This window comes from Malania oleifera, chromosome 3 (assembly GCF_029873635.1).
Source record: "Malania oleifera isolate guangnan ecotype guangnan chromosome 3, ASM2987363v1, whole genome shotgun sequence".
Classification (NCBI taxonomy): domain Eukaryota; kingdom Viridiplantae; phylum Streptophyta; class Magnoliopsida; order Santalales; family Ximeniaceae; genus Malania; species Malania oleifera.
Window position 1 is genome coordinate 79703985 of NC_080419.1, and position 72089 is coordinate 79776073.

Genomic DNA, 72089 nt, shown 5'->3' on the forward strand with positions numbered 1-72089 from the left:
ATACCAACGAACACAGCAACTGAACTGATATTCTAATACAAACTCCAGAGAGAGAGAGAGACAGTGGTTGCAGGAAATGCAGGTGGGTAGAGAAGAGAAGGTAGCCCATAGGCACGCGAGAATCCTGTTTTCACCCACTCGATCGATCCAATTTTTTCCTCTTCAGGTAAAAATTTTCGAATCTACAGCAACTCCACTGTTCTAGGGTTTTGCTTGCTGCGAGCATGGGAAAAAATGGTCCGAGTCAATACGAAGAGAGCGTTAGTTGGAGCGGGAGCTCGGATCCTGTTCTAAAAACACTGTTTCAGAACAAGATTCAAATTGATTTCAGTTCAGAAGGTGGGACGAGATGGAAATGGAGATTGGAATGGCCGAATGGGTGATTTGTTTTTGTATTTTTGGTTCCGGGGAAAAAAGACTCATTTCAATTTTTTTAAAATAAATAAATTATATTTTTAAATGGACGACACGTCAATGAAAGGAGCAGGTTTGGGTTTACTCTTAGTGTTAATAAACAAGTTAACCTGAACCTAATCCATTTAATCCTAACTCATTTATCACATGTGTATGTGGGAGATTTGGATCCAAGGGTTAGCGGGAGCTTCAAGATGAATTTTGTTTGAATGGTGTTATTCAGTGTATTTAAGTTACTTCAAAACTACTAGGTGTTGACATTGGACTCGGTGGCATATATTTGTCAATTAGTTTGGTGATCATCTTGAAAATAAGTGAAGTAAAGAAAATGGAGTCATTGGTTCTTTAAATCACTCTTCTTATTTTAAAAATAGAGTCATCGCTTTATTTTATTTTTTAAAAAAACATAATAAAGAAAAATCTTATCAAAAGAGTTTTAAGTCTAGAAGTACCATAGTGAATAGAGAAGGTAACCTCTTCGTTTTTTTTTTAATAAAAACTAAAAGGCTAGCACTTTAAAACACTCATTTTAAGAACAATTATTGCTCTAGAAAAAAAGATTTAATTTTTTAAAATCAAATTTTAAAGATTTTGGCAAAAAATGAGATAAGACAGCAATCAGTCGACCACTTTCAAAACCTGGTCTGACCGTGCCTTACTCTTGAGTAAGGCTAGTAAATTACCCTCTATTCAATCCAAGAATCATTATCAGTACAATTCGAGAAGGGAGATTATGTATCACCCTCTACTCCAGTTTGAGTACTTGCGGATAAGTATTCTAAACCAATCAAGGTCATTACATTCTTCGACACTAAAGTAGCGTGAAGCCAAATATTCTTCCAAAATACAAATGGAAGTCATATAACCAAGGTTTCAAAGTGGCAAATGGGAAGTATTTTCAAGTCAAATTAAAAAGTGTGCCAATCTACATTAAGTTTCGTCCATAATGCTTAATCAAAGTCATATTCTTCGAGTCAAATCTTCCTAACAAAGATTTTTTTTCATTGGATTTGACACCATCTGGCACTTAAACAAGGTCTAGACAAAAAAAAAAAGTTCAGTTCATATATTTTGCAATGAACAAAGACCCCTAATTTCTTCCTCATTACTCAGTCCTTAGAAGAAATTAAGGCTCGATTAATCTAGGTAAGCTCTGCAAACAACCATAGTGAATTTTTAATGAAATGTTCAAAGCTAGTGTGAAAGAATAAAAAATTATTTGTCAGCCTTCCATTCAAAAAGAATGAAGATATAAACCCCACAAAGGCAAGCCATAAGGAAATGAATTTGGAGCACTATTCACTGGCCCAAAATGAGCTTATCCAACTACAAGAAGTAAGGCAATTAAGTAAGGAAAATAAATGGATTGTAACTTTTAAATAAAGAATGGAAAATAAAATGACATAACCTTTTATTGTTAAGCAAATTTGGAAATGAAGAAAATGGAAATGGAATTTAATGGCCTTGAAGAGGATGAGCTGCAGCGGAGGAGCTAGCTTTCATATGCTGGAATAATAATGCCCGTGTGCTAAAATAACTCATTAAATCCCAATTACTCTATTCCTTTCCTATCCATTTAATATAGCTATATAATGAAGCAATTGTACGTGAATGAAAATATCGTGAAGTGAGTGAGCGAGGAGTGTGAGAGTGTTGAAGGTGGGAGAGAGAAAAGTGTGAGAATAGTTGAGTTGAGTGTGTGTCTTCTCCTCTTGTTTTCTCTCAGGTTATAATAAATTTGGTGTGCTTCTTGGACGTAAGTCAGATTAGACAGAATCACGTAAATCTAGTGTTCTTATTTTTACGTATTTATTTTGCTTGTATGTGATTGTTGTTCCTAGATCCCTAACATTTATGACCTTATAACTTCTTACAAATTAAAGACACTCAATATTAAATACCAAAAAGGTGTCTCATTTATAAAAGGAGATTATTAGGCAGGCAATAAAAGGCTTCTTCCATTATGACTTTGGCGTTAAATATTGGGACCTCCTTAGGCTATTTTATTTTTCTTTAATCACAAACAACTTGTTGGGAGAGATACCAACGAACAACCACAGCGGAATAATTATTGTCATTATATGGAAGCAAATATAGTGTATCTCTACTTTTATACGTGCTGAAAATAATAAGAAAAATAATCAATCACACCAAGCCACAAGAACACAAGCAATTTTTTACGTAGAAAACTTCCTCACTGTGAGGAAGAAAAACCACGGGACCTAATTCAGTTGAAACCTCCACTATCAACCAAATAATGGGTATACCAAGTTTTCTCTAATCGCAATTAGAGGCTACAAATATATCTCATCAAGATATTATCAATCTTGGTAATACAAAAAGAATTGAAGAAAATATACCAAAATCGTAGTTACTGTTCAAGGGAAAAAATCCCAACTCCCGAACGCAAAATCCGATCTCCACCGTTCAGATTGTAGCTCCTTGAGTAGTGAACCTCTCCTCCAAATTTTAGCTTGATCGGACCACAGATAAAGCAGAATCGGAGCCCTGATGAAATCTAAGCAGCATGAGAAAAATCCCATTTTTCTCTCTTTCTTTTTAGAAGTGATGGCTCCTCCTTTCTCCCCTCTCTTTTTTATAACTTCTTTTAGGTTTTCACACTAAAAGGCTGGACTTTAGGCTTTTAATGAAGCCCACTTGGGCTTTCCTCCACATGGAAGGAAATAACCCAATAAATCTTCCCCTTTCCAACTATGTGGAGGGAATCGCTATCCTAACGATCAAACAACAAACTTCAAGCTTCTCCTTTGGTAGTGTCTTTGTCAACATATCAGAACCATTATCATCAGTGTGAATCTTCTCAAGTTCCAATAACTTATCGTTCAACGCATATCTGATCCAATGGTATCATAAATCAATATGCTTCGATCTTGCATGGAAACTGGAATTCTTAACAAAATAAATAGCACTCTGGCTATCACAAAACAACACATACCTCTACTGTAGCAATGGAGGTGACTAAAGAGTTGATATAGGCAAAAAAGTTCTCTCACGAACTTCTTTGCCTATATCAACTCTTTAGTCACTTTCATTGCTACAACAAACTCTGTCTCTGTTGTAGAAAGAGCAATGCACTTCTAAAGTCTCAATTGCCAAGCTATAGCCCCACCTGCAAAAGTTATCAAATAGCCCGAAGTAGACTTATGAGTATCCACATCCTCATCCATATATGCATCTGTGTAGCCAAGTAACAATGGTTGTACGTTTCCCAAACCAAGTTTCAAACTAGAAGTGCCTCTAAGATACCTCATGATCCACTTCACTGCATTCCAGTGCTCTCTTCCCCAGATTTGACAAGAATCGGCTAACTACACCAACTGCATAGGCTATATCTAGTCTTGTACAAACCATTGCATACATCAAACTTCCTAGTGCTGAGGTGTAAGGAACTCTTTCCATGTCTTCCTTTTCCTTATTTGTAGAAGGAAATTTCATTGTACTTAGTCTGAAGTGGGTAGCAAGAGGAGAGCTAACCACTTTAACTTTGTCCATATTGAACCTCTGAAACACTTTCTCAATGTACTCCTCCTATAAAAAATATAACTTCTTGGCACTCCTATCACGACTGATTCTTATGCCAAGAATTTTCTTTACTGGCCTCAAATCCTTCATAGCAAATGACTTACTCAATTGCTTCTTTAACTAGTCAATCCTTGAAGCATTCCTGCCAATAATCAGCATGTCATCCATATAAAGCAGTAAGAAAATAAAATCATCATTAAAGAATTTATGAACAAATACACAATAATATGAAGTTGTCTTCTTGTAGCCTTGCTCCCCCATAACAAACTCAAACGTCTTATTCCACTATCTCGGTGCTTGTTTCAAACCATATAGGCTTTTCTTCAGCTTGCACACATAATCCTCTTTCCCTTTCACTTTGAAACCCTCTGGCTGCTTCATATAAATCTCTTCCTCTAAATCGCTATGAAGGAAGGCGATTTTCACATCCATCTGCTCAACTTCCAAGTCAAGATTAGCTGCTAAGCCGAGTACTACACGGATCGAAGATATCTTTATAATTGGAGAGAAGATCTCATCAAATTCAATACCTTTTCTCTGACCAGACCCTTTTACAACCAGTCTAGCTTTGTAACATAGCTGTGAAAAGAACTCATTTGGCTTCTTCTTGTAAATCCACTTGTTCTCCAAAGCTCTTTTTCCTTTAGGTAGCTTCACTAACTCAAAAGTGTGGTTATCATGCAATGACTGCATCTTATCTTGCATGGCCTCCACCTACTCTATCTTGTGTTCATCTTCCATGGCTTCTACAAAATACTGGGGCTCTCCCCCATTAGTCAATAACACATATTGTTCTACTGAGTATCGAGTGGAAGGATGTTGGTCTCTAGTTGACCTCCTGGATGGAATCTCTGGTTGAATTTCTAGCACTGTCAACAGCTCATTAATCTCAACATCCCCTGGAGCCTATAAGGGAACATCCACATCATCTCTACCCTGGTGGTCATCCTAAACATCATTCTCAACCTGAGATGAAAAATTCTTCAAAGGAATTGGATCCACATCAGTCAAACTGTCATCCTGCTGAAACATAGATTTCTTTGTCTTCTCAATATCTTGAATCGTCTGATCTTCTACAAACACGACATCTCTGCTTCTCACAATTTTCTTCTCAATTAGATCATAAAGCTTGTATCCAAACTCATCTTGACCGTAGCCAAGGAATATACACTGTCACGTTTTCTCATCAAGTTTGGACCTTTCATCTTTTGGAATATACACAAATGCTTTGCACCCAAAAACATGCAGATGATTATAGGAAACATCCTTACCTATCCAAACTCGGTCCGGCACATCAAACTGTAGAGGAACACAGGGTGTAAGATTTAACACATGAACAACAGTGCTCAAAGCCTCCCCCCAAAATGATTTTGGCAACCAGACTTGTGAAAGCAAACATCTCACTCTCCCAACTAATGTTCTGTTTGTCCTTTCTGCTATGTCATTCAATTGAGGAGTCTTTTGATGTCGAATGCCCTGCTATCTACAATACTCATCAAATTGACTAGAATACTCTCCACCATTATCAGTCCGAATGCACCTCTGTTTCTTCCCAGTCTGTCTCTTAACTAAGGCTTGAAATTGCTTAAATTAAGCCAACACTTGGTCTTTTGACTTCAAAGTATATACCCACAACTTCCTTGAATGATTATCTATAAAGGTCACAAGGTATCTGGAGCCACCAAGTGTTCTTGTCTTCATAAGACCACACACATCCGAATGTACCAAATCTAGTATCTCTGACTTTCTCGAATTAGGGGAATTCTTGAAGGAAACTCTTCTCTTCTTTCCTGACAAACAATGAGTACACCTTTTCAGAAGTGTACTTTTTAGTCCACATAGTAGACTTTTCTTCCCCAATAGAGCTAATCTTTTCTCACTCAAGTAAGTCAGTCTCTTGTGTCATAACTCTGTTGTGCCATTATCCTCCATCGCATTAACTATGTTATTGGAGATCTTTGCTTATAGAACATACAATGCAAAGTGCTTCATGCCTCGAGCCACAACCATAGCACCCCTGGTGAGCTTCCACTGGCCATCACTGAAAGTGCTGCAATACACTTGGTCATCAAGTTTACCTACAGAAATCAAATTCAAACAAATGTCAAGAATATGCTTCGCATCTCTAAGAACTAAACTCGTGTCATTATTTGTCTTCAAGTTCACATCCCCAATTCAAATGACTTTAACCAAGCCATCATTGCCCATCTTTATAGTTCCAAAGTCACTAGATCTATAGGATGTAAAAGATCCTTACAAGATGTAGCTTGAATGGAGGCACCACTGTCAATCACACAACCGGTCTCATGGTATGCAACATTTATCATCTCATCATCATAAACAATGAGGAATTCTGCAGGACTGATGGTAGCAATTTTATCATTACCATCTTTGTCATCTCCATTCTTCATTCCCTTATCTTGCTCATTTTTGTTTTCTTTCTTCAATTGCCTGCAATATTTCTTGATGTGTCCTTTTTTCCCATAATGATGACACTCAACATTTGCAAACTTGTTTGACTTGCTTCTGCTTTTATCTCTGTTCTTCGAACCTCTACTCTTACTTCTCCCCCTTTTTTCTATAACCAAGATCTCTGACTGTGAAGAGGATCCCTATCTTTTTCTTCTCCATCTCTTCATTTAGCAAACAACTCTTGGCCATATCCATCGTAATTACACCTTCTGGAGCGAAGTTAGACAATGAAGTTCTGAGCGTCTCCTACGAGTCTAGTAATGAACCAAGAAGCCATAACCCTTGTATCTCATCATCAAACTTAATATCCATTCTAGCCAACTGATTAATAATTCATTGGAATATATTCAGGTGAACAGATAAAGGAGTCCCATCCTAGTACCTCAAAGCCATCATTTGTTTAATTAGAAACAACTTATTATTTCCAGTCTTTCTAGCATATAGTTGTTCAAGCTTACTCCATAGAGAACGTGCATTTGTCTCTCCACTAATATGGTTCAAAACATTATCATCTACCCACTGCCTGATATACCCACACACATGTTGATGTAACAAAGTTCATTCCACATTAGACATTTTTTCTAGTTTTTCAGTACTAAATACCGGTAGGTAATAATTTTTCACATAAAGAAGATCCACCATTTTTCCTTTCCATATGTGATAATTTGAACCATTGAGATTAAGCATTCTACTTTTATTTGCTTCCATAACTCAAACTGCCAACTTGACAATCTATCAACCGGGCTCTAATACCACTTTATTGGGTGAGATATCAACAAACAATCACAGCAGAATAATTCTTTTCCCTATATGCAAGCAAATATAGTATATCTCTACTTTTATACGTGCTGAAAATAATAAGAAAAATAATCAATCACATCAAGCCACAAGAACACAAGCAATTTTTTACGTGAAAAATTTCTCCAGTATGAGGAAGAAAAATCATGGGACCTAGTCCAGTTGAAACTTCTACTATCAACCAAATAATGGGTACACCAAGTCTTCTCTAATCGCAATTAGAGATTACAAATATATCTCATCAAGATATCATCAATATTGATAAATACAAAGAGAACTGAAGAAAATATACCAAAATCGTAGTTACTGTTCATGAGCAAAAATTCCAACTTTCGAGCTCAAAATCTGATCTCCACCGTTCAAATTGTAGTTCCTTGAGTCGTGAACCTCTTCTCCAAATTTCAACTCGATCGGACCACAATCGAAGCGGGATCAGAGTCTTGATGAAATATAGGCAACATGAGAAAAATCAGGTTTTTCTCTCTTTCTTTTTAGAAGTGATGGCTCCTCCCTTCTCCCTTCTCCCTTCTCCCTTCTCTTTTTTATAACTTCCTTTAGGTTTTCACAAAAAAAGACTGGACTTTGGGTTTTTAATAAAGCCCACTTGGGCTTTCCTCCACATGGAAGGAAATAACTCAACACAATTACCACAAATGGAATTTGATTTTTAACCATGACCACTCAAAATTTAAATATGCACATACATGTGGATTTGGATTTGTCTTGGATTTTAAAAGTATGTACAATAGAAAATTATATTAAATTTTATTCAAATTCACTCAAATTCAAACCCAAAACTTGAAATTCATGATTTTAAACAAAGTGGAAATCTAAACAATCTCCCCCTCACTTGTGAATTCCAACTACCCCTCTTGAACAGAAACCGTCTCCCTTATGAGAGTAACTTCAATTCCCCAACAATTACTCAAGTGGGTCTTACCACTGACATCTTACGTGCTTCGGATTGTATTCCACGTGCCTTTGAACCAATCCTACCTTCCACGTTTTGACCCTATTCGAATCCATCACCGATCTAGATGATCCTTATTAGCCTCGGTCACACACTTAGTCTTCCAATTGTTAGCACGTTAGGAGAATTAGCTTCACGTATCAAATTTTTACGATGTCGCTCACCTAGAGTTACGAACCTGACTCTAATACTACTTGTTAAAATCGGAAGAGTTCATAAGTGTACTTGATACATATAGGTGAACACCAATTTAATTCAAAAGTTTAAGCTTATTGAGTCTTAGATCCAACCATATATATATATAAACGCCCATCATCATCCATTCAAATTTTTCAATGCGGAAAAACTCACAAGTTGACAATTCCATTCCCTTAATGATATGAGAAGAGAATAAAGGGAGAGGCCTTCTTCATTTTGGACATTGAAGCAGCCTGTTGCTTCCTGGTTGGTTCCTTGGGCTGTTCTCACTTGGGGGTTTGCACGGAACTTCTTTCCGCCTTCCTCGCTGGGCCTTTCCCTGGATGTAAAAGCAAATCGACTTTGCAGCCATAATACTATTATAAAAATTAACGTCAACTCGTGTCTATCTGTTAGCTATTCTGCCCTAAGATTTAAAATATCATATTGATGTTAGGCGCATCATGATAATGATCTGTGCATTGTAAGTTGACTTGATCTGAGTTTAACAATAGAAAATAACTTACCTAATTATTGGGATTTCCGATCACTGATAATTGTTGTCGTCATATATACTGAAATTATCCATTATCTTATTTTGAACATTAATTGCCGCACATGATCCGTTCCGATCGGCCTTAAACTATGTGAGATGAAATGTGTCAATAAAATATGTAATGAAGTATTATTTTTGGATTGAGGACCACTTCCTCTCGGTTTCTACATTTTCCTTAAATGAGATTTTTTCACATTGATAATATTAAAGTATGACATAATTCATTTGTATAATTAATTATATTTATATTTTAAAATTTAGAGTTTAGAATTTAACATTTAAGATTTAAGATCTGTATCTATGATCATATAAGTGAACTGTCTAGATGAGTTGTATTTTGAGAGAAAGAGGGAGAGAGATGAAAAAATAAAATAAAAAATAAAATAATAAGGTTGTGAAAAAGAAAAGAATATTATGGAATTACAATGATAATGTACTAAAAATAAGATTTTTTTTTTTATTAAAAAAATGAAGAAGAAAAAATTAACTATCTATGATGTGTGTAAAATCTGCTCAATAAGGTAACTGATTTATTTATTATTATTATTTTATTTTTTTAATCATATTTCTGATTTAAATATGAAAAAAATGGCCTTTCAAATCTTTTTAAACTTGCTTTTTTTATAAGTAAAATATGATACGGATCATGCTGATTTTAACTAAAAGATTTTTCTCAATTTTTTAAGCTTAATAAATAAATATACATATATATATATATATTTATATTTTTTAAAAAAAAATTTCTTTTATTTTATTATTTTCAAAATACTCATATCCATAAATATTACAAAAAATTATGTATAACTACTCATAAATATTCAAGAAAATACTTCATAGACCTAAAACTATCTTAAATTAATATATTTTTTCAATATATTTATTTATTTTTGTTGAAAATTTATTTATTTTATTATAATTGTCATTCGGCCGCAAGCTAGTATAAAATAAAAAGAAAAACATTTTATTTTCTCTTGTTTTCTTCGCAACCAAACAGAAGGCAAAACAACACAGCAGCGCTGCTTCCTTCCCACTTCCCGAGCCAATCCAAGCATGACACTGACACTCGGAAGCTCACCGGAGCAGGGGATGATGTCGTCAAAGTTGTTCTTAGCAGCAAGCGTCCCACACGTGTCTCACATCTCCCACGTGCGGGCCCTCGTGCGCTACCCGCCGCGCGTGCGCGGCGTACCCGCCAAAAATCTCTGCCGATAAATACCCATCTTCAATCGCTAACATCAGCGGAGTGACGGACATGAGAGATTTGAAAATGGAAGCTGCGGCAGCTGAGAAGCTTCGCTCTGAGTTTCTGAACGTCCTCAGGAGCCGGCGATCTGGCGAAGGTCAATTCCAATTCTAAACCATACTGTAACGATCTCAATCTAAGATTTTGAAAAAAAAAATTAAAAAAATTAAAAAGTTAAGATTGACCTCTTTCTTGCTTTTTCTCATGTATATTTTCTTTCTTTCTTTTTTTTTTTTTTTTTGTGTGTGCTTTTTTAGTTCCGCTTTCTGTGGAGTTTACGAAACCTGTAGAGAATCCATTGTATCAGGATGATTACGGGTCAAGCTTCAGCGAGGTTGGAATCTCTATTGACTTTTTCCTATACGGTCATTTTCTATATATTTGATTTTGTCTATCTATTGGCAGTTAAAAATCATACTGATCCTTCTTATGATTTTTTGAATAAGTGTGTTTTGGATATATAATCTCGATTGCTACGTATTGATCATACCTTTCGTGTTTACTCTCTGACTTCCTACCAGGCAATGCAGTCTTGCCCAAAAGCAAACATTGAAAATTTTAAGGATCTGCTTCAAGAAGAAAATCTTTACTTGATTACTGAGGTAATTCAATGATTGAGTTTCATATTATATCTACTGATCATAGTTATTAGAATCTCACCATTTGCAATACAATACATACTATTCATATCAATTCCACACCAAATCTATTTGAATCTCACAATCATTGCCGAATCTATTGATTCACCTCGTCAATCAAAAGAATTTATCCAAATTCAAAACCCCAAAAGCATCATTTTTTTTTTTTTATTGCTTTTATTTTTACACAATCACCTTCCATTTCTTGTCTATGTAAGTTTTGGCTAAAAAAAGGAGAAAATAGAATTTTAGGTCTTGTGTTGTCTTCACAAAACCACTCTTCACTCTTGGAGGAGTATATTTTCCTAGCATTGAGTATAAGGGGCAAAACACTCATAGCCTAAAGCAATGCTCATGTTTCATTGCATTGTTTAGATGCAAAAGTCAGTTTTTAGTAGTTTGTTCAATTATTATCACTTTTTGAGTTAACTGCTTTTTTATTCTTAATCCGAAAAGAATATGCATGAATTTTGTTTAATTGTTGATAAACACAAAAAGTTAAGTTTTTCATTATTTTTTCTTGATTGCTTCCCTTAAATGGCATAAAGTCTTTTTTTTAATTCATATTTGTTGACTTATTCCCTTACTTTTCATTTGTTTAAAGAAAGCATACACATGAAATATGATGTTTTTATTATCAACATTTAAATGTATTACTATTTTTCTTGTTTCTTGTATATCAATATATGCATGTCATTTAGAATTGAGTTTGGAAATTCATACCGATTCTATGATTCAATTTTATTATTATTCTCAACTACTAAAATTGGAATTTCAATTCACGATTCAAATTTCAATTTGACAACTATGCTCCTGATCGATGAACAAGTTTTTAGTTACTGAATTGTGGTATGGAACTTCATTTGATCATCAAAAATAACAAAAGTAACCCCAGATTAACTCCCCCCACCCCCCTTTTTATAATAGAGACCTAGCCTTCTTGGTTGTAAGAAAAAGAAGTTAGTGCATTGCAAATATCCTGAAATTGGGCTCTTCTCTGATTTTGCAAAAGTTTAGTGCCTTCTACAGCTCAGGTTTTGGGCAGATTTGTTGCTCTATTTCCATGTTCTTCCAACTCATTAAAATCGAGGGAAAAGGGGAAAAAAGAAAAAAAAAAAATGGTGGAGGTTCTATTTTTAGCCTTGCTAAAGTCATCTCAGTTTCATTTATTTGAATATCTGAAGATGACATGAACAATCATAGCTCTGAAATTATTTTTAGTATTACTAGTTAAGCTTTGAATGTAGCTTCTTAGAAATGTCAGTCATTGACACTGGCTCATTTGCTAAGTTTGTGCATAGAAAGCATTTATATGTCATTGTTCATTAACAGGCAGGACAACAAGGACGCTTGCCTGTGCTGATTTTGAGCATGAAGGAATGTAGTCACCAAAGAAGACCTGCTATTGTTTTTCTGCATAGCACACATAAGTGCAAAGAGTGGTTAAGGCCATTGCTGGAGGTGAATATTCTGGTGAATTTGTTTAGTGCATCAGTCTCTGTCGATTTGACTTTGTATGGACGAGAAAAAATCTTACTTTTTTTGTTTCAGGCATATGCTTCACGGGGATATATAGCTATCGCAATTGATTCTCGTTACCATGGTGAACGTGCAACCAATAAAACCACCTATCAGGAAGTGTGTACTTCTTCTTTATTTGTTAAAAAATAAACTGTCACTAAATTTGTTCAGGAAAGAAAAAAGAAAATAAATAGAACATAGAACATTAGACTACATTAAGATTTGTTTTTTCCCTTTTTGTACAGTTGCCTATTGGTAAAATATGAAGCCATGTGTTTAGTGCATTGGCATTTGGATTGCCACTATATTCTGTCAAATGTTCTGTTTCTTTTTATACTTTGGCTAATATGTAGAAATAAAATCTTCCAGCAAGTGATATTCCCTGAAGGAGAGTGATTTTCATACCACTATGAGAATACTCAAGCGCTTAAGATCCTACATGGAATATAGAATGTTATCTAATTCAAGTTTGAATATGGTGCTCTATTCCCCTGAGCAGTGGTATGCTATTGATTTTCTGAATCTGGTTGCACAATTTAAATGCAGGCCCTTGTATCAGCATGGAAGAAAGGTGATACAATGCCATTCATATTTGACACGGTAATATGTCTCTTTCATTTTGTTAGGTTCACATAATTATTAAATTGTTACCTGCTATGAGGAGTTCTTATTGTCTCAAGCTGTACATGACACAATCATTGTGGTAATATGACACTTCAAGCTTTGGTTCTGCAGGTCTGGGACTTGATAAAATTGGCAGATCATCTTGTGCAGAGGGAGGATATAGACCCTGCCAGGATAGGAATTACTGGCGAATCACTGGGAGGTTGAACTTGGGAAATTTGAAAACAATCTGTACCGAATCTTAGACTTTCTGTGATGTGCAGAATTCACATGGTCATTCTTCTATGCAGGCATGCATGCATGGTTTGCCGCTGCTGCTGACACCCGCTACTCTGTGGTTGCCCCTATAATTGGTGTTCAGGTGTGCCAAATTTAATTTTCAAGACTCATGCCATGTTGAATGAGTAAATTATTTTTTAATAACTGTCTTGGAGACTGCAGTAGAAAAAACTGAATATTTCTAATTTATGGTTCTAGGGTTTTCGTTGGGCCATAGACAAAGATAAGTGGCAGGATCGAGTTAACACTATAAAGCCTGTATTTGAAGGTAAAATAAAGGAAAGATAGAAATTAATGAACGTCAAAATAGAATGTTTTAAGTTTCCTTCTTGCTCTGCAACTGTTGGATAGAGGGGGAACCCAGTAAGTGTGCCTTTCATATGCTCATTATTATGTTCGCTGTATTTGCTCCAACTGTTTTTTATTGGGGCTTCCTTGGACGATAAAGCATGTGGGTTAGCAGCTTTCCAGTGCTGTCTTAAAATGCTGTAGTGTAACTGAATTTTTAAACTGGAATTATGCAGATGACCAAATTTTCAAGAAGCATCAGTGATTGCACTATAGTGATTGTAGTTTAGATGTCAATAGAAAGAAATGCCATTTGCTGTTTAAATAGTGAGTAGGTTGTATGATGATGATTACAGTGGCATAACCCCATGTACTGTTTCTTAAAGCATCTTTTAGCGCTGAATACATAGCAATTGAGCTTTTTGAAATTCAAGTCTGAAATATTAATTTTTCATTGCAGAAGCACGGATTGATTTAGGGAAGAGTGCAATTGACAAGGAAGTTGTAGAGAAGGTTGGTGTTTTTCTTTTTTTTTTATTTTTTTATTTTTTTCATGTGTGTGTTTATGGTGGAAGCGGGCATTTGTAGATAATTTTCCATGTTCTTTTACATCGTTGCTGCTGCTATAACAGGATTTTTGCTTTTCACTTGTGCTTTTATTGGCCTTATGGGCATCATCACTTTATTACTTGGATATTTTTTAGCCATGGCATTTACAATTTAGCATCCTAATGTGACCTAGTTTTTCTTGTATGGCAACTAAATCTTCATCCTCAGAACATCACCTGGCTATTACAATTTTGTCCTCCGAAAACTGATTCCAATCTTATGCTTTCGTCTCCTTTGAAGAATTTGCATATGTTGTTGGATTAGATCTTACAACTTTACTTCTTTAAACAGGTATGGGATAGGATTGCTCCTGGTCTAGCCTCCTGCTTTGACTCACCTTACACAATTCCAGCAATTGCACCACGCCCTCTGCTAGTTGTGAATGGTATTATTTCAATATGTGCACTTGAAATATTATATATATTCTAGTTGCCTTTTTTGTTACAAAAGTTTGTGACCTATTTTAATTCATGAAATTTTCTTTCAGAGTTTGCATATTTTAAGTTATTTTGTGCATCAGTATTAAAATTTCCTTGACAAAAAATTGATGATTAATGGTGAATTAATCTTGAGGTCAAAGTAAGAATGTCAGGACACTAAACTAATACGGCTGATAAAATTTCCTAGGTAATTACCTTGGGCTTTTCAAGGCCCTGATTCCATACTGTTCATCTTTATTGCCTATGCAATATGCAGTTGTATAAATAACACAACTACTTGCACATTGGGCATGCTCCTTGTATCAAAAGTGAGTTCTCAATGCTTTCTATTTGTATGCTAATAACAGGTTCCATCGTAGTGAGGTGTCAATCTTTTGTCTTCGATCATGTCAATATAAACGAGGGGGGTAAACTGAAATCTTCTTGAATCAGCCTCAGCACACCCTTAAACCTAAAGTGATCTTAGCCACTTTTTGGATGGAACTCTCCTAGGGAATCGACTACGAAGCTTTGTGACATGGTCTATTTATCATCTTAATAATTAAAGTGGACTGGAGGTGAATCTTTTGACGGTTTCTGATGTTCATTTTGGACCTGTGCCTGGAACATGCAGGTGCAACGGATCCACGCTGCCCCCTGGACGGTCTGGAAACTCCAAAATCAAATGCATGCAAAGCTTACGAAGAGGCCCATTGCCCTGACAACTTCAAAGTATGGATCTGTATCTCATCTAATGGAATAGGATCACGTTTTGCATCTTTATATGGCTATACCTACACACGGATTATGAAATTTTTAACACGTGCACACAAACATGCATGCACAAACACACCCGGACATACAATCAGATGGTGTAAATGCAACAAGCATTTCTGATTCAGCGATTTTCTGTCTGGGAAATTTTCTTGCATTGTTTTGCTTCCGGTTGGGTTTTCAGGACACCATAGATAGGCACCATGCTTGGCATTTATTTTTTTATTCAACTGTAACGCGTGGTTCCTGCTTTTAACTTGCAGCTGATAGCACAACCTGGAATTGGGCACCGAATGACTCCATTAATGGTAAAAGAAGCTAGCGAATGGTTTGACAGGTTCTTCAAGTGACATGGGTTCCCCACATTATGGGAGTTGAACAGCTTTATTTGTTGTAATGTGTGTTTCATGTGAACAATTGTTTGGTGACAGAGTTGTCAAATTTATATTGACTGTTGTTTGTGGCAAATGGCACCCTGCATTTGTGATGCCCTCTGCAACTGTTTCTTAGCATTTACATGATGCCATGGACATCCATTCAGAGATGGTCCCTTGCTCTACAAGAGCTGCAAGTCTGAATCTTGAATTTTGCTCTTTCTTCTCTACTTTGCAGTTTGAAATTGGCAATCAACCATCATAAGATGAGCAATCCAAGATTCTTATCAATAAAAAAATTAAAAGAAAATAATATTATATCAGCTGTTAAAGCCAAGAAAAAGACCACCTAGAAATTATAATTGGAAAGAATGTTGTGTAACCCATTTGTACGAGACATCATATGATTAAATATTGGGGAAAGAAAACATTACATTACACACTCAAAACCAGCTTATCATGAGCCGGGGGATTGGAAAGTTTCAGATCATGAACTTGGTTGATTTCATTGGGTCAAATTACAGACAGCCCCACGCAGCTCTCAAGTGTTCTTATGCTAATAACAGCGCTATCAAGTATCTCACCCTTTCTTTGGCATGGCGGCAAGTCTTGTGTACATCCTCGCCATGGACTGGTACCCTCTGATATCACCAGAGCGTAAAAGATTGCCTGTGCACGAGCAAAAAAGAATCCATCACGAATGTTTACAAATGAGTGACACAGCGCCTCAAGGAATAAACTTGAAAAAATAATAAAAGAATAAACTTTTAAGAGAATTCCATTTTTCATGTTTACTTATTACGGAAAGTATGAAAATAAATAAATAAATAGCAATATATGTTGCAAACTAATGAATAAAATTTTGATTTTTCATGTCACTCACATTTCATTTATTTTAATTTTTAATCATATATGTATAAATTTTTATTTTTATAGTTAATATTGAGAGAAAATATAATAAAAAATAAGTTCCTTTTCTTTTTTCTTTTTTTTTTTTTAAACAAAATCCTTAACCCAAAGTAATCTTAGGTTTGTTTGGATCAAAGATTTTAATTGGCAAAAGTATTATTCATTGTATTTTCTCTCCAAATCAAATAGTATTTAAAGTAATATATATATTCTAATATAATTAAAAATTAAGAGAAATAAAATGTTAAGCATGTGCACAATTAAAATTTATTCATTGATTAGCTGTATATTTTATTTTTTCCTAACTTTCCTCGATAATCAAACATAAAAAAAAATTAAAAAAATTGATTTCTTTTTATTTTCTTTTCTTTTTTTAATCATATTTTTCAAGTTCGTATAAAAAGTTTTAGAAAAAGAAAATCAACACAAGTATCAGCATGTCAAATATCAGTCTCATATCTCGTCTGTATTAGGAAAATCTTAAATTAATAAGAATAGTTTAAGCTTCAATTATGTCAAGGGCCCTCTACAATACAAACCTGTGACCAAAATACCATTAAACCCTAGATGGCTGACATTGAAGTTGTATGCGCGCATATGCACCACTTGGTAACTATGTTATATTCCCTAGAAGAGGTCGCACAGTGCATGCACCAGAACTGGTCATGTGGACACGTAGCAGGATCTCCATACCTATCCCATTCCTAAATGGTCTAGATTGTTTTGGCTTGGTAGGTCAAAATTGAGTCTTGACCTCATAGCCTTCTGTTAGCATTTGCTGCATGTTGTTTGTGACGCATGTTCCCTCTTTCATCCCAACCATGAATAAGCGTCCCAAGGAGACAACAAATTCATCTCTCATTGGCAGGGTCTTGATACCAATCTCATCCTGAATGTTCTCGATTGTCTTGGCTTAAGGTTCATTTAGAGTCTTGACCTCATTAACCTTTTCCAAAACTGCTAGCTTCCACTGCATGTTGTTTGTGACACATCCCTTCTCTATCACCCTGATCAACCATGCATGGTGTCACGGGCTAAGCTTGTTCAGGGCATTATGCTTGCCTATGACCACTTATCTCTTGTGTTTAGGATGGGTTTCCATCATGTAAATACTAGTGTAGGGTTATTTTCTAGTATTTCTTTCATTGTAAGCCAAATAAGGCAGTATGACTCCTCGGTCACTTTGATGTTTCCTAGTGCTAGAGTGAGAATGGCCTAGAAAGCTCTTTAGGGGAGGGTGAGTGTTCATCAATCATTGTAAAACTCACTAGCATTTGTCAACGTGCTTAGCCTACTTGCCTCCCTCGCTAAATATAACATGTCAACGGAGGATTTGTTAATGAATTACGTTTGCTTCAATATTTACTGCTTGGTTGCCACGGCTTTCATGAATTGATTATAATTTCCGCTGCTATCTGATTGAATGTTAATGAAAGTGCTTCGTGGATGAATGTTGGTAAACAAAAGGCTGGCTAGTTAAGCAAGAGTGCTTTAGCTAGCGCCGCACGGCCCTTCACAACGGTGTGAAAAAGGCGGACCGTGACATTTGGTATCAGAGCCAAGTCGGTGACACTTGGTGAGAGCCCAAGGTTGAGTTGCTACGTGAATTCGATTGCCTTCGTTATTGGATTTGGGAAGCTTTGGTAGTTGACCATGGCACCAAACACTGCTGAGAGACTTGGTGCACTGGAAGCACAGGTTGAAGAGACAACCAACAATATGGCCAACGAGATGGCCCAACTGAGGGGACTTGTTGATGAGGTGATGGGATCACAGCAACATCAAGCAAGTTTGACAAGTGAAATGTCAGAGGACTTTCACCACACTGTGGAAACTTTGCAGGCCCGGATGGCTGATCTGGATGCAAAGGTGAATCTGATGGTTCTTGCTATGGGGAACTCCAACACTCCGGGAGTCAGCAAGACCAAGGTGCCAGAACCCAGGACGTATGGGGGTGCCCGTGATGCTAAGGAGTTAGAGAACTTCTTGTTTGATATGGAACAGTATTTTCGCGCTGTGAGGATGGCCTCAGAACAGGCAAAGGTGGATACTGCGACCATGTACTTGGTTGGTGATGCCAAACTGTGGTGGCGTACCAAGTACAGAGAAATTGAAAATGGAAACTGTGTGATTGATAGTTGGGCAGACTTGAGGAGAGAGCTCAAGGCCCAATTCTTTCCTGAAAATGTTGAGTATAATGCAAGGAGAAAACTGAGAGATCTCAAGCATACGGGTTCAATCAGTGAATATGTGAAACAATTTTCTGCTTTAATGTTGGATATTCGGGATATGTCGGAGAAGGACAAGTTGTTCTATTTTCTAGAGGGGATGAAACCGTGGGCAAGAACTGAACTTCATAGACAAAGGGTTCAAGACTTGTCAACTGCACAAGCGGCTGCAGAACGCTTGACAGACTACGCCGGTGATGAGACCACTTCGTCCAAACGGTTTGACAGAGAGGGAAACGGTGGAAAGTCTTTCAAGAATGGCAAACCCAAGAGTGGGGGAGCCGACCCTAATTCATCAACCTTACAGGAAGCTTCGTCGTCTCGAGGGTTCAACACACCCAATGGAAAGGGGAAGAGTAAAATTGAGTGTTTCTTGTGTCGAGGTCCTCATAGAGTTTTTGCGTGCCCTCACAAAGCATCACTTAATGCCTTACAGGCTTCCATTGTAGAACAGGCAGTGGAAGACGATGGGGAAGAGGATGAAGCCCCGAGGGTGGGTTCAGTGCGGTTAGTGAACGCATTGGAAAAACAGGCGAAAACACCGAAAGTTACACGAGCAAAAGGGTTAATGTTTGTGGACTTGAGGATAAATGGGAAGAGTACTCGCGCTATGGTGGATACGGGAGCTACTCATAATTTTGTTTCGCAGTTGGAAGCAGGAAGACTCAACTTATCCTTAGAGAAGGATACAGGACGCGTGAAAGCAGTTAACTCTGTAGCCCAGCCTACTCTGGGAGTAGCCAAGCAAGTGGTGATAAAGCTTGGACAGTGGGAAGGTCATGCGAATTTCACAGTGGTGCCATTGGATGACTATCCAGTCATTCTGGGAACGGAGTTCCTAATGGGGACGAGGGCAGTGCTGATGCCTTCGGCTGGTTCCCTGTGTCTGATGGGGGATCACTCGTGCCTGGTGCAAGTCGTTGCAACGAAAGGAGATGAAGGGAAGTCCCTTTCAGCCATACAACTCAATGAAGGATTGGGTCAGGGTGAGCAGACACGTCTAGCCACGGTGGTGGTAGACAAAGAAGTAGGCCAAGAGCTGGAGCCTACGACCATCCAAGCGGTGTTGGATGAGGATAAGGAGGTGTTGCCGGATAAGCTGCCTCACAATTTGCCTTCACGACGGACTGTGGAGCAAGAGATCAAGTTGTTATCAGGAGTGAAACCACCTGCTAAAAGGCCATGTTGGATTGCGCCTAAAGAGATAGTAGAGTTGGGGAAGCAACTTGATGAAGTGGAAGCGGGATGTGTTCGCCCTTCCAACACACCGTTGGGAGCATCGGTGTCGTTTCAGAGGAAACATGAAGAGCATCTACGGAAGGTGTTCGACAGGCTGAAGGGAAACAGTCTGAATTTGAAGAAGGAGAATTTCTCTTTCGCTCGGTGGAGCAACAAATTCCTTGGTCAAGTCGTTGAACAAGGTCGTATCCGGAGGGGTATGGAGAAGGTAAGGATGGTTCAAGAACGGAAGATCCCCACGACAGTGAAGGAGTTGCGTTTCTTTCTTGGCCTTACTGGATGCTGCAGGAAGTTCGTTAAGGGGTATTCGCGGAGAATGACTCCATTGACAGGACTACTGGGGAGGTATTATTGGCCGCCCACGCGGGATGATGTGGTTGATTATACCAAAACTTGTCTCACTTGCCAACAAGACAAGGGGGAGCGGAAGAAGTATGGTACTTTCATGGCCGCACCAAAGTACTGTTCGGCAGAGGGGACGACACAATTGTTCCTCGTGACTATTGTGAAACTTTGGGGTTTTCCCCAAGTTATTATTTGTGACCAAGATTTAATGTTCACTGACAACTTCTTAACAGAGTTTTTCAGGATATTCAGGTCACATCTTGACATCTCTTCGAGTTATCATCAACAGATAGACGGACAGATGAAGAGATTCAGAGAGCTGCTAGATGAGTACTTGTGCCATTGTGTCAATGACAACCAGAAGAATGGCGTGCAACTACTTGATGTGGCTCCATTCTGTGGCAACGCCCAAAGGCGCTCAACAACCAACAAGAGCCCTTTTGAGCTTGTTACAGGCCAGCTGCCGCTGTTACCTCACACAGTGGGCGAGCCGTACAGACGAAAGAGTCCCAGGGCGTACATCTTCACCAGCGAAGGGAGAAAGAATGCAGAGTTTGCCCAAGCCTATCGGGAGAAAGCTTCTAAGAAGATGCAGGAGTGGGCAGATCAGGAGAGAAAACCGCAATTTCATGTCAATTGCCTCAAGCCATTCAACGCCAACCCCAACGACCTGAGCAAAAGTCAGTCAAATAGTGCAGAGTTGAAGACAGTGCAACCTGACAGACATGATGTTGAAGAGATCCTTGCAGACAGAAAGTTCCAGTCCTCAAGGAAGAAGCGGCAGAAGTTCCTAGTGAAGTGGAAATGCCTTGATGATACGGAAATCAGCTGGATTTCTGCGGAAGATTTAAAGTCATTCGTGGACAAATTTGAAGTGTACCTATCGCCAAAAGTCTACGAGGACGTCGACCGCATAAGTGGGGGAGAATGTCACGGGCTAAGCTTGTTCAGGGCATTATGCTTGCCTATGACCGCTTATCTCGTGTGTTTAGGATGGGTTTCCATCATGTAAATACTAGTGTAGGGTTATTTTCTAGTATTTCTTTCATTGTAAGCCAAATAAGGCAGTATGACTCCTCGGTCACTTTGATGTTTCCTAGTGCTAGAGTGAGAATGGCCTAGAAAGCTCTTTAGGGGAGGGTGAGTGTTCATCAATCATTGTAAAACTCACTAGCATTTGTCAACGTGCTTAGCCTACTTGCCTCCCTCGCTAAGTACAACATGTCAACGGAGGATTTGTTAATGAATTACGTTTGCTTCAATATTTACTGCTTGGTTGCCACGGCTTTCATGAATTGATTATAATTTCCGCTGCTATCTGATTGAATGTTAATGAAAGTGCTTCGTGGATGAATGTTGGTAAACAAAAGGCTGGCTAGTTAAGCAAGAGTGCTTTAGCTAGCGCCGCACGGCCCTTCACAACGGTGTGAAAAAGGCGGACCGTGACACATGGCACCCCCCCAAGGAACCAACAATTCATCTTCTTTTCACTGGTTAAGACCAGACGCAGCATTCTCTCATTGGAGGATGACAATCCATGTGTTAGCCGCCCTCTATAATTAACTCCAACCATGCTTCTGCAGTCTCTCTGGAACCCTCCCGCCCCCCCCCAAAAAAAAATCATCAAACAATCAATCAATCAATAAATAAAACTTTGGACTCCCTCTAGTTATAGGGTTTATAGGGTACCCTTAGGCCATTAAATCCTGCCTGCCACTCCTCATGCTTAAGCTTCCTAGGAATTGGCAGAATTTGCTTGTTGCCTTGTTCACCTCTATTTGTCCTCTTTAGAACTTCCATTGCTAGGTACAAATGTACAATGCAAGCTCAGCTCCCCTTTCAAGAACCACCTCAATAGTTTTCTCTTGGTTTTTCTCTTTAAGTGGTGCATGGCAGGGGATTTGAAAGCAGTCAACTCATGGAGTCTATTTTCCCAGCCTTTATTGCTCCCCTCATCCCCGCCCAACCATATCAGGAGTACCAACATTCAGATGCCTGCACTTAAGAATTTTTTTTTTTTACAAAAAAATACAAAGGAAATGTGCAGTGCTTTTCTAGGCCTTCTCTTAACCTTAAAGCACATTACTTCTCCCTGAAAGATTGTAGCGCATCACAGTAGTATCAACAAATGAATGGCAATGCTGCAACTCACGTTCAGAGTTCAGACCACATCCTATTACTAACAAGTGCAGAATAAATGAAAGTTTAGAACTGTTTTTTTCCGATTTGTCAGTCACAGAATGTTTTTCCATTTGAAAAAATATAAATCGGAAAACAATAAATCAAAAACAAAACATGTACTTCTAACCTGAATCGCAGTTTAGTGGGCTATCAGGTTCAGGATGTGCCATTAAAGCAATTATAGCCCTACAAACAGACTGGAGCGTCCAAGCTGGGCTCCATGCATTCTTCAAGATATCGAGGCAAATCTCTCCTGTCTGCAAATAAATAAATATTTCATTCAACAAAAAAATCTCAACATCGTTTTCAGTAGGACCCATGAAAATGCCCATCAGAAGGTAAGCTAATTCAATTAACCAACCAGCAGGCCAGCTTAAAGTCCAAATAGGCCTTGGTGCTCTATACTGTATAAGATTCAATTTTAAGGATATAGTTTGCTAATAGAAAATATCACCAAGAGTAAAAAAAAAAGGTCATCCAAAAATGTAATATTACAAGAAACAGGCACAGTTGCAATGACAGTTACTATGTCTCACTTGTTTCTTCACATTTGTCAGGGCTACTTTTGGCTATTAGGGGTGGGTTTGATTCGGTGGCTAAGGTGTACAGAACAGGACTGGACTGAACCAAACTATCTATGATAGTTGTCAATGTCCCATGTCTGAATTGCTATCTATAAAAATTGGAATAACTGCATTTGGATACTATATGATGTACAGTAAAACACACATTTGAGTAGCTAATCATTCGAAAGACCAAAATACCCTTCTTAAGTGTGTTAGGTATACTTACTAGATGAGACCTGCATGTGATGGGCACAAATGTGTCCAACTCACCTCTGGTCAGGCATACAACTGATTGGAGTGTTCAACAAATAGAGAACGAAACCTATACAGATACTAGGATAAGTTTCTAGGATTCCATAGAAGCACCCAAATGACTAATCAATTACGACACCACAAGAGCATCCCAGCCTATTTTGGGGCTTAATTACAAACTATGTGGAGCAGATACAACTATACAACACAAAGACAAGCATCTGCACTCAACAAGGACGGCGCAAGAAATCAGTGTCATGGCTACTCATACTGTTCATCAAAATCATGAAATCATGGTCAGTTCCAAAATTTGTCCATCAAAATCTTGAAATCATGGCCAGTTCCCAAATCACAGTGGTCCTCATCACAGATCTAAAATCATTGCTGGAAGATGACCAGAGCAAGGTGGGCAGAGCAGCTGAGTGAAGCAGGTGTACGGTGGAGCAGCAAATGGCAGAAGAAGAGAACTGGGGCATGTGAGGAAGAGAAGAAAAAGAAAAGGGTAGTCACCAGTCAATTCTTCGGGTTACCAAGATAACCTAGCTGCTCCTGGATGGTCCACTCCTATACAGAATAAATGGGCCAAGGCCCTCCTTGGCCAGTGCTAACACATACCTGTGTTGCACCAAACATGTGCTGAGCCCCCAGCCCAACAAGACTAGCCACCAACACAACATCTCAAGGTCATAGACCAATCAGAAATATTTAAGAGACCATACAAAAATGATTTACCTTAAAATGCACATTTGGATGAAATATTTTTGTTAAGAACCGGACTTGAGGAGGTTGCAGAGGATACTGCTCGGGAACTGCAAAAGCAAGCTGGAAAACTCCACCCTCAAAAGGAGTTTCTGATGGTCCCTGAACAGAGTATACAAGAAACCAAATCAAGCACTATCCAAAACATACAAATTATCTCCACTAAAGCTTAGTTACCTTAATAAGAGCAGTCCATTTAAATATGTTGGAATCATCACAAACCAGTTGGATATCTGGGTCAACTGCTTTTTCTCGCTGCACCTCTTTGTATTCCTTGAAAAGCCGTGCCCTCGATGCCTGCATTCAAAACGCCATGCATGTTAGATGTTAGTAGAAACGGTTCAGTTGAATAAAAAATGCATTTAACAGTAATCTCAATATCAAGTGGACATCAAATAATTCAATTATACAAATCCGCATGCATTATGCAAAGTGCACCTTTTCTTGGATGCTAAGTAGTTACATATGTTGGTACAATTTACAACACCCATGACTTAGGCACCAAAGTCCAAATACAACTAAAAGGCCCCTAGATGAACTTAAGAAACAGAGAGCAAATGCCCTTAGCTTCCTACATTAAGCCTCAGAGTTCTCCACAAATTTCTTTTCAGAATTTGAATATATTTACATTTCTTGGGTTAGCAGGTGTGATTTGTCTTCTTTGTACTACCCACAGGCACATGCACTGCACATGCTCCACAGCTTTTGGTGGTAGATGCTTTGGACGTGGGTAATTGAATTAAAATGGGAGTATGCAACCAGCATTTTAGTGTAATATGTGTTTAGTCATGGGAACATTATAGGAAATCAAAAGACCAGGCCAGGAGGTGGTTGTTTTTTACAGAGAGTATAAAATAAGGAGTTAAGGGTTATTTTAGGGTAATATTGACTGTATTTGTCTTTGAGAAATCTGGTTGTAATTGTGTTTTGGAAATCAAAAGACAAGACCAAACTGGGGGAATCCCCTTCCACAATAGTATAGATGAGGAGATACATTTACATTCAACATTATGGTAGAACATACCTTTTATATATTTATTTGTAGGGAAAGAAAATAAATTACGGGAATTTCATTGAGGATAAGGAATCATCCAAGGAAGACAAACAAAAGGGGAAAAAGTTACAGAATAAAAAACAGCAGAAATCAAACAGTGCCATCCAATCCTCCTGGAAATCTCAGCAGCACACTCAACTGAAAAAACCTAAGGAAAATGAGCATTAAGCAAGAAAACTAATTTTATCCAAATGCAAGTGCAGAGACGGAGAATGACAATCAAAGGTTCAAGTGCCACAGTCCCACATCAGATGCGCATTAGGGAAATCCTGAACTTATAAGGATGGTTTGGGCTCCAACTATGCGAGTTGCCTTTTATAGGACAAACCCGTGAAACCAGTTAGGTCAATGAAGACAATACCTCACAAAAGTTGGGCCTGAGACTGTGACATTTGGTACCAAAACCACCCTGGAGGTTACTATCATGTGGGACAAGGGCATCAAAGATTGGAAGGGAGATAATGTCAATATCCCACATCAGATGTGTATTATGGAATGTTGGGCTTTAAAAAATGGTTTGGGCCCCAACTATGTGAAAGCGCCTTTTATAGGACAAACCCATGAAGCTTGTGCCGAAACAAGCAACCTCACCAGAGTTGGGCCCAAGACCGTGACATTAGCATTCCTATCATGGGAAAAAGAGAAAGGTAATGCAACACTAGTTATAGCACTCTTACTTAACTAGTCAACCAAAGGTATACCACAGTTTCACCATATGAACAAATTCTCAACCATTAAATACAAATTTAAACGGATGCAATTAATAAGCATGAAAGGAGATAACAGACACATAGAAAACTATAAAGCAACACAATTCATTTTTAACACCTCTATAGGCAATGTGTCTATACCACAGCACACCGTCAAAGACCAAATTCAAGTACTACAACATTGAAACGACCAAGCCATGCTCTAGGAGACTGTTTTAAACCATATAAAGCCTTCTTGAGCTGACAAACAAAGCCTAAGCCTGACTCCCCTCGAGCAACAAACCCAAGTGGTTGCTCCATATAAACTTCCTCCTCAAGGTCACCATGCAAGAAGGCATTTTTTACATCCAACTAATACAAAGGCCAGTGACAAGTAGTAGCCAAGGAGATAAACAAACGTACAGATGAAAGTTTGGCACCAAGGAAAAAGTATCAGAATTATCCAAACCATACACCTAAGTGTATCCCTTAGCAACAAGACGAGCCTTAGGACAAGCCACAAAACCATCAAAGTTGACTTTCACGGTGTAAACCCAACGACAACCAACCATAGACTTGTCAGGAGGATGAGGTACCAAGTTCGAAGTACCATTGTCATGTAAAGCATTCATCTCTTCAACCATAGCATCCTTCCACCCTGAATGGGCTAAGGCTTTTAAAACAGATTTAGGAAGGGTAGTAGATGATAGAGCAGTGACAAAACAATAATAGGAGGGTGATAAGGAGTCATAAGAAACATAGGTGGAAATAGGGTGTTGGGAAGAGAAGCTTGTTGTGACGCTTGATATTGCTGGAACTTGAAATACTCTTCCTCAGACATAGAGACAGTACGTTGCCCCCAACTCAACCCTAAAGGTGAGGAGGCGGTGGTGGCTGCTTTGGCTGCCCCCAAACGCATGAAATCAGTGGTGGTTGCATTGGCAACACATGAAGGCCTGCCATGAAGATCCCAACACTGCACCATACTATGATTATTCCGTACACAATAAGTGCACTTGTGAGGAGTACCTCTGCCTTGTCTGTCTCTACCACTACGACTACTCAAACCACCGCGATAATGTTGCGGTTGTTTGGTAGAGAACTAGAATCACTTTGTGTAGCAAAGGCTATCCTCTCAAAACCAGGTGCAAGAGCACGAGAATTCATGCTAAGGCAATAAAAATCAGAAAATGATGGCAGTTCAACACTACTGAGTATCTAGGACTGAATTGCTTCAAACTCAGATCTCAAGCCTGCTAGAACACAACGAACTGTCATCTACTCCCTCTGCTTATGCATCTCACGAACGTCCACAGTTATAGGTTGCACAACGTTAAGCTCCTCATGAATACACTTCATCTCTCCAAAATAATCCACAATGTTCCTATCTCCTTGTTGTAACTGAAAGTGCTCATGGGATAAATCATACATGTGTAATGTTTACTGGAGTAAAGAAGTTTGACATAATCCCAAATCTCCTTGCACGTATCAAGATTCATACACATCTGTGCAATATGTGGCTCCATCAAATTCCATAAAAGGGAAACAATCAAGGCATCTTCCTGAACCCACACATCTTTTCTCTTCTCATCAGAAGAATCAAATTGGAGCAAGTGGTCAGATTTCCCAAATCCTGCTAAATAAATCCAAACAGCTTAAGACCATTGAACATAATTCTTTCCATCCAACTTTTGGGTCGTTATTTACGGCAACAATGTAGGAAACAAATTTATGGGATTCATAGATTCCATTAGCAATCACACCAAATACAAGAAAAACAATCAAAACTCATCGGGACAATCACAAACTATGTGAAACACCAACGCAACAGTGGACGAGGTGAACAACTCACTGATGGATAGAGCGCTGCCACAGCCCTCAAAAAATCAGCAACCACAGCAAAAATAAGAAGAACAATCAATAATGGAAACAATCACAAACCATGTGAAGCACCAATGCAACCAGGGACAAGGTGAACAACTCACCGGCGGATATAGCACTGCCACAGCCTCAAAACTGAACATACGAACGCTGAACAGAAATGGGGTACCGCGAGTGTGGTTGAAAAAGGTTGAATTTTTAGCAAAAAACAGCTTGATAATATAGTCTAAAGAAGGAATTAGAGCATAGCAGAAGCAAAAATAAAAATAAAAGTGTCCAAAGCTTCACTCACGCACCGGTGCATGGGGTCGGCCCAGCTGACGTTTGGCCGGCACATGGGAGCACATGGATTTTCCGGCAGCAGCTGAAGGAAATAGGGTTTAGATAGGGTCATGCTTTGATACCATGTTAAGATTTGATTAAAAATGAATGACCTAACTTGAAGATAGGTCTCTCCCTCTAGTTAGAATACAAATTTAAATACATCTTAATGACAACAATAACCTTACTAACTCTCACTTATTAACATACGAACACACTCAATAATAATAATAATACTGAAAGACATATATAACCTCTAACAGCCTCTAATGAAAATAATCCAAACAACTTGTTCCACAAACTCCAAGCTACGGCACAACAAAGAAAGAAATGGAAATCACTACTAAAATACATCACACAAACACATGGAGTTAAAAGCGATTCTTTATAAACGAAGAAATTTATTAGGAAAAAATAAGGAATGAAATACAAGGAAGACAACAAGGCATCCAACAAAAGAGAGGGAAAAGAAAAAAAAAAAAGTATCTACAAACCCGCACAAGTTAAGCAAAGCAATCCAAATTACAAACTCAAGAATTGTCAAAAAAATAAAGATCTTGACCTTCAAGGGAACTTTAGCCCTCCAAATACGATTAACAAAAGGAAAAGAAAAGGAAGAGGGAATCAAATATAAGAAAAATAATTTACAAGAAAAACCTAGTTCGAACTGTAGAATCTCTTTAAAAACTGAAAAGAATCCAATCAACCCAAACAAAAAAAAAAAAGCTTAACTACCTCTTGATCATAGAGATTCTTGCAAAAATGTTCCAGAAAACCCTACCCCACCTCAACAACCATGAAAGAAGTAATAGGGGAGTCATGTGAAGTGATAAAGCCAAGTTCAAATGACATAAAAAGAAGAACCCTCCACACATTCGCAAAAGACAAACTCGAGAGCCATCATCCACCTTATATTAAATATAAAGAGAAAACGGAAACAATATCTTGAAAATGGATTTCCTAGGGCTCCCATGATTTAGTCTATTGCCAATATTATCATCCCAACCATTCTCCTACAAAAAAATTTATTTTAATCACTTATGGCATAGTGAATTGATTTCAAAGGGAGAACACCCATACCACTTTGACACAAAAATGATATTTTTAGAAATCAAATTACCAAGACCAAGAACCCCCCCTCCTTTTTTAACCTTAGACCTACTAACAGGCTAACAGCCTCCCAACTTGTTGACTTTTTGAGTACGTCTCCTGTTTTGATTATGACAAACCACAGTATCTCATCTGTGTGCTAAGTGTATGAACAGATTTATTTTTCTTAGCACGGATGACAAATGAGAAATGGAAGCTGAGAAGCACTTAAACGAGCACATCATTCGGCGCAATCCATGATATTGCGAAGGAGCATAACATGAAGTTCTTTTATTTTTCTTTCAAGCTATATTGTAATTGTAATAAATTTTTTTATGGTCTATAATAACTGCATCTCATGCATGATAGGGTTTAATGCTCAAAGACCACAGATTAACCTTATAGATCACCTTCGGTCGACCGACGTTGGATTTTTGGGGTTAACTCTCAACAAACCATAGAAAGACTATATGAATCCCTCAAGCAATTAGGTTAATAACTCACATTAATAGGGATTTAACTTGGGTCTTTATTTGGGCCAAATTTAGTTTGTAGACAAATTCAGTCGACCGAACCTTCGCAGTGTAAAATGCTTTAGTCGACTGAACTAGGTGGAAGTCAACATTTTGAATTCACTCAATCGACTGAATATTTTTGAACGTATCTTCCTCAGTCGACCAAACTCACATGTGCCCCCCAACAACTTAGTCGACCAAACTTCTAGTTCATTCGTAATTGATTCGACCGAACCATATAAATAGCAAACCGAATTTCAAATATAGTCGACCGAACCTCAAAGGGTTCGTAAATTGCCCTGAGTCACTCGGCCGAATCTTCAATTCAAAATCTTCACGGTCGACCGAACTTGACAATTGGGTCGACCAAACTTAAAATATAGTCGACTAAAAACTCTCGGGTTGAACATTTTTAACTGCGATAATTAGGGTTAATTTTTAATTAAACTTTCTCAAAATTCCCAATAGGTCCCCAATAGTCAAAATTTGAGGGATATCTATATATACCCCCTCATTTGTCTTGATTAGCAATTAGATTAGCAAAAGTAGGAAAAATTCTCCCAAATCCTTTATACCTCTTTTGCTATATACTCAATATTCCAAGCATATTTTTCATACTCTCTTACATACTTATTAGCAAATATCATTTTGAAATAGAGAGTTTGTTTTTCTAGTTCTCCTCACTTGCAAATCAATTGCAAGGTGTAAAAAGATTTGATTGTTTTATAGTGTGCATATTTCAAATCATTTCCTTGGCATTACTCTCTCATATTCATACATATTTGAAAAACCTTTGAGAGTTTTGCTTGACTGTTTATTTCCATAATATGTCGTATATAAATATTTGATTAGGTATAACTTATTTCTAGCTTCCTAGTCTTTGCATTCAAATTGCAAGACTTGAGAGCTTGCATATTTTATTTGATAAATCTTTTGCAAGCTTAAACCCTAAGTATCTGTTGTGATTATATTTGATAAAATATTTGTGTGTTACTTGATTAGGGTTTTTTAGGCAACCTTGAATATTCACTTCTTGAATATATCATCTTGAATTAAATTTTCAAGATCTCACTTGAACATAAATTCTATTATCTATGAGTGCATTAGTTATTATTTGTGCGTATCGGTACATACTTGCTTATTGGAGAAGCATTTAAATTGTACGCAAATTTTATATTCATTGTTGTAATTCCAGACGTGGCCTGAGGGGGTGTTGATCTAGCCCGTAAGGATCGGTTGTAATTCAAGCGTGGCCTGAGGTGGCTCTTCTCCGCCCCGTTAAGGAGAGATTGTAAAGGTTGAGGTCAGTCCTAATAATTTGACTGGACATTGTATCCAGTGCTGCTCCACCCATTAAGTGAGCATAAGTGGAATCCTCGGGCTTGCAAGCTGAGGCGGGGACGTAGGCAGTATTGGCCGAGTCCCGATAACATATCGTGTGTCTACTGTTAATTTCCACCACTTTATATTTCTACACATGTATGTTATATTCGATATATTGTGAATGTTGCGCATGATTTAATTTCCGCATATTACTTTTATCTGCGCAATTGGTATATGCTTAGAAAGACCCTAGGTTGTGGATTACTAATATTTGGTTTGACCAAGGAGAAAGTTTAAATTTCCAATTCACCCCCCCCCCCCCTTTCCTCTTAGGAATACACCAATTCCAACACAACTAACCATGTGATTCCTCTTCTCAGCCACTTTTAACCAAATAAAGTTCCTCATCACCCTCTCTAACTTTGCCACTCCAACCAAAATTCCAAACAAAAAGAACGAAGGGCCAAAACGAAAGACAAGCCCAAATCAAAATAATATGCCCACCCAAGTATTATTTTAAAAGAAAAAAGAGCACCTTTCTTTTTAGAGTTAATACATGATAAATGAGTTAATACATTCAGTAAAAAGTATTTTTCCCAATTTTTTTCTTATGATATGATTTCTCGTAGACCCACAACCATAGTCTATGTCTATGCTCATAAGATGATACACACTAACTACCAGTCCGCCTTGCACCACATCATAACTGCATTGGGAACATAGACAGTTGTAACCATAAACATGTAAAATGGCAAGAATAACATGCAATCCCCAAGCTTTATCAGTATAAGATTTCTATTTTGAAGGATTTGGAGACTTTTGCAATAATCAAGTCCCAAAAGGCAATAGCACAAGAATAAGGAACAGTTAAATAAGTCCTGAGCCACTCAAAACAACAAACCAAGCTCAAAAGGCACAATTCAAATTAATGGCACCCCTCTTACCCTTAAAAATTAATTATTGGACAAAACACTATGTTCACCCATCCACTCTGAATATCCGCCACAAGCACAAATTAAAAAGCTTACCAACATATCTCAATCTCAAACCTCCCTATGCCCCTGCACCTACCCCTTCCCCCCAACCAACATCACTTTCAATTTCTCGTAATTCCCCATATTTACTATTTAAACTCACCTTTTTCTTCTCCCACCATAAAAAATCTATGATTTTCCTTAAAGCAACCATACAACCTCCAACCACCCAATGTCCAAAATCGGGTTTAATTTTCAAAATCTCGCTCATTACACAAAAAATAAAAAGCACAATAAATATATTATAAAAAAAAATTGACAGAAAGAAATTGCAACAAGAAGCCATAATCAATTTTTCGCGTGATAGCAAAAGAAAGTTTTATTCATAGGGAAAGAATTTACAAAAGGGAGACTAAGACATCTCCCAAGAAAGATATTAAACAAACCATAAATAAACGACTAAGAACAACAAAGAGTGAAAAGGTGAACAAGCCAACAATCTCTTTGTAATTCCTAAAAACTAGCCCCTTTGACAAATCCAAAACTGACACACCACAAAAAGGCCAAATACTAATCTTATCTCACACCAGCACCCAATTTAATTTTTTTCCCAGAAAAATATGAGCATTACGCTCCAACCATATTCCCATAAATTTGCAAAAATATCACACTTTCATAATGTTGCCCTATCCTTCTTCCAAAAAGCCTTCGAAAAGAAATGGCTAACAAGTCTTCCACCGAAGGACACACCCAGCTCTCTCCCATAATACCAAAAAGCTTATTCCAAATCCTCTAAGCAAATTCACAGTGCAAAAGAAGATGAGAAGCTGCCTCAGAGTTCTTATAACAAAGCACACATACATATGGAGAGAGAGCCTTCAAAGGTCTCTTGATCTACAACAAGTTGTTAGGATTTTATTATATTAAGCACAATTAACAAAGTGAAAGCCTTAATTTTTGGGCGAGCATTGGCATTCCATAATAGTATAAAGCAGAAATGAAGAAGTGGAATGGAATGAGAATTCAAAAAAGGACTTGCAAGAATCTCCCAATTAATCCAAAGACCAAGAACAAACATCCCTCCCCAAAAAAAAGGTTACTTCCATTCAATTAGGATAACAAATATGAAAACTCCACTATCCCCCTATCATTAAGAGGCCACCTAAAATGGAGATTCTAGGAAACCAAATGACTACTCAAATCACCAACAAAGAAAGATATGACTCGATTTTGCTAAGAACTCAAACGAAGGGGAAGCGGGACAGAAGAGGAAAAAGACGCATTTCCCAACCATGGGTCTTTCCAAAAACAGATTCATGAACCCTTGCCCACCTCAAGTTTAGTATGAGGGGTGAATAAAGGATAAATCTGAGAATGGACATCCACTCACGGACTCCCCAAAGAACATCTTAAATTAGCATCGGTAACCCATCCATTCTCATCCAACCCAAACTTAATTCTCATTACTTTGTGCCAAAGGGAAGAATCTTCTAAGGGGAAGAGTCATAACCATTTAACTAAAAGAGCGTTGATTTTAAACACCTACTAACCAAAACCCAGCCAGCTCCTCCTTTTTAGACCTACAAACCTCTTCCCAACTCACTAAATAGTCCCTATGACCCCCCACCTAAGACCACAAAAAGTCTCTTATAATTCTCTCAAGCTTGCTTGCAATCCCCACTAGAATCTTAAAAAAAAAAGACAAGAAATATAATGAAATGCTTGAAAGACAAGCCTAAATCAGAGTTATTTTCCCCTCAGAGAAATGAGCCCCCTTACAACCACCATCTAATCTCCTTGTCACCCTTTCCACTACCAGTAAGTCAAAGGCCAATCCAAAATACCACGCCCCACTTCAATAGCCCACTCCCTAACACATTTGGCGAGACATTCAAAGCTGCTAAATCACTCTTCCCCATATTAATTTCAAGCCCAGACACCCTCTCGTAAATTTGGAGAATAGCCTAGATTCTCTTGAAAAAAGGGTTATGATCATCTAGGAAGAAAATGGTATCATCAACAAACTAAAAATGAGAAACCACCATCCCCTCTCTCCCCACTTCTAGTCCTCTTAACAACCCCCTCTAAAGCCCTATCCACCAACCTACTAAAAATATCAACGACAAGGATGAACAAAAAAAGTGATAAAGGGTCTCCTTGTCTAATGCCCCTCGAAGCACTAAACCAGGATTGAAGTTCATCATTCACAATCACTGAGAATCACACATTAGACAAATAACCCCTAACCCATTGATGCCAACACTCACCAAAACCCTTTCTGGCTTTCTCACAAAGACTTCAACCAAGAACCTCCAACTCACTCTACTATAAACTTTCTCAAAATCTAATTTGGATACAAACCCCCTCTTCTTAAGATAGTATCAACAAGCACCACACTCAACATATTAGCTAAAACTTTAGTGATAATCTTAATACACAGTAGAGGCAAGACTAATAGGTCTAAAATCCTCTACCCTAATATTTCTAGATTTTTTAGGGCTCTGAAAAGGAATTAATACTCTTACTCAAAATTCCATTTCCAAAAAACTCAATAGAAACTTTCAATAAATCACCATTTATAACCTCTCAACAATCTTGGAAGAAAGCAATGTTAAAACGTTATCCCTATCCACCCCAAATACCACCCCCTCACTTCCTCCTCATCAAAAGGTCTCTCTAACCAACTCATTTGTTCAACAATTATAGAATTCCAATCTAACTCCTCCAACATCGGTCTACAATGGTCCTCCTCTAAATATAAATTATGAAAGAACTTAGTAATAATGAACGCGATATAACATTGGTTATTAGTGACTCTTCCACCCCCCACATCTAACTCCCTAATCAAAATTTTACTCTTTTTCCCACTAACTGGCTTGTGAAAGAAAGAAGAGTTGCAAACCACCATTTTTGACCCATTGGTATTTGGTCTTTTGAATCCAACTCCTCGTGTCCTGAAAAATCACCTCCTCTTCTAGCTCATTCTTCAGGGTAACTCTTCTCATCTCCTCACTTTCAGAGATTAATCTCCTCCTCCTTCCTATCCAATGAAGCCAACTTGCCCATAAGGCTAGATTTTCCAATTCTAACATCACCAAAAACCTCCTTACTCTATACTTTCAGCTTCTTCTTCAAATGTTTTAATTTCCTCATGAATCTAAAACCTCCCCAACCCCTTTCCATTTCCTCTCCCCCAGAATCCCTAACCAAAGCTTTGAAAGTCGCATGGTCCAACTACATATTCTCAAACCTAAAACGAATAGAACCCCATGACAACCTATTAGATTTCAACAAAATAGGAAAATGGTCAGATGTAGTCCTAGGGAGAGTACTTTCAATAAGAAACAAGAATCTATCCAGTCTACTAACCATTGCTCTAGCCCCCTCCCTCAACAAACCAAGTAAAGAAGCATTCCCCAAGGGGAGATCTCTCTAACCGCAATCCCTAATTAACAAGTCAAAATTCTTAATACTAGCAGTAACTCTAACCCCCTCCCCTTCTCTTTAGAAAATATCACCACATTAAAATTGCCACCCACAATCCACCCAGGGGAGCAGAAATCAAAAACAAAGTGAAAGATCTTCCCAAAAAGAACTCCTAATATACTCTTGAAAAATAAGTGGATATAGAAAGTCATATTGTCGAAATCTATCTAGAATTGGTCTAGAAGGCTCGTACATAGAGGAAACCCACGACAAACCCCTCCCTCTTACTTCAAATAATGTATAAAGGGAAGAAAACTCGATAGTGTCCACTCTGGATACAAATAACGAGTCCCACACTTCAAATAATGCATAAAGGGAAAAAAACCCGATAGAGTGTCCACTCTAGATACAAACAAAGAGTCCCACATGACAAGGATACCACCACAGGCACCATATGAGGGTGAGAATTCCCAATCCCTGCAACCACCACTCCAAATACTTCTAACAATCCTCCCATCTACCAATTCCACTTTAGTTTGTTGAATATGGATGATATCAATGGAGTAAATGTCCAAGACTTAATCAAGTTCCTTTTTCTAACACCACCTCCAACCCTCTAACATTCCTATCTTCATTATTTGGCATGCTTACCCATAGTAGTCAAAAGCACGCCTGAGGCACACCTAGGCGCACGGCGCAAAGGGGCAACAAGGCTAGCACCTCACCAAGGTTGAGGCGAGGCAACCTTCAAGAGCCATAGCAAGGCTAGTGAAGCGTAGTGAGGCTCAAGGCGAAATGAGTCACACCTTGAGATATCTGACCTTTTAACTTTAATTTCTTTTTTTACCTCTTAACAAAAGAAAATGCAAGGCTTCAACAAACGGACAAAACATCTAGCCAAAGCCAGAGCCTTCGAAACAACCCTAGCCCTAACCAGAGGGAGGCTTAAGGCGAAGTGAGCCGCACCTTGAGATGTCTGACCTTTTAAATTTAATTTTTTTTTTTTTTTTTTTTTTTTACGTCTTAACAAAATAAAACGCAAGGCTTCAACAAATGGACAAAATATCGAGCCAAAGCTAGAGCTTTCAAACCAACCCTAGCCCTAGCCAGAGGCTTCAACTCGAATCAGCAGGTCCAAGCTTCGTCTTTGAGCTTTGAACCAGCACACAACTCGAACCAGCATGTCCAAACTTCGTCTTTAATCCTTTGAACCAGCAAAAAACACCTTCGCCTTCAAGTCTTTAAGTTTTTTTAGCCTTCACCAGCAAAAGAGCCTTCAGCCTTCAAGTCTTTAAGTATGCACATTTGGATGATCAAAAATATAGAAATAATTTGACTTGCAATTTTGGTCGCAAAGTCACAAAGGGAGGAATATTTCGAGCAAAACAACATATTGTTGGAGGATTTCGAAATGTAAAAGAATGCTCTAAGTGCCCTGCTCAAGTTCAAAAGGAGATTAGGGAGTATATGTTGAAGAAAGATGCAGAAAAGGAGGAAAATGAGTTATTGTCTGACTTCGATGACATAGATTGTTATGGTGAAGCTGAAGAGGATTAAGTTCAGGAAATTAACCCTTGTGGCAAGAGAGTGCTTAGTAGTGGAAGTCGAAACCTAAGTTCATGTTGATGCTCATACTAATCCACCCTCAAGAAACCAAAACAAAAGGGGCCTATAGACTTGTTTTTTGTTCCTGATCCAACGAAAGATGTTCAAGCTAGGAAAGAAGGGAATATGAAGCAAACATCAATAAATGAAGCATGCAAGGAAGAATTAAGACAAAAGGCAATGGCAGATTTTGCTAGGTGGATGCATGATGTTGGAATACCATTTAATGTTGCACTTTTAGATAGTTTTGTAGTGGCACTTGAATCAATTGGGCAATATGGTCCTAGAATAAAGACACTTAGCTATCATGAAGTGAGAGTTCCTTTCCTAAAGAAGGAAGTTAGTTGAACGAAAGAGTTGATGAAGGTCCATAAGGAGGAATGGGCAAAATATGGATGCTTGATTATGTCCAAATGTTGGAGGAATTTGATTGCTAATAAGGACATATAAACTTCTTAGTGAACTCTCCAAGGGGATCAGTGTTCATCAAGTCTATTGATGCTTCTAATGTTGTCAAGAATGCAAATAGAACGTATAAACTACTTAATGAGATGGAGGGAATTGAAGAATCAAATGTGATTCAAGTGGTAACTCTCAAACTATGTTGCAGCAAGTAAGAACTTATTTCCAGAACTATATTCTATAATGTATATATTGTTTATTTTAATATTTTAATTGCTTCACTCCTTGATTTTTGAATAGGGAGATTGTTGGAAGCAAAGAGGCCACATTTATATTGGACACCGTGTGCTGCCCGTGGCCTCAATTTAATATTGGAGGACATTGGGAAGATGCCTACAATCAAAAAACTTTGAAAAGGGCAATATTTTTGAATGGTTATATTTATAACCAAATTGGTGTGGTGAACTTGATGAGGCAATTCACTGGAGGAAAGGAGTTACTAAGGCCTGCAATTATGATATTTGCAACTACCTTCATCACTCTTTATTCGATACACCTTCAAAAGAACAACTTGAGGAAGATGTTTACTTCTAAAGATTGGAATACTACTAAATGGGCAAAGGAGGCAACTAGCAAAAGAGCAACTAGTATTGTTTTGATGCCTATTATCTATGCTCTTAGATTGACAAACCCACCTGTCCATGTGCTTCGTTCAGTAGAGGGGGAAAAGAAATCTGCAATGGGATATATTTAGGAAGCAACTGGTAGGGCTAAGGAAGCCATAGCTAAGGCTTTCGGTGAGAGAGATGATAAATTCAAGGAGGCATTTGAAATTATTGATACAAGGTGGAGATACCAACTCCATCAACCTTTGCATGCAGTTGCACACTACTTGAACCCAAAATTTTACCATTCAAACCCCTGCATTTCGCAAGATGAAGAAATCATGCCAGGTTTGTACAAATGCATTACAAGGTTGGTGCCAACCCCTGAGCTGCAAGATAAAGTTTTACATGAGTTGGAAAATTACACTAGTGCTAGTGACCTCTTTCAAATTGATTTGGCAATGAGACTAGGGGTGAGCATAATTCGGGGAAAACTGAATTAATCGAATTAACCGACCGAAATTGGCCGGTTCGGTTTGGTTAAAAAATCTGATTCGGTCAGTATGCTTTCCAATATTTCGGTGAATCGGGTTTCAGTTCGGTGAATAGAAAATATTAATTCAGTTAACCAATTAATCGATTTAATAATTAATTAAATTTTAAATATAAATTAGTAAATGAAAATCCAGTTATTCCCTCTCAGTCTCACTGCTTTCAGAAGTCAAAAGGCCCTCACTGCCTCTCTCTCGCTCACCCGAGCTCAGTCCTCCGCACCACCATCTTCACGCGATGCCATTGCCTGCCCCCATCACCATCGCCATCACCGACCATCGTCACCAGCACAGTCACTGCTCTCAGAAGTCAGAAGGTCCTCACTGCCTCTCTCTCACTCACCCGAGCTCACCTCTGCACCACCATCTTCACGCGATGCCATTGCCTGCATCCATCACCATCACCATTGTCGTCGCCGGCCATCATCACCAGCACACGAGCTCCCTCTCATTCTCATTTTTCTTCTCTCGCGCACAGACCAATTCATCGAGAACCACCCCCGACTCCTCCTCATCGGCGTCAAGCTCGCCCGAACCCAATCGTCTCCCTAACCACCTCTCCTCCGCATCAGTCTACATACACCTTCCCAACTTCCCCCCTTCCCTCATTTCAGTTTGGATACACCTTCCCAACTTCCCCCCTTCCCTCATTTCAGTTTGGATACACCTTCCAAGCTTCCCCCCTTCCCTCATTTCAGTTTGGATACACCTTCCCAACTTCCCCCCTTCCCTCGTTTCAGTTTGGATACACCTTCCCAGCTTCCCCCCTTCCCTACTTCAGTCTGGATACACCTTCCCGGCTTCCCCCCTTCCCTCGTTTCATGGTTAAATTCGATTAACCGAATTACCCAAAAAAGAAATTCGGTCGGGTTCGGTTTGGTGAGGCCCAACGGTACGGTCGGTTGGGTTAACAATATTCTTTAATCGAAATTTTCAGTTAACTCGATTAATTAACCGAATTTGGCCAAACCGATCGTTTGCTCACCCTTAAATGAGACAAAGGAAGATAAAAGCACCGGGTAAAGTGGCATTTTTACTACCTCTTCTATCTAAAATTATTTTCGCAGCTTAGCTAGTAGGTATTCATTTGAAATTTATTTGACAATAGTGCAATGGTGGATATCATTTGGATAATCGAATCCAAACTTGCAAAATTTTGCTGTGAAAATCCTTAGCCTCACTTGAAGTGCTATCAGCTACAAAAGAAATTGGAGCATATTCCAGCATGTAAGTCATTAGGATATTGTGGAATAAAGAACATGAACTACCAATCTACTACCTTTTAGAATCATTATTTGCTATATTACTTTAAACTTCTTGCAACTTCATGGCAAAAGGAGAAATAGGTTGGCCTAGCAAAATTTGACCAATTTGATATTTGTGAAATATAATCAAACTTTGAGGCGTTGATACAACAAGCTTGACACCATTGATCCCATCCTTCTAAAGGACATTGATGATAGTAATGAGTGATTGATTGGTAGGATGGATATGGCGATTCCGATGAGGACGATGAACTTGTGTTTGAAGATGATCTTTTGACTTTGGGTCCTAATGCCAAAGATGCTGGAGTAATAACCCCTGCATCGCACTAGATCAAGAATAAGTGCGAATATGTCATCATCTTCTAGAGGAAGAGCTTCATCTAGCACTACTAGGGGCTAAACTACAATGTTGGAACTTGCAAATGAGGATGAGATCCAAGTGGGTAGTGCAAAGGAGACAAAAGAGGAAGCAGATGTTGGAGAACAAAATTCAAATGATGAAGAGGAAGATGATGATATCTTGGCAGACTTAGTTGATGATAAGTGATGATTGAGGAGAATTTTTAGATTTTAGACTTTGAAAACTTTTATTGTACTATTTTCTTTGGATATTGAACTATGTTGACACTTTTGGGCCTTGGGCTTGGCAATTTCATTTCCTTTGTACTTTGAAGCTTGAACTCTTGCATGTTTAATTGCTTATGTTGAACAATGTTTGTTTCACTTGAAACTTGGTACTCGATAATCATAATTTCTATGCATTTATGTTTTGGTATTGAATATTTTGGCATTTTAAATTCTAATATTACTATTAATGTGTTCATATATCAATTACCCATCAAATAGGCATTGTACACAATTTTAGGTGAGGCGCATACCTTCACCTTGTGCCTCGCGCCTCGGCTCCAAGTACCCCTTGCGCCTTGCACCTTTGACTATTATGTGCTTAGCCCCATCTAATTATCTTCATTATTTAACACACTTACACCCCCCCCCCCCCTCTAACTATCTTCATTATTTAACACAGTTACCCCCCCTTCCCAACCCCTTTTCTGCCCTCGTAATTTATCAACAATACCAAATTTTAAGCTATTCCTAAACTTTCTTCTTCCTCCTCTTGTATAGCTTATGGCTCAAACCCACCCTCACCACATCCCAGCAAGATCTAATAATTCCAAGCCCAAGTCCCCAAGGAGATTTTGTAGCTCTAGCTTGTTTCTCTCACCACCCTCAAAGCTAAACCCATAGCCCTCCCTCCTATTAGAGTCCTCCCCATGGCAAAGAATTTCCAAGGAAAGAATGGGTTGAGTGGGAAGAGGAAGGATACCTATGGGTCGAGTGGGAAGAGGAAGGATACCTTTACTAATTCTATATGGACAAGGATCCTCCTCCATAAGAAAATCAACCTTCCCAAAATTATACCCCCCAACACCACAAGAAGGAACAGCCAAATTAACCACTAGAGAAAGTTACACCAAGGCCAAGGTTAGAAGACAAAGGCTCCTCATCATTAAAACTTTCGAATGGTCAAAAATATTATTAGTAAAATTTATACCTAGTTGAGCATTCTCAAGATCCGGCTAACGACAAGCTCTCTCCAATAACTGTGGGAGTATTGATGAACTTTCACTTTTAGCATGCCTCTTCCCCTCAAGCTCTCCCCTATAACCTTCAATAGTTGGATCAAACCCTCCTCTTCAGCAGATTCGAGGTTAGCTCTCAGCTGATCAACCAACAAATCCTTCTTTGATTCACCTATACTGCGCATTTCTTCTTCCGAATCATAAAGAAAGTCATCTTCTTTTCCCCCTCTGGTTTCATCATCTTTTCTCTCAAAACTAAGGACAATGGAAAAAATTGATTGCAGGTTTCAATTAGCTCCCTCCTATTTGTGGGGATCCCCATTACATTGCATTTAACCTCTAGTCCTTCTCCATCCAAGAAATCATCTGAACTTTGCCCAACTGAGTTATCCAAACTTGCTTGTATTGTTCTACATCCTCCCACCTCTTCTGCAGGGCAGTGTTGCTGCATACCTTGTGCTGAACTTTTACCACCATCCCTTTTTGGTCTTGTGCTCTTTCTTTTGATAACCCATTTTGACTTGGGCTTTTTCAGCCCTTATGTTTTGGGCCTTTGAGTTTCTGGCCAGCATTATCCAAGCCTTTCAGCCACACAAAAGACCTCCTAAAAGATTTGAAATAGTTCCCTACATCCCTGCCAGCTAGTTGCATGGGTTTAGGATTCCTATTAGAGAAGAATCCTCCCCAATCCCTGTGGTTATGTAATATTTCCTTTCCTATATCCACCCTCCATGTCGGAGCTCCCCTTGTTACGTCAGTGAAGGAGATGTTTGACGAGTCTCTAAAAGCCGCTACTCCTCTCACTCTTCTCCTTTGGTCTAATGTTTGAGGAATCGCAATCGGTGCATCTCCAATTGCCATAAATGGATTTGGTGGGTATGTATGTGGTCGACAAAAGCTCCAATTAGAACAACGAGAAAGGCCCCTCCACCCAATTTTTTGAATGCCCTTAAAAATGCGAACATCTTGAAATTTTCCTCTTTTCTCCTTCTTCAAGAAAATGTACCTTCTTAAATCATTTGCAATAATCTTTAGGCTACCACTATTCCCTATTTTTTTTAAGCTTAGACCTCCTCAACCCCCAGCAATCCCATCACTGGCCTCTAAAAGTACCCCCATCAGCCTCAGAGCCCACACGAGCCCCTCCTTCTCCGTCACTGCAAAAGAAACAAACTTCCCTACAAATTTTATGATGCAAAAGGTCGAGGAATCCAACTGGTTCATAGTAACCACCTTTTTTCCAAATTTGATAGTCGATGGCCTCTAATCCCTACTTCAAAAACGAGAGATGCAACTAGAGTATTGAATTGGGTTGCTTCAATGAACCAAGAATGATTAAGATGATGTATGGAGTCACTAGTGGTAGACCAAAAGATTTGTAAATACAATGTAGGGTGTCACATGTGCTAGTTGAGCAAAATCTAATGTCTAATAAGAAGTCACAAAGGGACACACAAGTTTCTAATGATGTTTGAGAGTTTTTTGGTGGACAAAAAACCTTTTCTGGTAATTGGAGAGACAATAGGGTTCAATTTCTGTGGTTTTATTGGTACTTGGAGAGACAATAGGGTTTCTAGGTTAAGGTATGGAGGGCAAGAGGTTTCAGGGAATAGGGATTTAGAAAAAGGGGAGAGACGAAGCTCTCCATGCTCACAATCTCAGAGAAGGGAGATGCTGGAAGGAGAGCATCGCATAGAAAGATCCTCCTATACTTAAAAGACTCATTAGCCATAATCAAATATTCACCATAAATCCATTAAAAACAAATGGTAATTGCATATATTGATAGATACAAAACCAACGAGAACTATAACATAACTAAGAGTAGCTAACCTGCATTTTAGCACTCTTCGGTGATTTTATATATAAACTTCAAAGCTCAAAAACCTGGACAACTGCAAAAATTTAAACAAAAAAATTGTGAATAAATTTAAATACACAGAATCTCTTATCAATTGACCACAAACATCAACTTTTTTCACTTCTCCCATCATTACAATCACTTGACAGCCTAACCACCATAGAAATCCTAACACTACTGAAATAAAGAGGAACAAAATGAAGCTCCTCGATTTATTTGGTCATCTGGCCCAAGTTATCTAAAAGTTTAGGTCCTTCATTGCAGAGGGGAAAAAAATAAAGTAAGAAAATTATTTTTAATTTTCAATCTTTCAACCTCAAAAAGAAAATCTCAGTTGAGCAGGGTTGTTATGACTTACAAGTAACTAACTCAATTAAAATAAAACTTGGAAAAAAAATACACTGACTTCTCATGAGGCTAGCCAAAATTCTAAATATTTGAAAAAACAATAAAAAATCAATACACCGACTTCCCCTGACTCCCTGAGGCTAGCCAAAATTCAAAATATTTAAAAAAATAATAAGAATCATCCAAAAAATATTTTCACCATTTCGCAACCTTTATATGCAATAGGCTTGTTCTTTTGAGTACTAAAACTGAGTTTAAAAAATATAATTAATTAAAATAATTATACATAATTTCAATTTTTTATAATATCTCCTAATAAATCTCCTAATATGTTTTTTTTTTTTTCATTTTCATTATGATCATGAAAATGAAAATGTGTTCAATTAGATTTTTAATTTGATTCAATGTTGTAAATATAAACCAAACATGCTCCTAGTCATCATATTTTAGTTTATGTTTCGTGTTTATAGTTTATGTTCCTGATTTCATTTTCGTAATTTTTGAGAGTGACACCAATCAGCCCCTCAGTTTTCTTCCCTTCTTTGGCTTCCTCAGAAACCAAAAAGGAGTGTTTTAAGGGTGAAAATTTGACCCAGTACATAACATAAATTAAAAACAAAAATACGTTCCACAGAATTTGAAATAGCCCTAAAACCACAAACATAAGCCCTTCAGAATAACAAATTAAGGGTAAGCAGCAATCTACGATCCCCAATAGTTCGCCGAATAAACATAAATCAGCGCGGATCGGGACTGACCTGTTGCCGATTAACTCAATCAAGATGGAAGGGCGTGGAAACAATAATCTAGAATATTGTAGCCTGAGATGACGACGCACCGAGCCGATTCAGCGAAAAAACAAACACCAAAAGTTGAAAAACGAAACGAGATTCAAATAAATGAGAGGTGGGGAGGGTGAGTGGCAGTGGCGTACCTGGCAAAGTCAAGCAGTTGCAGCTTCAAGACCGGCTTTGGGAGTCGTAAAGCCCTCGTGGTTTCAAATCTATAATAATGATGCTCCTTATGTTATAAAATAATACTCACGTGGATAATCAAAAAGTAATGATGACAAGTAAAATAAAAAATAAAAATAAATAAAAGTAAGACCGAATTTACGTTATACCTACTCTACAAGTATATGGAATCTGAAATTCACTATTTTAAAAGAAATTACAAAATATACCTGACTTTTATATAAATATTTCACCTTTTTACCTTATAAAATATCTCATTTTCTCTTTTCTCTCCTACTTCTTTCTTTTCTATTTTCTACACGCTCAATATTTTGCACTCTGTATTTTGTACTCTACACTCTTCGTTTTTCCTCTCATTATCTCAATAAGGTGATTCCCTCTATATAGTTGTGGGAGGAGCAAGTAATATATTCTTTTATAATTAAAAAGGCAAGTGGGTTTATCCGATAATAATAATGGATTCTAATGCATGGGAAACATAAAGGAGATGGAGCAAGTATGTTGAAGACATGGATGGTGACATCCACCATTCATTTCACAACACTCTCCCTTATATGTCACCCATATATTAACTTATCTAACTAACATATTTAAGATGTCTTATTCCAATAAGATGAACTAGTCTCTTGAATGTTATAGTTGGCAAAGTCTTGTGAAAAAATCTGTTAAATTATCACTTGATTGGATTTGTTATACATCTATATCATCATTTTTCTAGAGTTCATGTGTATGGAAAAATTTTGAAGAGATATGTTTTCTCCTGTCACCGTTTATGTATCCTCCTCTCAGTTGAGTTATACATGCGGCGTTGTCTTCATACAAAATTGTTGGAATATCCTTGATTGATAGAAAGTTACAATTTTCGTGGATATGAGAAATTATTTATATAAGCCCATGCATTCTCTACTAATTTCATGAATAGCTAGTATTTCAGAATGATTGGAATATGTTGTTGTAATCGTCTACTTCACTGATTTCCAAAATATAGCAGTTTTTCCATAAAGAAATACATATCCAATTTGAGATTTAGCATTGTGAGGATCAGATAGATATCTAGCATCTGCATATCCTACTAGTTGAGATATGGAATTAAACGAGTAAAATATACCCAAATCAGATGTACCTCTCAAATAACATAGAATGTATTTAATTCCATTCCAGTGTCGTCGAGTAGGAGCAGAGTTATATCTTGCTAGTAGATTCACAGAAAATGCAATGTCAAGTCTAGTACAATTTTCCAGATACAACAAAGAACTGATAGCACTTAAATATGGTACTTCAGGATCAAGTAATTCCTCCCCCTCATCACAAGGTCGAAATGGATCTTTCTTAACATCAAGTGATCACACCATCATTGGAGATCCCAAAGGATGAACTTTATCCATATAGAATTGTTTCGATACCTTTTTGGTATATTTAGATTGAAGAACAAAAAATCTGCCATTTATATGCTCAATCTGTAGGCCAAGACAATATTTTGTCGTCCCTAAATATTTCATCTCAAATTCTGCCATTAAATAATTAGCAGTTTTAGTGAGCTTTTCAGGAGTCCCAACTAAATTCAAATCATCAACATAAACAGCAATTATAGCAAATCTGGATTCTAATTTTTTAATAAAAACGCATGGACAAATTTGATTGTTTATGAATCCTTTTTTCACCAGGTACTCACTTAATCGATTGTACCACATGCGCCCAGATTGCTTTAATCCATATAAGAAACGTTGGAGTTTCACTGAATATAAATTACTAGGTTTTGCTTCAGACAACTCAAAACCTTCAGGGATTTTCATATAAATTTCACTATCCAACGATCCATATAGATATGTTACTACGTCCACAAGACGCATGCTCAGTCGTTTAGCGCCTACTAGCCCAATTAGGAATCTAAAAGTGATTCCATCCATTATAGGAGAATATGCCTCTTCATAATCAATTCTGGGTTTCTGCGAGAAACTTTGTGCTACAAGCCTTACTTTATATCGAGTGATTTCATTATTTTCATTTCGCTTGTGCACAAATATCCATTTGTATCCAACGGGTTGGACATCTTCTGGTGTCTGAACTACAAGTCCAAAAACTTTTCTTTTGTTGTTTATGGTGTGCCTTTTATACTTGGAGTTTCATAAACAAGGGAAAGAAGAAGAACATGGAGGGGCTGCGCAGCAGGAACTTGTCGTCGACGAGTGCCATGAGCTCGTTGACGAGTAGATACCGAGAGTCAAAATTTCTCATAATTGAAGACTCGTGAACGAGAGTATGGACATGTTGACGAGTAGTCTTCTTCGTATCATCAACGAATCCTTGTACTCGTCAATGAGTGTCGCCTGGGCCGCGAAGAGAAATTCAAAATTTGAATTTGGACGTTATGGTAGTTGGGTATTTGGAGGTAAACCTTCGAGAAACTTCTATTTATGTATTTTTTGAATGTATTTTGTTTATAGAGAACTTTGTAAGACTAGTGTATTGTTGTTCTTCACATTATAGTGAATATTGAGTGCCATTTGTTTTATTCTTATATGATAAATTGTTGTTTCTCATCCATATTGGTTGTGTGTTGTTGAGGCTTGGTGATTTGTTGCAAGTTTACATCTTCCGTTGAGTGTGTGTATATCCTATACTCAATTAATATCACAACAAATTGGTATCAGAGCGATTGTTGTTATGGCATTAGGATCGTCTTCTGTAAGATTTGACGTTGTCAAATTTAATGGAATCGGAAACTTTGGTTTGTGGCAAAGGAGAGTAAAGGATATTCTTGTGCAACAAGGAATGATTATGGCTCTACTTGGTGTTCAACCGGTTGGAATGGATGAGGCAACATGGAGAGAATTGGAAGCAAAGGTTGTTTCTACAATACGCTTGTTTTTGGCCAATGAAGTTCTCTATCATGTAATGGAGGAGGATTCTCCAGTGGCTGTGTGGCGAAAGCTTGAAAGCTGGTATATGTCTAAATCCTTGTTGAACAAACTTTTGCTTAAGCAAAGATTATATTGGCTTAAGATGGTTGAGGGTTCAGATTTGAACCAACATATCAACATTTTTAATCAGATTTGGCACGTCTTGATGTAACATTCGAGGAGGAAGATAAAGCATTAATTCTATTAAATTCCCTTCCTACATCTCAAAATTATGAAAATTTGGTTACAACTCTTACACGGGGCAAAGATAATCTAAATTTGGAAGAAGTGACAAGTGCATTGCTTAGTTTTCATCAAAGAATGATGATTAGCAATGAAGCTTCACATGGTGAAGGACTTGTTGTAAAAGGTAATCAAAAACATGGGAGACGTAAGTCCTAAGGAAAATTTTGGTTGCAGTTCGAGAAGAAGAAGAAGGACGTGAAATGCTTTAAGTGTGGTGAAATCGAGCACATAAGGCTGGAATGTCCACAATGGAAGAAAGGGAATTATGAAAATTAGCAAGGTTCATCAAAATCTGCGTGTGTAGTTGAAAGAGATTCATAATGCAATGATGGAGATACGTTGTGTATTTCATCGGGTGCGGAGTGCCTCACAAAAGACTCTTGGATTTTACATACCGGATGCTCTTATCATATGACAGCAAATGGAAAATGGTTTGACACCTACAGGTCAGTCAATACTGGTTGTGTTTTGATGGGAAATAATATTTCATGCAAAATACTTGGTATTGGAGATGTAAAAATAAAAATGTATGATGGTGTTGTAAGATCTATATATGATGTAAATCATGTGGAGGGTCTAGGAAAGAGTGTTATTTCATTGGGTATTTTAGACTGTAACGAGTATAGTTACGAGTCTGAAAAAGGAGAAATGAAGGTGTGTGAAGGTTATTCGATAGTGATGAAAGGAGAAAAGATAGAGGGAAATATCTATGTACTGCAGGGTGTTATGGTTGTAGGTGGAGATGCAGCCGTTGAATCTGAATCAGTTACTTCGTGGTATATGCAGTTGAAGCATATGGGTGACTACATATATTCAGATATTTGGGAACCGATAATGATAGCATCAAAGGAGAGACATATGTATTTTGTGAGTTTATCACAAAGGGTCTTGGTGTACTTCATGTAGTGGCTAAGGTGGAGAACTAGACTGGGAGAGAAATCCTTATGTTAGACATTGGGGACTAAGTACGCTGGTTTTGTTCAAGAAGTTTTGTGAGCAGGGCAGGTTATATGCAGAGCTTGCAGGGTACTTCTTGATGAAGTCAGTGAGTATGGTGCATTTCTCGTATGATCGATTGCCAAAAGTATTGCTAGATGGGAAAGTTGCAAGTGAATTGAGGGCATGTTTTTGCGGTAGACTACTCGATTGTGAGTGAATGTCCACTGGTGCACTATTTTAGTGATAGAGGATCTAGGCTTGGTGTTTTGTCCAGACAGTACCTCTTTCTTTATTCACTAAGAAATGAAAGTGCAAGCTGGGTGATCATGTGGCAAACAAAGGGGCAATCAAGGACATGGCTTTTTGTTGATGAAGTCATGGGGCAGCGTACTTAAGTAAAAGAAGAGAAACAGAAATGCCAGAAAATTATAGCAGTAGCAATCATATTATTCAGGTGGAGTTAGGGACTCAAGGCAGAAATGCGAGGAGTTCTAACTCAGGTTAACAATATCTTGGACGGATTAAATAGGCTTGTGATGCAAGTGGAGCAACAGATTCAGGGCAAAGATGGCATTGGTCATATTGCAAGGAGTTTCGGCTCGGGAGACCCGTAGAATCATGATAAGCTCATGTGCACTATCAGACCGCCACTCAGGTGTGTGAGGTGGTAAGGCTTCCAATATGGAAGAGGGTGATAAGATGTAGTGGAGTGATATGTCTATTGTGTATGAATGACATGTTATTGGCTGAAAATGCTTTAATTGAGGCTTTAATCAGTTGGAAACTCTATTGGAAGGTTTTGACATGAATGTGTTTGGGTACGTCCAAGATGGGTCTTGGTTTGTTGATTCACATAGACAAAGCTGCAGGGAGATTGGTATTATCTCATGGTGGCTTTGTGGACGGAACCGTAAGGAAACTTCATTTGCCATCTTAAAGGGGTTCTATGGAGAATCATTATGAAATGTCTATTGCTTGGTACCCAAGGACGGGTTGTGATGTCTGGGATATGTCAAAGGTCCTCCATGATTATGTAAATAGGGTGTTTCAACAGGCAACAGAGTGGACCGTCAGTTGTGAGATTTGTTGAAGACTATGCAGGGGACTTTGGTGATATAAGGCTTACAGTAGTGTTTGTTTACTATTGTTAGAAGGTTTTGTTGGAAGCCTAGGGTGAAATCTTCAAGTGATGAATCTACAACTTCATCGGGGTTGATGGTAGAAGTTGAAGCTGCCATCAGTAAGTTCAAGCAGTATTGCTTGGACTTGGTATTTGTCTCCAAGTGTTAGAAGGGAGACATAACCCAACCAAGCGATTCAAGTTCAAGGTGGAGCAGTTCATATGTTTTTCAGTATTTTCCTAAGGGAGCATATAATCGCCAAGGTGGAGATTGTTGTTTATGGTGTGCCTCTTATACTTGGAGTTTCATAAACAAGGGAAGGAAGAAGAACATGGAGGGGCTGCGCAGCAGGCACTTGTCGACGAGTGCCCTAAGTTCGTCGACGAGTAGATACTGAGAGTTAGAATTTCTTAGAATTGAAGACTCATCAACGAGAGTATGGACACGTCAATGAGTGGTCTTCTTCATATAGTCAACGAATCCTTATACTCGTCGACGAGTGTCGCTTGGGCCACGAAAAGAAATTCAAATTTTGAATTTGGATGTTATGGTAGTTGGGTATTTGGATGGAAACTGTTGACCTTATGGGTCATACCCTGTTTTGATTATGACAAATACTCAAGTATTTAACGTTTGCCAAGTTTGTGTGCAGGACTATATTAGGAAGATCATATTGATGGCACATGGCAACTTGAAGAAAATGAAGACCCGGAATGTTTTTTAATTGTTGAAATCTATATTTCATTTCAATGGGTCTATAATAGTAATTAGGTATATCGGTCTATAATAATCTCTGCATGTCATGCATGTAGGCAATTGTAAGCTCGCAAAGACCGTAGAATGACCATAGGGACCGAATGACTTTAGGGCACCCTTTGGTTGACCGACGCCAGGTTTTTGGGTGTACTTGAAAAGACCCTAGGTTCCTACACATTGTGCACAAAGTCCCCATAATCACTTACATTATCAGGGGAAAGAATTGAATTAAAAATTGGACTTAATAGGCAAATATATGAGAGGTCGGGCGACCGAACCTCTGGATTTCAAAACTCCTCGGGCACCCGAACTGCTGGAAAGTAGTAGTTTGAGCAGGCTTCGGGCGACCGAACCTGTATTGACCTTATCGCCCCTGGGCGACCGAACCCATGTCAGAATGCTTTTCACCAACCTGGGTGACCAAACTATATAGTTCAAAATGAGCCTCGTGCGACCGAACATTAGAGTTTGGGCGACCTAACAAAGGACCAGGCACTCGAACTTACGAAGCAAACTTTTTGACTTTGATTTGGGCTACTAAACCTTCACTTGGGCTGCTGAACTGTTTTTAAAGTCTTTTCTAAATGAGTTTGTTCGGGCGACCGAACCAAGGTTTAGCCACCCGAACCTCGGCAAGTTAAAAATTATTTAACTACGGTAAAATTAAGTTAATTATGGTTAAATGTGCTTAAGTATTTTTGCACTTTTCTAATAATACCCAATAGGTCCCTAACTGTTATAATTTTACCCCTGCCTATAAATGTGGGTTCATTTGTGAGGATTAGCAAGAGATTAACAAAAATCATTAGTCAAAAATTCTCTCAAACCCAAAATCCTATTTTACTTATAATACTTCCAAACACTCTCACACTTTCATTCCATTGATTAATCTTGGCCTTGTGAGAGTTCTTGCTAGGGTTATTGCTAGGTAGTATTGCTCATACTCCCATTGCTTTGTTTGATTGATTTATTTATTTTTTGGGGAGTTAGCAAAGTTTTTCCCATATATTTCATTTAATAAATCTTGTGTTTGGAAAAACCTAATAACTTAAAGATCTTTGCATTGTCATTGCAAAGATTCCTATAACTTGATTTTGTTATGCAAAAATATTTTCTACAAGCTATAACATTTTTCAAAACAACTCTTGAGCATATTACATTGAAGAAAATATTTTGAGTTGTTTTGAATATTTGCAGCATCTTTGAAACTTTTATTATTATTGAGATTTGATATATATTGTTTCAAAGAAATAGCTTGATTAGAAAACTCTTAAGCATATTAACGATCACATCTAGTTGAGTGTAGCTTGCACAAAAATATACATCACTGAGCTTACATTTACCTATATTGTTGATGTGTGGTTAATTGATTATATTGCGCGTATTTGGGTACATATCTGTTTTACATAAAAGCACAATCACTATACCAATTGATTGTAATACTGTTGTATTTTCAGGCATGGCCTGAGGGGGTTTGATATAACCTGGAAGGATCAGGTTGGGGTCAGCCCTGTGAATCTGTCCTAGGGCCTTCTCCGCCTCGCAAAGAGAGTTTGTAAAGGTTGAGGTCAACGTTGTGCTAAATGACTTGGTTGTATTAGGTGCCGCTCCACCCGTTAAGTGAGCCTATAGTGGTAATCCTTGTGCTTGTTAGCCAAGCCAGGGATGTAGGCAATTTGGCTGAACCTCGATAACATTTATGGGTGTCGTCTCCTTTACTGCTTTATTGTGCGTGCTTGATTAAATTTCCATTGTAGTTTAAATTTCATTGTATATTTGCATTAATTTATGTTACATGCACTAGATTGACCTTAGGCTTGCGTAATACTATTGATTAGTAGATTGACCTAGGTAATAAATTTTAAATACCCAATTCACCCCCCCTCTTGGGATTGCACCAAAGCTAACAAAAACCTCCGAGAAACTTCTATTTATGTATTTCTGAATGTATTTTGTTTATAAAGAACTTTGTAAGACTAATGTATTGTTATTCTTCATATTATAGTGAATATTGAGTGTCATTTACTTTATTCTTATGTGATAAATTGTAGCTTCTCATCCATATTGGTTGTGTGTTGTTGAGGCTTGGTGATTTGTTGCTAGTTTACATCTTTCCCTGAGTGTGTGTGTATCCTATACTCAATTAATATCACAACAATTTTTAAAAGAGAGTTTATTTCTGATGTGATAGCCACTTTCTATTTTGGCCAATCACTTTAATATCGACATTCATCCACAAATTTTGGTTTAGGATCCTTATTACTTCTGGGAATGTCAGTAGCTAATGCATATACAAATGTATTATTGACAACAACTTTATTTCTATCCCACATTTCTCTCGTGTAATATATTGAGATCTCATTATTATTTTTCAGGTACCTGTCTCTTTTCAAGGAATGTCTCTTCAGGGGTTTTCTCTTCAAGAGATTCCTCTTTAGGAGATTCTATAATAGGAATTTCATTTTTAGGAGAAATAGGTTTGTGAATGTCGATTGGATTACTTATCTTTGTAACCTCTTCTGGAGCGTTTACAAATTTCAATTTTCTCCTTCTGGGAGTCTTATCTTTTGCACCAATAGGCCTTCCATGTTTAACTTGCCGCTTAGATTTATTAGCCGACTATTGTCTTTCAGGGACATCAATACGTGCTGGAGTATTTGCAGCAGGTATATGGGATTTTATTATTGCCTTGATATCTGCAAAAGAATCAGGTAACTGATTTGCAATCCTTTGCAAATGTATAATCTTTTAAACTTCAAGTTCACATTGATTTGTACGAGAATCTAAATGAGATAAACTCATGACATTCCATGTGATTTCATGTTGTGCTTCAGGCACTAATTTTGCTCCCCCTAATGTAGGGATTACCATTTCATCAAAATGACAATCTTGAAACTGTGCTTTAAACAAATCACCCGTTAAAGGTTCAAGATATCTAATAATAGAAGGAGAATCAAAACCAACATAGATACCAAGTTTACGTTGAGGACCCATTTTATTTCTTTGAGGAGGGGCAATAGGAATATATACTATACAACCAAAAGTTCTTAAATAAGAAATATCATGTTGTTGCCCAAAGACTAATTGTATGCGTGAAATATTATTGTAAGTGGTCTTATACGAACTAAACATGCAGCATGAAGAATAACATGTCCCCAAACAGATATGGGTAATTTGGTTCTCATAATCATAGACCTAGCAATAAGTTGAAGTCTCTTAATATAAGATTCGGCTACACCATTTTGTGTATGGGTATGAGCAACAGGATGTTCAACATCTATTCCAAGTAACATGCAATAGTTATCAAAATTTTGGGATGTAAACTCGCTAGCATTATCCATACGAATCGATTTAATCAGATAATCGGGAAAATGAGTTTGTAATCTAATCAGTTGAGAAAGAAGTCTAGAAAAAGCAACATTTTGAGTAGAAAGCAGAGAAACATGTGACCTTCCAGTAGATGCTTCAATTAAAATCATAAAGTATCTAAATGGTCCAAATGGTGGATGTATTGGTCTACATATATCACCATGAATTCTTTGTAAGAAACTGGATGACACAAAATTTACTTTCGAAACAGATGGTTTGACAATTAATTTCCCTTGAAAGCAGACAGTACATATGAAATCTCTAGACAAAAGAATATTGTCTGGTTCTTTAGTGCATGACCATATGAGTTTTCAATGATTCTTCGCATCATTACATCTCCAAGATGTCCAAGATGATCATGCCAAAGTGTCAATAACTTTGGTCATTGCACTTCTGGTGCAAGACACTATATGATTCAACTGCTTTAATCTTTGTATAATATAGTTCAAAAGATAAGGTTGACAACTTTTTAAAAATTTGTTTTTTCCTAGAAATAATGGAAGTAATGTAAAGAAATTCTTTATTGCCTTCATTTGTGGTTTTAATATGATACCCATTGAGTCTTAAATCTTTAAAGCTTAAGGAATTTCTTCTGGATCTGCTAGAGTATAAAGCTTTATCGATTTGTAATAAAGTATCATTGGGTAACTTTATATTACCTCTTTCGGAGCCTTCAATCAAATTTGTAGACCCAGATATTGTATTAACATTTGTTGATGATATTTTCAAATGATGGAAATATTTTCTATCTTGGAGAATTGTGTATGTTGTGGCGCTGCCAGCTAAACAAACTTCTTCCATATACATCTTAGGCTCGTTCAAAGTTTTAAGATAATTTTCACTACAACAAATATTTTAAAAACTCATTACTATAATAATAGCAACAATTTATCAAAATACAATATTACTTACTATATATATGTCCTAAAATATTACATCATTATTATCATCTGGATTTACAAGGAAATCAGCAACATCAAGATACACAGAGTTGGACTGTTTAGTATCAAGGTCCATTGGAACAATATTATCGGCAAAATTTGTTTCAATTTCTTTAATCTTTTTTTTTTTATATTTTATTTTATGGATACTTGGTATAAATCTACCAAGTGCCTAGGCGTACGATAGGTACGCGACCAATGACATTTTCCTCTGCATCTGTAACATTTAGTTTCATATTGTCTGGGTCGCTAATTTTGATCATTTGCCCTCTTTTGGGGGTCATCCTTCTTCTGGGGGTTTGTTACCTCACGTTGATGCTAGTAATTATTTTGACCACAACAGTGACCATTCCTACGGCCTCGCCCTCAACTGCGAGATGTGTTTACATTCACTTCAGGGAATAGGGTCAAACCAGTTGGACGGGTTTGGTGATTTCTCATCAAAAGCTCGTTATTTTGTTCAACGACAAGAAAACATGATATAAGTTTGGAAAATTTAGTAAATTTCCTTTCCCTATATTGTTGCTGCAGGAGCACATTAATAGTAAAAGTTTTTTTCTAACATTTCTTTATCAGTAATATTTTCTCCACATAATTTTAGCTTCGAGCTAATTTTATGTAGAGCTGAGTTGTATTCGCTAACAATTTTAAAATCTTGCAACCTTAGATGCAACAATTCATATCGAGCTTTTGGTAAAATCACTGTTTTTTGATGGTCAAACCTATCCTTTAAATTTCTCCATAGGACGAGTGGGTTTTTAATAGTGAGGTATTCTATTTTTAATTCTTCATCTAAATGATGTCAGATAAAGATCATAGTTTTAGCATGATCCTGCTGGGATGTGGTGTTTCCATCTAATATTGTATTTCCTAAGTTCATTCCATTCAAATGGATTTCTACATCAAGAATCCATGAGAGATGGTTGTCGCCTTTAATGTTAAGGGGAACAAACTTAACTTTGCTTAGACTTGACATCTGAATGAATTAACAATAATAAAGTGATTTAGAAAAGCGAAACATATTAACTGAAATAATACATAAATAGTAATATAATATTTTTTTTCGGGAGATTAAAAATATACCTTTTTTAAGAAGTAAACAATTACTATCTCTTATGGAAATTAAATATATTGTCTCTTCAGGAGACTTATCTCTTCGGGAGATTAAATATATAGCCTCTTCAGGAGGACTATTTTACCATCTCTTCTGGAGATTGGTAATATATATATATGTAAGCAATATAGAAATAAAACCAGCCATTGAGGCGGTATTAATAAACAAAAATAAAACTATCCATTAAGGCGGTATATATATAAATATATCAGTTGGGTAGAGCATCACGCTGATAATGTGTTATAAAATAATATAGGAATAAATAAACGTGGATAATCATAAAGTAATGAAGACAAACAAAATAAAAAATAAAAATAAATAAGTAATAAATAAAAGTGAGACTAGATTTACGCGGTTCGGTTTATACCTACTCCAGGGCGGATGTGATATGAAATCCACTATTTTAAGAGGAATTACAAAATATACCCGACTTTTGTACAAATATCTCACCTTCTTACCTTACAAAATATTTCACTTTCTCTTTTCTCTTCTGCTTCTTTCTTCTCTATTTTCTCCACGCTCAATACTCTGCACTCTGTATTTTGCACTCTGCACTCTTCATTTTTCTTCTCCTTATCTCATTTAGGTGATTCCCTTTATATAGCCGTGGGAGGAGCAAGTAATATATTCTTTTATAATTAACAGGGCAAGTGAGTTTGTCTGATAATAATAATGGATTCACAAGCATGAGAAACATGAGGGAGATGGGGCAGGTATGTTGAAGACATGGATGGTGACATCCACCATTCATTTCACAACACCATATTATATATGCACCCTTGTTATAATCTATAGTATATATACAAATTTTGTAAAGGTATGTGTTTGTTGTACTAAAAAAAAGTTTAAAATAAAAATGTATGTCAAGATAGTAGATTTACTATTGCAATTAAAGTAATAATACTAATAAAATTTAGGAAAAAAGGCATTTACCTCTTATGGATTTTGACTAAAAGTTAAAGAGTTTGAGGTTTCAAAAATGACACAAATTTCTCTTGAAATTTAAAAAATGTTACATATCTCCTCTCAGATTTATCAAAAAGATGCAAACATGTCCAAAAAAAACCTTATCTTTTTACAAAATACAAAAGAAAGGTTTGTATCTTTTTTATAAGCCTCAAGGGAGGTAAGGATGGCAAAACCGGTTAGCGAGTCGAGTTTGGGCAGGGTTGTAAATGTGTAGAGGTTAAACGGGTTGGGTTAGGTTGACCCGTTTACCAATGAGTGACTAACATATAAATTCAAATCCTCCCATTTAATAAACGGGTTATAAATTGGTACACGTTAAGAACCTATTTAAAAATATAATTTATTTATTTATACTTTTTCAAAACATTTCATATAAAGTGACATATTTTTTTTTTTAAAAGTACTCTTTTATTTTATTTATTGATATTTTAACAAAAAATATAAAATATAAAAAATAGTACATCTCTTTAATTAATATTTTTTAATGTAATATGCATATATATATATATATATATATATATATATATATATATATATATATCAAATTAAACGGGTCACATGGCAGGTAACCAACCCAAGCCTGCCTAACCCGTTTATTAAATAGGTCGAGTTTAGGTTGGTCTATTTATAAACAGATCACTTTCTAGTAAATCCAAACTCGATTTAAACGGGTGGGTCACGGGTCACCCGTTGAGTTCCGACCATTTTGAAATCTCATAAGAAATCATTGTCTTTTTTTTTTTCAAATCTCATGAAGGATTAATGTCTTTTGCCCTAAAATTTAATCTCTCTACTAAAAATTTGTACAACTTATTTGGCGAAATATACAAAGAATAAAATAAGTCAATACCCGCTAGTTAGGTAATAATGGACTATAATAACTACTCTATATTTGTAAAATATAATATGAGAATAGTTTATTATACTGGTAGGAATTAGGTTATTTTCATCATAGACAAAATTAATTTTCAAGTATAACATGTATCATAACCAATTATATTTACAAATATAAATAAATAATTATCGAAGTACACACCACCTATCAAATCAAGTAACAATAAAATCATATGCTAGTAGATTAGAATAATGGATAAACTAGTCCTTATATTTTGAAATATTAAGGACAAGTCAAATAGTTAGGGGTTTTCTGAAATATTATATAATTACAAAAATCACAATTTAAAAAATATATATATAACTCTTTTCAAGTTAAAAATTAACTTGTGACTCTAGAAAACTAACATGATATCAAATATAATTTTTAAACATTTAAATTCACATGAATTTTATGTAGAAGTTTTTTGATACATAGATAAAGAAATAACTTTAGAAAATAATGTTATTATACACTCTTAGTAGAATATAGATGATGAGCTATAAGTACCATGAACCAAGAATTGCACATGTCTAAGGATACATAAAGCAATATGTCCAAAAAAATAAGTTAATATCACTAAGTGATATTGTATGTAGGAATGCTCTAATTATTATTATTATTATTATTATTATTATTATTATTATTGTTATTGTCATTGTTTTTATTATTTGGTAAAACAGGAATATCCCTAGTCATTGGTATTTAAAATAAAAAAAAAATCCCTTTTTATACTAGGTTTACAACATAAAATTTCCATCTAAAATAAATATTTTTATTTTAAATTATAAATTTTAAATTTATGCTAAAAATATCGAAGCCCATGTTAGAATCCTAAATTTTCATTAATCTTTAGAAATCATTACAATTGTGTAAAAATAATTCCAGAATCAACATAGACATTTAAAACATGTAAAAAATTGAATATAATAATCCAAGATTTGGCTTCCTTACTATTTTTTTACAAATAGTTAAAATTAAAATAATTCACATTGTAATGTAATTATACTAATATTCTACTTACACAAATATGAAAATTATTATTCTAACAACAATAATTAATTAAATAAACCCAAACTAAACTTAATTTTATGCAAAAGCAAAAAAACTTTGAATTTTTATTATAAATAGAGACTTAATATAATGACTACTATAAAATAACAATTTGTACTTCTCACATGCATGGTTTACTTCAACAAATATAAATCTTACCATTATTCTTATATTTTCATTAACATTAACTAAGTGTAAATATAACAATGGAATAATTCCCAACAATTTTTTTGCAACAAATAAAGCAATTGGTTGGCACAAATAATAGGAAATTTTATAAAAATAATGATCGTTCACTTACTTAGTTTGTTGAGTATAGGAGTGTTCAATGTTTGATTTTTCTCATTTCTCTGAACTATTAGTTGAAGGCTACAAAAGAAATGAATGGCATGTTTGAATTCGAGCATACCAAAAATGTTGGGGAAAGGTTAATTTGTTATAAAGATTGATAAATGACTGGTAAGAATGTACTGGTGGTTAAGTGGTTCAAAATAGCATAATAAAAAAACAAGAGGAGGAAGATGACAAAAGAAGAAAAGAAAATAAAAAAGGGCAAGGATACACATGAAGAGGTGTCACGGGTCGAACACTTGCACATATTGTGAAGAGTTATGCAATACAAGCCCCCACGGGCATGACGCGGTGGAAAGGCATCAGCACGTAAGAAGGAGCATTGGGGGTTCAATTCCAGGTAGATACACTCATGGAACTCGTGGTACTTATGGATGGTAAGAATTTACTCTATGAGCCAGCGAGGACAGTCGATGGTGAGAGTTCGCTCTGTGAGCCAGCGGGGACTGTGGATGGTGAGAGTTTTCTGTGAGCTAGCGGGGACCGTGGATGGTAATGGAGATGTGTCCTGGGGGTCGGATTGGCCGAACGTCCAACTGATGCATGAAAATTGTGTTCGCATTCCGGACTTTACCTGATCAGCGAGACCTAGGGGGAGGACGTTGATCCGTAGGTTTGGTGCCGCACCAGAGGGTCCGAAGGGCTTGTTCGTGGTTGGAGTTCCTATATAAAAAAAAAAAGTCATGCAATACTAGTTAAAATACTCTTACTTAAGTAGTCAAACAAAAGTATACAATAATTTCACCACATGAACAAATTCTTAACTATTAAATACAAAGTTAACTAGAAATAATGAACAAGTTTGTAAGAAAATAAGAATCATGTGGTAAGTTGTAAAACAACACAATTCATTATTAATACATTGGTTGGCATCATGTGTTTAATGAAGGAAGCAAATAGGCTAAACACATTTACAAATGCTAGTGAGTTTTATCATGACTGATGAACACTCACATTCACCTAAAAAGCATTATGCTATTCTAACTCTAACACTATGAAATGTAAAATTAACTAAGGCAAGTGGTCATAGGCAAGTATAATGTTTTGAACAAGTTTGGCTCATAACAGGAGGGGAACGGTGCACCGTCAATGTTACACCTATACATATAAAAGCATATATCATCTTCGGGTAAATTACTCCATCAATCCCTGAATTATGGCATTTAATTTGTTATGCTGCTAGTCCCAAACTTTTGGTTTGGTTTCCCACTAAACCCTCTATTAGTGCGTGGATTTTGGAAGGAAAGTCATGTTGGATTCTAGCTCATTACCCAAAAAACTCATACGTGGAGATCTTCAACTATTTGTATTCCTCAAAGTCCTTAAATCTAGGGTTTTAAATGATTTTCTGGAAGATTTGGAGTAGAAATAGCAAACACTGGTATGTAATCCCACCCTACAATCAAATTTTCTAGGGTTTTGATTCATGTTCATTTAGGGATTGATTAAAGGTTTAATTGTTTATTTTAAATTATTGACAATAATGTAGTAATCTGAGCAAGATTAGGCACAACTTCATTTTATATCTTTTATCGATTATAAGACAATGCATTTTCCCTCTCCCTCCACCCCTCATTCTACTCTCCTTTTAATCTGATCCTTTCAACCCTTTATACTCATGTTTTCATGTTTTAATCTAGGTTTATTATACTGTATTATTATATTGGTGTTTCATTGTTTGCTAAAATACATTTGTGGTGTATGCTTTTGTGGTCCATATTATGTTTATGTTCTTTTACTCCATATTTGGTACATTTGCTCTATAGTTTTGTGTGTTTGTTTGCTTCAATTGTTATATTATGCATTCATATTGTATTTCTCGTACATTTGTTCCAATTCATTGATAGAACTTAATTACTATACCTAGCTAGGATGAAGTATTAGAGGAATGTGATAATTAAAATAAGATTGATGAGGAAGGGAGTGTTAAGGAAGGAAGTGAGGGATATTCTAATTTTGTAGACAATGACAATGATGTTAAGGATGGTGATGTGTATTAAGGATATAGAAAGGTATGAACTGAGGTGGGGTAGGGGGCAATTTTGTGGCTTTTTCTTGCTATACATTTGGTTCTTGAAGATGAATAATAGTGACAAAGATGATACTTTTTTGTCATATAATGTTTTTTTTTTTCTAAAGAAGATATTGTAATCAAATGTTAAGCTGATTATGGTGTCTGTATAACAATTATTCAAATGATGGTGTATATATGACATTTAATAAATGAATATGCAATGTTGTTGGTGCATAAGCATCTGCTCAAAATTTTGAATAGAAATTACAAGCCTTTGATTATTTAGTTACAACTAGTCTTGGTGTATTATGTTGTTCTCGCAAATGCAACCTTATTTACACAATACCATTTGTTATCCTTAGAACACCCTCCATATTTGACACATGAATTTACATGCCTGAAATAGCATGTTAGGAACAATAACAAAGGCTTACATAAAGGAAATGACATGTGCTTGGTTTATGACATGACAATGTATGGAATTGGATGTGGTTGGTGTTAGCCCTAAGGTTTCATTGGCCAAGTTTTGATGATAATAAACTATAAAGCACTAATTACAATAAATTTGAGTGATGCTAACAAAGATAAAAGAATTCAAAATGGAACATTGGAAATATCTCAAAGAACATTTGAAGACTATAGATATTTGTAAATTGTATGAATCTTTTAGGAAATATCTTGGAAATGGCACAAAAGGGATAAAATAATAATAATAAAAATGAATAAAATGGGAAGACTTTTTTGGGCTCTCTACCTAGAAAGGTTAACTGGTCCATCTAGAGAGTTGGACGATTGACCAATCCACCTTAGACCGATTGAACAATCCAAGCTAGTAATACCCTATTGTAATTTTCATCCAAAACTTTGACTGACTCTAATGAAGGGACTAATTAGAAAATTATCTGAAAGATAGATTGGCATCATAACAAATTAAAGTTTAGGAATAGATATGCAACAATAGCCATAATTCATGAATTGATAGAGTAATTTACCCTGTCATCTACTTCACTTTTTTTTATTTTCTTTTTATTTACTTATACTAACTCATGTTAAGGCCAAGATTCCTTTATTTAATTAGATAACATTAAAATATAAATTTATTCTTATAATTTTGTTATTGCTTCTACAAGTTTTACAACTAATTAGTTGAATTTTAAATGTTTTATTTAAATTTTGTTGGACCCTAAATTATATTTATAACAATTAAATTACTAAATCAATCTATGTATGAGCATGCATTAGTTTAATAATAATGTGATAATATAACAAATGTAGACACCCCATTTTGTCTAGGGGTTATATGACACAACAATTAGACAAAATTCCGAAAAAGGAAAAAAAATTGAATACATTAAAAAAGAAAAAAAAAAAACAGCCGAAAATCCAGTGGGTCGACAATTACTGACCTGCAAACATAAATGAATAATGGAATTAGACATGTGGTGCACAATTAACTTGTGAATACAATGTGAGTTCAATGCAAACATAATACAAGCAATCAATTTAAATGGGATTGATAAGTTAAATATAGTGAGAATTGATTAATTGGATCCCCCTAGACCAATAAATAGAGGCCTTTTGAGGGTAAGAGGGACACAGACATAGAGATATAGAGGGTCATACAAATAGACACATAGAAATTGAGAGTTTGAGAGAGTTTTGATTTTGGATAAGAATTTATGAAGATCAAGAAAGTGAAGAATTCAAAGGGGCTTAGATAAAGGCTACGCAGTCAAAATTCAAAATCAGAGGAATAATGAGGAAAAATTACAGAGCTTGAAGCTCGAAGACTGATAAGCAAAGGGCTAGGAGCAGGAATAGTGGAGAATTAGAAGCAAGATTAAAGATTGGAGGAGTTTAAAAACAAAGGTTGATTTCTATTACTTTTTTTTATAGTTTTGTTTGACTTTTTGGATAATTAAAATTGAAAAATTATAGAATTCAAGATCTTGTGGTTTGAATGTAAATAGGAATTCTAATACAGTTTAATTACTCATCTGGATTCAAGATTTTGATCTGAACACCCATACCCAATTACCCTAGGTCCAATAACCTGGATTTGATTACCTGAAATCCAATTCGAATCCGGGTTAATCTGACCTGAATCTTAAATGGCTAACCCGAAGACCAAAGACCTAAGTTCAATGTGGACCTAGGTCGATTAACCATTGACCATTAACCTTTTTCCAAGCCCAACTGAACTAAAATCCATTTTCTAGCTTAGGCATATTGGGCTTGGCCCAGTTGGCTGAAGTCCATTTAATTAAAAACCAAAGCCCAATTGCCTTGCAACCCAACCAGCTAATCCCTAGGCTTAGCCTAATTTAGTTGTAGCCCAAACCCCTGCTCCTGACTCAATTCAACCATAGCTTGGCCCAATTCAACATAACTCAAATCCCAAACTAGTTAACCTAACCTAGCTAGCCACTTAACTTGGGTTAGAACCCAAGCCAAACAAATCCCAACCTATTTGGCTTGTGAGAAAATTGTCAAGAAAATTCAAGAAAACAACCAAATAAATAAATAAAAAGAACAGAACAAGAAAGGAACCAAGACTTATCTTCGATATGAGCTTGAAGGTAGAGAGCCCAAAGCCTATGCTCATATTTATTTTTTGATCCAAATCTACCAAATACTGAAGAAACTGAGTCAAATATGATCGAGAAGAAAAGAAAATGAAAACAGAAAGAAAGAAACAAATGAAGAAAGAAAAGAGACAAGAGAGGAAGGAGGAATAGAGCAAGATGAGAGAAAGAGAGAGAGGTTTGTGAGAGAAAGAGAGTGCAGAGCAAGAGAGATCTACAGAGAAAGAAAGAGAAAGAGAGAGAAATGGAGAGAAAGGAAGAGAGGAGAAGGACACAACTAGGGCCGCGTATTCAGAAGATGACATGGCGCAATCCTGGCTATCCAAAATGAATTTTCTCTGCACAGCCGGATTGCTACGACGTCAGTGAGATGTGTCAAAATCCTTGGGCAAGTCGCATCCTGCCACGTGGTAGGTGACATCATAATGACGTCACCCTGCTACAATAAAATTAAAAAAAAATCAAATCAAATAAAGCAGTCTCTCGTGTCGTTATGTCTGGCTGACACGTGGCCCACTCATCCCAACCAAGTCAGATCCGATTCAGATCGGTTAAACCTGTTTGACTTTTTCCGAACCACTAGTTCATTTATTTAATTTCAAAATTAATTCTTAATGTTTAAAAATTAGAAAAATAGTAAAAAATCAAAAATATATATTTTTAAAAAATTAGAAAAATAAATGAAATTTATTTGAGTTATTTTGACTTGGATAACCAAAAATGGAAAAATAAAAATATAAAAAATGAAGTAAAATGCATTTTAAAAACCCAGAAAACTAGAAAAAAAATGTTGAAAAATGTACAAAAAATTCTAAAAAATATTCTAAGATAGTGAGGGAGATAGTCTGGCTAGCTAATCTTTTTTAGGATTTGTTTATAGAATTCCCAAGGCCGATTAAATTGTTTTGTGACAACTAGTCAACAATGCATATTGCCTCTAATACAATTTTTCATGAAAGAACAAAGCACATAGAATTAGGTTGCCATTTTGTCAGAGAGAAAGTCTAATCCAAGCTCCTCAACTTGGCATTTGTTCCCTCACATAAACAATTGGTTGACATTTTTACAAAGGACTTGGACATAAACATTTTTGGGCTATCTTAGAACAAATTGGGATTGAAACCACAAACCCATTAAGGGAGGCACTTGACAGGGAATATCCTTTTTATGGCAAGCTGTGATGCATTTATGCCCACATTAGTTTTAGGGAGGCTCTTGAAAATCATATGTTCACATTCATTCATTTGACTAATTCATGTAAATCTATTCAATCCCATGATTCATGTAAAATCTAGTCAATCCCATGATATTCCCATTCATTCATTTAACTAATTCATGTACATCTATTCAATCTTATGATTCATGTGAATCCCATGATTCAAGCCAATCCCATGATTCTTAAAATAATGTCAATCCCACTTTTTTGTCATTCTTTTGTGTAAATACTAGTATCATTTTTACAAATTATAGAACACACAGTTAAACAAGTTAACACAACTTGTTAAGATGAAATACTTTCCATTGGATAGTTAAAACATTGTATGAGCTTCCAATTTACCAAATATATGTGTGTACTCCCGCGCAATAGGTATTAGGAGTGACTAGAGCACTTTGTCTTCTTGTGCGCTCCATACCTAGCCAGCCAATTTCGTCTAATCATGCCTTTGATCTCCAACAACTCCACCTTGCAACTAGCTGATGCCTCCCAAGTCCATCTTCAACTTTTGTGCCCTAGTCGATTGAACGACAGATATGATGTAAGCTACTGTCAATGGCCCAACCACTAAAAATCACTAATGTCTTTACTCACAAGCTTCTACAATTCCACTCTACTCAACCTTCTGTAAATCCATTAATTGTATCCCACCTTCTGCCCTCTCATTGGATAGCCTAGCAAAAAATCACATATCGTCTTTATAGACACTACAAATTTAACCTAGCCCTCCTAAGAAGACCTGGCGTAATAAAGTTTGACTTTAAGTCCGATCAAGCACTGATTGTTCTATTTCAAATAAGAGTCCCAGTATTTTCAATTGATTTTTTTTTTCCAAAATTAGAGTCCCACTTTGAAGTCTTAGTTATTTCAAATTGAGTCTTCCTATTTGGAGTTTGAGTCCTGTTAGTCTAGGAAAAATGTTGAGTCCTTTTAATTTTTATTTTAAAATGAGTTTTTCTAACTTTAGTTGATGTCCCATAATTTCAAATTAATCTCTTTTAGGCCATGTAACGACCCCGACCCGCCACGTGGGCCCGGAGTGCTACTTTAGTGACGTCACTGTACCTGATACCTTATTAATCAAATATAAAACACATATATGGAGCAAAAATAAAATATAAAATCCTCAATTTACATTACTAGAGTTCTAACTAACTTTATGCACAAATATATCCATTTTTACAAAATTACATCCTATAAAACTAAACAAAAATAAAATCTCTATCTACACACTACCTACATAAATTTACACCTCTAGCGCAGCTCCTCTAGCCCGCTAGACCCGATCACTAGGATTTCTTAAAAAGACAGTTTGTAAAGTAGGGATGAGACACAACTCAATAAGGGAAAGACTAAGTTAGTGTTAATGTGTGGCCAGCATGCATTTAGTGTATAGAAAATAACCAATTCATTAAGCAAATGAACACATTTATGAAAACATTCTTATTTTACACTCACACACACAATTAGCCGAGGATAGAGAAGATTACCCGCCCATACAAGTAGCTTCCCTCAACTCTAATACCATCACTGCTACTAGGGCACTCGCCTTTCTTAGCAAGCCCTTGAAATTATCTTATTAATTATTCGTATTCACATAAATTAACAGATATGAATATAAGACACTCTCTATGGCAAACACATTATTTACTTCCCCCATGACACAGGTTGTGTGGCCCGAAGGCTGGACTAAGCCTGGGTGATCAGCCCAAACAAAGTAAAAAAAAAAAACAACATCCTCTGCAAACACATCTGCAGGCATCCATAGCAAAGCTGTAGATTCGACACCCTTACTTCAACCTCATGCAGGCAGTCGACTGGACCCCCTACACTTCTATCCAGAACAATGTGGGTGTATATGGTCTAACTAGCAACGGTACCGTGCTCACATTACACTAGTCCCCAGGGTTCCTAAAGCATACCATGCAATTTAGATAATAGAAATCATCATTTAAAACATTAATTCACATATATTTCCTATTACTCCAAAAACCTGGCCCCCAGCCATAAAATACAATCCAGCATATAACCATCAATTAAAACTCGTCCCTCGGCCGTCAAATAATAATCTTGGTCATTGGCCAATCAAACAATACCCGTCCACTAGCTGTTAGTTCAAACACTAGCATTTCACAAACAGTTCTAGTATTTTCACAAGCATTTCCAGTATTTCTCAAACAATTCAGTATTTCAAAATCTCAAATCAAGATATACAATAACCCATACCAATTAAATCATCTCCCACACAATTTTCCACATTTTAACACATCCATATAAACAAACAAGCTTTCCACCATTCATTTTATTCAAAAATACCATACCATTTATTCTAGGTTTGTAAAATCCATTTCGAATAGTTGGTTTTCAAAATAACCTTTAAATTTCCAAATGAATAAATAAATAAATATATTTATATAAACATAACAATTAAATTGATTCAAATTTCATAAAATTGCTGATTTAACTTAATCCCCTTACCTGATTCTTGAAAATGCCCGCTAACATCCCGGCCTACGCCCCATGGTGTTCAAAACCCCTAAAACCCTGAAATTCAAATTTCACTACATTACTCATCACAATCCCTAGAGTAACTTTCCCTAAAATTCCCCTAGGCTCTGAATACCCTAAATAGCCTAATAAAGCTTAAATTATTAAACTTACCCTCGATTTAGGATTGGTACCCCGGAGCTCCAATTTGAAAACCCGCTCTGGTTAGATTGTAAAGAATCTCCTCACGAATCTCCTAGAAATTTTCGTTCATTAATTGGGTTTATAGTTTAAGAGAAATTGAGGTATGTTTGAGAATTGACCTTACCCCAGGAGACATGCCTACGCCGCTCTCACGAAAGATCCGTTCTAGTAGAAGTGTCGGTGGCAGCAAACAGAGCCCAACGTTATTTTTGGATTTTCGATCTGCCGAATATTGGAGACGAGATGGAGGAGAGTGGGAGAGAGGAGACAGAGGACGCCATGCTCTATGCACCGAATGAAAAAAAAAAAGAGGAAAGGCTTCCTTTGATCCTCTAGGATAACTTAACATATATTATATAATATATTTTATTATAATATTATATTATTATTATATTATATTATTTAATTAATAATAAATTAATTAATTAATTAATTTTAAAATTTTAATTTTAATTTTTTTAATAATAATTTTTTTAAAACTTTTTTTAGGATCACTGCATTCTCCCCTCGTTACAAAAATTTCATCCTCGAAATTTATTAACTATTACCAATTACCTCCTTAATTCACGATCCCTGTCTACAGAAGAGTCGGTAGCCACCCACATAGCCGCCCCATCCCAAGTTTATTAACTATCCTCACTTATGGTGGAGGAATATCATGGTTACAATACTGCCTTTGGGAAATTACAATATCTATAATAAATTTTCCCAAAGACTATCCATAATTAAAACTATATACAACTAACCACACAACCTACTCTAATCCCTCTATATACAACCATACCCTTACCCATTTGGCACTAGCCCTTGCTGAATAGTTGCGCGTACTTCTCGCGTATTTTCGTTTCTAACTCCTAAGAAGCCTCCTTAACTACATGATTTCGCCACAAAACCTTTACTAGCGGTATATCCTTAGTACGCAGTTCCTATATTTTTTGATCCAGAATCTGAACTGGTACCTCCTCGTATGCTAGAGTATCCCCAATCTCCAATGACTCATTATTGATCACATGTGAGGGGTTTGGAACGTACCTCCTTAACATAGACACGTTGAACACGTCGTGTATCCTAGACGGTGCTAGGGGTAGTGCTATCCTGTACGCCGTCGAACCAATCCTCTCTAAAATCTCGAACGACGCAATGTATTTAGAGCTTAGCTTGCCCTTCTTCCCATACCTCATCAACCCTTTCATCGGAGCAATTCTCAAGAATATCATATCACCTACCTCAAATTCTAGCTCCTATCGACGGGTATTCACATAACTCTTATGCCAACTCTGGGTTGCCTTGATCATTTTCCTGATAAGCTCGACCTTTGTAGAGGCTTGCTGAATAAGTTCTGGCCCCAAAATCTGCCACTCGCCTACCTCATCCCAGTACAACGGAGATCGGCACCGATGACCATATAAAGCCTCATATGGTGCCATTCCAATGTTGGCCTGATGACTGTTATTGTATGCAAACTCAACCAATAACAGATATCGGATCCAATTGCCCCCAAAATCTAACACACATGCTTGTAGAATATCCTCAAGAATCTGAATGGTTCGTTCGGACTGTCCATCCGTATGAGGGTGAAATGCAGTACTGAAAGTGAGTTGAAAACCCAACGCTCCCTGCAAACTCTTCCAAAAACGGGAAGTGAACCGCGAATCCCGATCTAAAATGATGGACACGAGCACGTCGAGTATTCTGACTATCTCCTGAACATAGAGTTCTACCAGCTTATCCATGGATTAACTGGTTCTAACTAGAGTGAAATGGGAAATCTTCATCAATCTATCAACCACTACCCATATGGCACTCTACCCATGTAACACTGAAGGCAATCCTAATACAAAGTCCATTGAGATATGGTCGCATTACCACGTAGGGATATCTAGTGGTTGAAGTGGTCCCGCTGGCCTTTGGTGTTCTGCCTTCACCAACTAACATGTCAAGCACTGACCCATAAATTTAGCAATTTCCCTCTTTATGTTACTCCACCAGAATGTTTCAAGCAAGTCTCTGTATATCTTTGTGCTACCTGGGTGAACAGTATAAAGAGAACAATGAGCTTCCCCTAGAATCATCCTCTTTATCTCTACGTCATCTGGCACACACAATCGAGTGTGAAATCTGAGAACTCCATCCTCAGCAACATTAAAGTCTGTGTGTTGCTCATCCTGTATCTTCTCTACATCTTTCAACTGAGCTGTTCTTATTCTCTCCCGTAAAGTCGGTTGAACCACCAGACTAGAATTGAACGCCTGATGATTCCATTCTACCAATTCTACACCCAACCTCTCCAGTTTCATCACGATCTGGTGCGAAGCCATAACTGCTGAGGCTGACGTACCCCCAGATGTTCGGCTCAATGCATCGGCTACCACGTTCGCCTTTCCTGGGTGATAGCTAATGGTATAGTTGTAATCTTTTTATCAACTCGAGCCATCTACATTGCCTTATATTCAACTCCTTCTAGGTGAAGAAGTACTTAAGACTCTTATAGTCAGTAAAGATCTCGCACCTTACACCATAAAGGTAGTGTCTCCAGACCTTCAACGCAAACACAACTGCTACCAGCTCCAAGTTGTGCGTAGGATAGTTCTTTTTGTATTCTTTCAACTGGCGAGACGCATTCTCAATGACTTTCCCTTGCTGGATTAGAACACAACCAAGTCCTTTCTGTGATGTGTCACTGTAAATTACAAATCCACCCTCACCTAATGGAAGGATCAACACTAGGGCAGGGACTAGACGCTGCTTCAATTCCTAGAAGATCTGCTCACATTCGTCAGTCTAGTCAAACTTCACATTCTTCCTTATGAGTCGTGTCAAAGACCCTGATAATTTGGAGAACCCCTCGAAAAATCGGCGGTAGTATTCGGAAATTCCTAGAAAACTTATGACTTCTTGCACGTTCTTCGGCCTTGCCCAATTAACTACAGCCTCTACTTTGCTCAGATTCACTGAAACCCCCTCCTTGGATACCACATGACCCAGAAATGCAACCTATTCTAGCCAAAATTCACATTTCTTAAGTTTAGCAAATAACTTCTTTTCCCTGAGTACCTGAAGTACTAGTCTCATATGAGCTTCATGCTCCTCAGGGCTCCTCGAATAGACCAAAATATTATTCAATGAACATAATAACAAACTAGTCTAAGTACTCGTGGAATACTTGTTCATCATATCCATAAATACCGCTAGAGCATTCGTCAACTTGAACAACATAATCAAGAACTCGTAATGGTCGTACCGAGTTTGAAAAGCAGTTTTTGATACATCATCTAATCTAACCTTCACCAAATGATATCCAGATCGCAGATCGATTTTAGAGAAAATCTACGTACCTAAAGTTGATCAAACAGGTCATCAATTTGGGGTAATTGATACTTGTTCTTCACCGTTAACTTATTAATATCTTGTAGTCGATGCACATCCTCATCGACCTATCCTTCTTCTTCACAAACAACACTGGTGCACCCCAGGGCGATACACTCGGTCTGATAAACCCCCCTTTCTAGAAGCTCCTGTAGTTACTCCCTTAACTCCTTTAATTCAGTTGGAGCCATTCTATATAGGGCTTTGGAGATTGGTGTTGCCATTGGGATAAGATCAATTACAAATTCCACCTCACGATCAGGAGGCAACCCCGATAAATCCTCTGGAAAAACGTTAGAGAACTCCCTTATCACTGGGATATCTTCCAACTTGAGTCCCTCCTTTGACGCTTCCTTCACCACTGCAAGGTAACCCCGGCATCCCCCCAAAAGTAACTTATTTTCCTGGATAGTCGAAAGGATTCGTGGTGCCAAACACACATACGACCCAACAAATACAAACTCTTGCTCCCTAAGAGGTCTGAATACCACTTCCTTCGTGTGACAATCAATGCTCGTGTAGCTGGATGCTAGCCAGTCCATGCCCAAAATAATGTCAAAATCATGCATATCAAGGACTATCAAACTAGCAGGCAACACTTTCTCCCAAATCTTTACTGGATAATCCTTGATCACTTTACTACATATTAACACTGACCCTGTTGATGTGCCCACTCCTAACTCAGTTTCTAACAATTGAGCCTCTAACCCACATAGTTTAACAAATCCCTGAGACACAAACGAGTGGGTTACACCTGAATAAAATAATACTAGAGTTATCTCCTCCAATCACAATATCTTTTCCCTTAGAATCCATCCTGTAAATTGGATATAGCCCAACTTAGAAATTTCACATTTAACATAATTAATGCAAATATGGAATAATAGAATTGATATAATATACGGATTCTAATTTAATAATTCATATTCTAATTCTATCA

The 72089-nt window shown here is 36.9% G+C and overlaps 2 protein-coding genes across 7 annotated transcripts; one reads left to right on the forward strand and one right to left on the reverse strand.

Moving 5' to 3' along the window:
- Positions 1 to 9985: 9985 nt before the first annotated feature.
- Positions 9986 to 15896, forward strand: LOC131152279 (uncharacterized). The gene is made up of 13 exons (XM_058104059.1): positions 9986 to 10270; positions 10431 to 10507; positions 10695 to 10775; positions 12144 to 12272; positions 12363 to 12449; positions 12879 to 12932; positions 13068 to 13158; positions 13247 to 13317; positions 13434 to 13503; positions 13984 to 14036; positions 14424 to 14517; positions 15186 to 15283; positions 15589 to 15896. Exons 1-13 carry the CDS (start codon positions 10183 to 10185, stop codon positions 15673 to 15675), a joined length of 1080 nt encoding a protein of 359 aa, XP_057960042.1. The 5' UTR covers positions 9986 to 10182; the 3' UTR covers positions 15676 to 15896.
- Positions 15897 to 16026: 130 nt separating this feature from the next.
- Positions 16027 to 44698, reverse strand: LOC131152280 (protein PEROXIN-4). 6 transcript variants are annotated; one of them, XM_058104060.1, is made up of 9 exons: positions 44605 to 44683; positions 44429 to 44491; positions 43295 to 43356; positions 28099 to 28166; positions 27907 to 27952; positions 24356 to 24475; positions 24152 to 24280; positions 22729 to 22858; positions 16027 to 16368 (listed from the first exon to the last, which is right to left on the reverse strand). In XM_058104060.1, the coding sequence occupies exons 3-9, from the start codon at positions 43298 to 43300 to the stop codon at positions 16280 to 16282; spliced, it is 588 nt and encodes a 195-aa protein (XP_057960043.1). In that variant the 5' UTR covers positions 43301 to 43356; positions 44429 to 44491; positions 44605 to 44683; the 3' UTR covers positions 16027 to 16279. The 6 variants fall into 6 exon arrangements, with proteins under 6 accessions (XP_057960043.1, XP_057960044.1, XP_057960046.1 ...); XM_058104061.1 differs by lacking the exon at positions 44429 to 44491 and having other exon boundaries at positions 44605 to 44659; XM_058104063.1 differs by lacking the exons at positions 27907 to 27952; positions 28099 to 28166 and having other exon boundaries at positions 44605 to 44698.
- Positions 44699 to 72089: the final 27391 nt, after the last annotated feature.

Excerpts from the sequence above, each read along its gene's own strand:
- LOC131152279 (XM_058104059.1), top strand. The coding sequence starts at position 10,183 with ATGAGAGATTTGAAAATGGAAGCTGCGGCAGCTGAGAAGCTTCGCTCT. Across the intron at positions 10,271-10,430 it reads GAGCCGGCGATCTGGCGAAG|TTCCGCTTTCTGTGGAGTTT; the intron begins GTCAATTCCAAT and ends GTGCTTTTTTAG. Across the intron at positions 13,318-13,433 it reads CCCCTATAATTGGTGTTCAG|GGTTTTCGTTGGGCCATAGA; the intron begins GTGTGCCAAATT and ends TTATGGTTCTAG.
- LOC131152280 (XM_058104060.1), bottom strand. Across the intron at positions 24,476-27,906 it reads TGGCAGTGCTATATCCGCCG|GCATCGAGGGCACGGCTTTT; the intron begins GTGAGTTGTTCA and ends TTTTGAATGCAG. Across the intron at positions 24,281-24,355 it reads AATGGACTGCTCTTATTAAG|GGACCATCAGAAACTCCTTT; the intron begins GTAACTAAGCTT and ends TACTCTGTTCAG.